This window comes from Balaenoptera ricei, chromosome 19 (assembly GCF_028023285.1).
Source record: "Balaenoptera ricei isolate mBalRic1 chromosome 19, mBalRic1.hap2, whole genome shotgun sequence".
Classification (NCBI taxonomy): Eukaryota; Metazoa; Chordata; class Mammalia; order Artiodactyla; family Balaenopteridae; genus Balaenoptera; species Balaenoptera ricei.
Genome location: NC_082657.1, coordinates 9300513 through 9371525, shown reverse-complemented (window position 1 = coordinate 9371525; position 71013 = coordinate 9300513). Strand labels below are relative to the sequence as shown.

Here is a 71013-nt window from a genome sequence, read left to right as displayed (position 1 = left end):
ACTCAAGCTGCAATCAGTGCAAATCGAAACAAGAGAGCATTGTTCACCTGATGAGCAAACCTTCTTACACATTGTACATACTCCCTCCTGGCAACCATATTAGGGAAAGCCAGCTTCATAGAGCGTATTTGTTTAAACTGATGCCAACTTTCTGGAGTTTTTATCGATATTTGGTGATTACAACTAATTTTCACAGAACACCAGTGAACCTCTGTTACTTTAACAAAATAATCAGTTTGGTGGTGCTACTTGAGTGGTGGCATGCTACATACTTTAAAAAATTTACTTTTTTATATTTCCTCACATTAAAAAATACAACACCACAGACATTTAAAAGCATGCAAACAGAGACATGATTCAATCCAAACATTAGCCAGTGTGATTGGATGAACTCATTCCTCCACAGATAATGCAGTGACTTTTTCTACCCATTGTGCTTAGAGATTTGTACTTTTTGCGACAGAATGAGTGACTGAGATCAGAGAGCTGTGCTGGTCTGTGCTAACACCACCTGGTACGTCCAGGCCTGTAAAAGTGGCCCCGGAAGTCCTGGGTCTACACAGCGCATCTGTCCTTCTCAGTTAAGCATCAGGTGGGACTGTCACAGGTCCTTTGGGTCCTGGCTCTTGTCGAGCCCTGATGGCCATGGAACAGCAAGAGGATGCATGGTAGGTCTCAGCATGACGGCATGGTCCTGGGATCATCTTAGTGTCCGGTGTAAGATTTGGCGTTTCTCCTGTGACTTCTGCAATTTTGATGAGGAAAGGAAGGACTTATTAGATAGACTTAGTGGGTCCACTATGAGACCACGTTTCCTGTGACTTCACTTTCAAGCTTCTGGCTCCATTTAATTGAAGTGTATCCTGGGTTTGCAAAGCGAGCTATAGAACAATTATTATCATATGAGAAGATAGGGAAATTTCTGGGGGAAAAAATGTACTGAGTAGGGATTACCACATAATCTCAAAAAATGTATGTAACACATAAAAATGTAAACATGTATATTTTAATTCATTTAGAAATATAGTGTGTGCTTTTAGCCACTGAAAAGGAAATGAAAAAAAAGAAAGATGAACCGCAAACTGGGAATAATATTAACAGCACGTATAACACACATGGGCTAATTTCTTTAATTTACCAAAAGCTGATTCAGAATAATAATATGAAAAAGACAACCTGGCAGAAAAGTATACAAAGGCCAGGACAGGCAGTTTGGAGAAAAGAAATCAAGATGACTCTTAAGTGTGTGAAAAGAACAACGCTCGACCCCATTCCTATTTTAAGAATTAAAATCAAAAGCAATGAATTATAGTTTTTCACCAATCAGAAATTTGAAAATTGGATAACAACCCACTGATGGTGAGGTTGTGGAGAAATGGGCAATCTCCTCCACTGTTTGTAGGGAGGTGAATTTGTCCAATCTGGAAATGATCTCAATGCCTGTGGTTTCAGGACTGGTTAAATCAATTATCAGCCATTCTTATGTGCCGAGGCAAAAGGATTTCTGAGCTATCTTATTAATTTAAGGAAACATTCAGAAGAATGCATATTAAGATCATTTTTGTTTAAACACAAAAGATTTGTATGTAAATGCTGGTTTATGAATAATTTATTTTTCTGACAGTAACAAGTAAATAAAGAGTAATAAGAAAGCTGTCCTTTTGGGGAGAGAGCCTAGGGGAGGAGTAGCAATAAGGTGAGTCTCACTTTTCATATTTTGTCTTTTAAGTACTCTGAATATTCCAACAATGAACAATTCATTCATTCATTCATTCAAAATAACCAGAGGGGGACTTCCCTGGTGGCGCAGTGGATAAGAATCCATCTGCCAATACAGGGGACACGAGTTCGATCCCTGGTCCGGGAAGATCCCACATGCCACAGAGCAACTAAGCCCGTGCGCCACAACTACTGAGCCTGCGTGCCACAACTACTGAAGCCCACACACTTAGAGCCCGTGCTCCGCAACAAGGGAAGCCGCTGCAATGAGAAGCCCACGCACCGCAACGAAGAGTAGCCCCCGCTTGCCACAGGCAGCAACCAAGACCCAACGCTGCCAAAAATAAAACAAACAAGAAAACAAAATAACCAGAGATAGTACAACCACTCTGGGGAACTATTTGGAAGCTTCTTAAGGTTAGCCATACCCTTGCCACATGACTCAGGCAATCTACTCCTAAGTATTTTTGCCCAAGAGAAATGAAAACCTATATCTACCAAAAACGTGTACATGAACATTCACAGCAGCATCTTGCTGATTATAGCCCAAATCTGGAAACAACCCAAATGTCATACCAATTTTAGTTATCCATGAGTTGATGGACATTTGGGCTGTCTCCACTGTTTGGCTGTTGTGAATAATGCTGCTGTGAACATTCACGTAACAAATTTTGGGGTGGCCATATGTTTTCTTTTCTCTTGGGTTACCTAGGAAGTGGTTCATCCACTCAATGGAATATTACTCAATAACAAAAAGGAATGAAATACTGATACCCACAACAATATGGACAAATTTCAAGGGTTTTTAAAAAAAAAATTGAAGTATAGTTGATTTACAATGTTTCAGCTGTACAGCAAAGTGATTCAGTTATACATATATATATATAATTTTTTTTCAGATTCTTTTCCATTACAGGTTATTAAAAGCTAGTTCCCTGTGCTGTACAGTAGGTCCTTGTTTATCTATCAAAGGTTTTATTTTAAGGGGAAGAACCCAGATACAAAATAAATACACATACTAGTCTTAGTTCAGGCTGCTTGAACAGAGCGCCATAGACCGGAGACTTATAAACAACAGAAGTTTATTTCTCACAGTTCTGCAGGCTGGAAATTCGAGATCAGGATGCCAGCATGGTTCTGGGGAGGGCCTCCTTCCAGGTTGCAGATGGCAGACTTCTCTTTGAATCCTGACATGGCTAGGGATCTCTCTGGGGTCTCTTTTATAACGGCACTAATCCCATTCAGGAGGGCTCCACCCTCATGATCTAATCACCCCCAAGGCCCCCCACCTCCTAACACATCACCTCAAGGATTGGGATTTCAGCATATGAATTTTAGGGGGACACAAACATTCAATCCGTAGCATTACTGTATGAGTCCATTTATAAGAAGTTTTAGAACAGGAAAAACTAATCTGTGGTGGAAAAAAATCAGAACCGTGCTTGCTTCAGTTGGGGGAAGGTCTTTGTGAGGGGGTTTGGTAGAATGTTCCGTGCCCGGGGTGGTGGTTGTACAGGTACACGTGTCTGTCCAAACTCACCGAATTATACACTTAGAATGTGTGCATTTCACTGTGCGTAAATGACACCTCAATAAAAACAGTTTTTAAAAAGTAGAGGGGGTAGGGCTTCCCTGGTGGCGCAGTGGTTAAGAATCCGCCTGCCAGTGCAGGGGACACGGGTTCAAGCCCTGGTCTGGGAAGATCCCACATGCCGTGGAGCAATTAAGCCCGTGAGCCACAACTACTGAAGCCCGCGCGCCTACAGCCCGAGCTCCACAACAAGAGAAGCCACCGCAGTGAGAAGACCGTGCACCGCAACGAAGAGTAGCCCCCGCTCACCGCAACTAGAGAAAGCCCGCGTGCAGCAACAAAGACCCAACGCAGCCAAAAACAAATAATAAATAAATTAAATAAATAAATTTATTTTTAAAAAAAAGTAAAGAGGGGACTTCCCTGATGGTCCAGTGGGTAAGACTACACACTCCCAGTGGAGGAGGCCTGGGTTCGAGCCCTGGTTGGGGAACTAGATCCTGCATGCCACAACTAAAAGATTCCGCATGCTGCAAGGAAGATCCTGCATGCCGCAACTAAGACCTGGCGCAGCCAAAATATAAATAAATAAATAAATATTTAAAAATAAAGAATAAAAAGTAAAGGGGGTGATTTTATTTTCATCCTTATAGTTCTGTGCACTGAATGATTAACAGCCAAAACCGTAACTATGTTGTACACTAAAAGCCACATCACCGTGACGGGGCTGGTTTAACGCATTTTGTGTGTGGTTATAAATCTTGTGGTAAGCCAGCTCCAGCTCACTTTGTGAGCCTGTTTACGCTACCCATCGACGCGATGTGGATGAAGACTGTTATAGCCCAGCATGGGTCTCTGTTTGAAATTCAGGTCTGACACGTCCGTTCTCATAAAACTATGCATGTGAGTCCCATCTCAAGTGTGCGGAAGTCACATTCAGTTCAAGGTCAGGGGGCTCAGACAGAGGGGTGGAGGCTGCTTGGTCCAGTGTGAGGATGCAACAAATCTCCACCCCGGAGGAGAAGCTGTTGGAATGGATTTTCCTGTTGGATCCTGTGACCTTGACATTTCTGAGGGGAAAGTGCTCAGTTATTAAAGGATGTTAATGATTCAAATGAACCAAATTCCCCATACTTGACTTACAAGCATTTGGTTTAACCGAACCACGTCCTGACATTATAAAGGCAAACTATTTAAAATCTGCTACCCTCTGAGAATGGCCAGAACACTCAGGAAAATGAAAATTAACGTGGGCGAGCGAGTCCTAGTAGACAGTGAAATGGATTATGAAGCTGAGATATCACTTAGTTTGTTTATGCTGAAGAAATAGACCAACCACTATATTCAATATCTTGTAATAAACTATAATGGAAAAGAATCAAAAAAAAAAAGAAAACGTGTGTGTGTGTGTATATATATTTATCTGAATCACTTTGCTGTATACCTGAAACTCACACAATATTTTAAATCAACACACTTTAATTTAAAAAAAAGAAAAGAAATAAACCAACAAAACAGTGAGACAATAATGAGTACAGAAATAGAAATTCATACATCTGAGAAGTTAGACTCTGACTATGGTGCTATTTATTTTAAGTTAGCAGGGGAGAAAGGGGATTTTCTAGGCATAGCTAGTGCTTAGAAAACTGGGCAGCCACTTGGAAAAAAAGACTAAAGTTGGGTTCTCTGCTTCCTTCTGCCAAAATACCTTCCAGAAGGATCACAGATGTACATGTAAAAAAGAAATCAACAAATATTTAAATAAAAACAGGAGTAACTTTACTTACCATTTTGGAAGCAGGAGGCATTTCCAAGAAGGACTCAAAGCCCAGAGGTCATGAGGAAAAGATGAAAGCAACCTGATTATATTAAACACTTAAATCCTTAGAAAAAAAATCCACAAAGTCAAAAGACAGCAAACTGGAGAACACATTTACTGTAAGCATGATGGACTCAAGATGAATTTTCTCAGTTTACAAAGAGCTTGTACATATCAAAGAAAAGACAAACATAGAACAATCTGGCAAGGATCTCAATAGGAAATTCACAGAAAAAAATAATAAACAAAAGCCGGGCTTCCCTGGTGGCGCAGTGGTTGGGAATCTGCCTGCTAATGCAGGGAACACGGGTTCGAGCCCTGGTCTGGGAAGATCCCACATGCCGTGGAGCAACTAGGCCCGTGAGCCACAACTACTGAGCCTGCGCGTCTGGAGCCTGTGCTCCGCAACAAGAGAGGCCGCGATAGTGAGAAGCCCGTGCACCGCGATGAAGAGTGGCCCGCAACTAGAGAAAGCCCTAGCACAGAAACGAAGACCCAACATAGCAATCAATCAATCAATCAATCAATAAATCTTAAAAAAAAAAAAAAGCCAACAAAGGGTTTACTTTCCTACCAAGTGTTTATGTAACATAACACAATGTGCCAAGCACTCATAAGCATTTTCCTAATATCTACTTATTTAAGACAAAAAAAAAAAAAAATGGGGAGGGCAGTGCTATTATGGTCCTCCCCATTTTTATAGATGAGGAAACTCATCACCCAAAGAGGTCAATAACCAGTCCAAGGTCACTCTGCTGGCAAATGGTAGAGCCCAGATTTGGATCCTGGGGTTCCAAGACAGGCTCTTAACCAGGATGCCACACTGCTTCCCCCACCTCTCTCATGAATGATTAAAATAAGTGCAAAGCCAAACAGCCATGTGATCTCATCATTCACATATCAACGTAACAATAATGCAAAAGTTTAGGGATGCCCAGGCTGGCGAGGGCTCGGGGAAGCAGGCACCTGGCTATTTTTTTTTTTTTTTGATATATTCAAAGTGCTGAAAGGGAAAACCCTGCAACTTAGGTTATTCTACCCAGGTGTTCTTAATAGGCATGAACATTTGTACTTCCTTCTGAGGGCGATGTGGTTCTAGCCATCAAGATTTAAAATATACTCATCAAACTGTGCTGAGGTATGCCAGGGATGCTGGTTATAGCATTTTTGTAAAAGGGAGGAGGAAACTGGAAACAATATAGTTAAATGATTTATGCGACACCATAGAAAGGACCACTGTGCAGTTGTCAGAATGAAATGGATCTCTGAGTGCTGATTGCCAGGCCATATTTTTAAAACCTTTTATTGAAAAGTACATGTGTCCTAAGTGTTCAGCTGGATGCGTTTTCACAAATGGAACACACCTGTGCAACCAGCCCCCAGAAAACGCCTAAGGCTCCCCCCACCAAAGTCTATTGAGAGCCCTGCCCATCCTCCACCCTTCCCCCACCCCCCAACCTCACTCGCAGAGGTAAGTTCTGTCCAAGCCACACTTTTCAGTGAACAAACGGTGCTGCAAAAAAGATGCATTATGATCCCTTTTGTTGAATATTTTAAGAAGGAATAATACCGCATTGATATTGTTAATACACGCATACAGATATATTTGTTTCAGGAAGGAACAGGTATTTTTTTAATAGTGATTGCCCTTAGAGTGAGGGACGGGGTAGAGGGCAGGTGGAAGGGGTGCAAGGTGGGGACCTTCAGGGTTTATTTTGGTTTCCTGTGCTTTGTCAATTTCTAACCATACAATCATATTGAGTGTCTTTTTTTTTTCTTTCTTTCTTTTTTGGCCGCTCCGTGGCGTGCGGGATCTTAGTTCCCTGACCAGGGATCAAACCTGTGCCCCCTGCAGTGGAAACGCAGGAGTCTTTAACCACTGGATCACCAGGGAAGTCCCGTATTAGGTGTTTTTTTTCAGTACTCAATATTCAGCCATAAAATGGCATGAAGTGCTGATACGTGCTACATGTGGCTGAACCTCGAAAACATTAAGTTGAGTGAAAGAAGCCAGGCACAAAAGGCCACATATTGTATGATTCTCTATATATGAAATGTCCAGAATTGGGAAATCTGTAGAGACAGAAAGTGGATTAGTGGTTGTCAGGGGCTGGGGGAGGGCGAATGTGGTTCGACTGCTTAATGAGTACAGGTTTCTTTTTGGGGTGATGAAAAGGTCTTGGGTCTAGATAGAGGTGGTGGTTCCACTACATTGTGATCTAGTAAATGCCATTGAATTGTGCACTTTAAAATGGCTAATTTTATGTCATGTGAATTTCAATGCAATGTTTTTAAGTAGTAAAAAAAATCTGGCATCTGGATCATGGACCTTTTTTGAGGGGGGTACGGTAGAGGTTCTTCTTTATACTTTACCTTGAATTAAAAAAGCCACATGGACTTCCTGGTGGCGCAGTGGTTAAGAATCCGCCTGTCAATGCAGGGGACACGGGTTCAATCCCTGGTTCGGGAAGATCCCACATGCCGCGGAGCAACTAAGCCCGTGCGCCACAACTACTGAAGCCTGCGCACCTGGAGCCCATGCTTCACAGCAAGAGAAGCCACCGCAATGAGAAGCCCGCGCACCGCAACAAAGAGTAGCCCCCACTCGCCACAACTAGAGGAAGCCCACGCGCAGCAACAAAGATCAACGCAGCCAAAAATAAATTAATTTAAAAACAAAAAAAAGCCACAAAGCCAAACGCCCGTGTTACCTCTGGCTGCTGGGGAAAGTAGCTCTGCTGCAGATCTCGGAAGAAAGCTTTTGCTGTCCTCTTTAGATGTGTATTTGAGTTTTTTTAATCAACATGTTTTTGGTTGGAAAGTTCTTAGCTTTCCAAGGGTCAGTTTTTAAAATTCCAGCCTGGGCTCTTACATTCTTGCAAAACTGGAAAAGCAAGAGGGCTTGCAGAGAGTACAAGTCTGGTCATGCTCAAGTAAAGCAAAGCCGTGGGGCCCCCGCCTCAGTGGGAACGTTCTGGAACAAGCGTGAATATGTAGCTAATGTCAACGATTACAGCCCACTTTCATGCTCCAGGCGTGTTCTGGGTGTTTCCCCTATGACTTTCACACTTCGATAAGAAATGCGAGCATTTACAGAATGTTCAAGGGCAAAACGCTGAAGTGAAAACTCTCTCCCACTGCTTTTCCGTGATCCTGTACGCACTTAACTGAAGCCTTTCCTATGAGGGCAGGCTGAGCTGTTTTTAAAGCTGTCAACATGTAGGAACAGGGAAGGAAACATCCGAAATAATCAGAAAACAGAGAGATAGGTCAGTCACGCAAGGGGATTGGCTCGGATAAACATGAAACTGTATGATGAGCCTGCAGTAATTAAAACAGTCCCGTACAGACCGAAGAAAGGGAGAAGCAGAGCAACCTAAATCTACGAGGAGTGTTTACAAATATAGGTGGGGTTTCAAATCGGCACGGGAAAGGTGAATTATGTAAAAAGTGGTCTTGGGACAACAAGCTAACTGTTTGGGGAAAAACAGCCCACTCCTTACATCAAAATTAATTCCAGATGGATCCAAATGTATAAAATGAAACTGTAAGAGTGGCAGAGGGAAAGATGGGTGGATCGTTGATCATCTTGGAGGGGAGGAAGCTTGTCTCTTTTTTATTTTTTTATTTTTAATTCTTTTAAATTGAAGTATAGTTGATTTACAAAGTTGTGTTAATTTCTGCTGTACAGCAAAGTGATTGAGTTTTATATATATATGTATACACATATATATATAAATATATACATTCTTTTTTAAATATTCTTTTCCATTATGGATAATCATAGGATACTGAATATAGTTCTCTGTGCTATACAGTAGGACCTTGTTGTTTATCCATTCCATGTATAACAGTTTGCATCTGCTAACCCCAAACTCCCACTCCATCCCTCCCCCAGCCCCCTCCCCCTTGGCAACCACAAATCTATTCTCTAGGTCCCTGATTTTGTTTCTGTTTCATAGATAGGCTCCTTTGTGTCATATTTTAGATTCCACATATAAGTGATATCATATGGTATTCGTCTTTCTCTTTCTGACTTACTTCATTTAGTATGCTAATCTCTAGTTGCATCCATGTTGCTGCAAATGGCATTATTTTGTTCTCTTTTATGCCTGAGTAGTATTTCATTATGTATATGTACCACATCTTTATCCATTCATCTGTCAATGGACACGTAGGTTGTTTCCATGTCTTGGCTATTGTGAATAGTGCTGCTATGAACATAGGGGTGCATGTATCTTTTTGAATTATAGTTCTGTCTGGATATATACCCAGGAGTGGGATCGCTGGATCATATGGTAATTCTATTTTTAGTTTTCTGAGGAACCTCCATTCTGTTCGCCATAGTGGCTTCACCAGTTTACATTCCCACCAACCGTGTAGGAGGGTTCCCTTTTCTCCACATCCTCTGGAGGGGAGGAAGCTTTTCAAAGCTGAGTGGACTCGCAGAGTTCAAAGATCTTAACGCAAATGTAGGCACAGCCGGGACCCAGCGAGGGATCCCAGTCTCATGTAACCATCAAAGAAAACCGGCTTCTTAGCCGCTGTGATTAACAGAAAAGTTAAAATTTTTATACAAGAAAAAAATAACAAAGTCAAAAGGTAGTGACAAACTGGGGAAAAATAGAGGTTTCGTGCCTCCCTTTACGAAAAACTCACGTAAATGATCAAGAGAAAGAGGAACAGCTGAGAAAAATGGGCAAGAGACACAGATTGGAAGTTTACCGAAAAACAAGCGTCCATAGCTAGTAAACACATAAAAAGATGCTCAGCGTCACACTTAATTAAAGAAAAGCAGAGCAGGGCTTCCCTGGTGGCGCAGTGGTTGAGAATCTGCCTGCCAATGCAGGGGACACGGGTTCGACCCCTGGTCTGGGAAGATCCCACATGCCGCGGAGCAACTAGGCCTGTGAGCCACAACTAGAGAAAGCCCTCGCACAGAAACGAAGACCCAACACAGCCAAAAATAAAATAAATAAATAAATATATTAAAAATACTTATAAAAAAAAAAAAAAGCAGAGCAGAAACAGTTACAAGATAAGGCTGGACTTAGAGATCAGGGGAATAGAGCCGAGAGCCTAGAAAACAACCAGGAGATACCATTGTCCACGTATGTGATTGGCAAAAGTTCTAAAAGTTGTGTAATAGCCAGTGTTGACCAGGATGTGATGAAACAGTGTCACTCATTATTATTGGGAGTGTGAACTGGTCCAAAGGCCATTTGGCAATAGCTGTCAAATTTTCAAAATGACTTTTGTTTGGGGTCCCAGGGACCCTGCTGCTAGCAGTTTTCTCCCACCACATAGTCTCAAATATATGCCATAGCTCTCAAGGGGAGGGTTTGTAAGAGTGGAAAATGAAAGTGATCCAAGGGTCCATCAGTATGGAACTGATTAAATGAACTGGGGTACAACCCTGGGAGGATGGGACACTTTATAGACATTAAAAAGAAATGCTTAGGACTTCCCTGGCGGCACAGTGGTTAAGAATCCACCTGCCAATGCAGGGGACACGAGTTCGATCCCTGGTCCCAGAAGATCCCACGTGCCATGGAGCAACTAAGCCCGTGAGCCACAACTACTGAGCTTGCACTCTAGAGCCTGCGAGCCACAACTACTGAGCCCACGTGCCACAACTACTGAAGCCCGCGCCCAGAGCCTGTGCTCTGCAACAAGAGAAGCCACCACAATGAGAAGCCCGCGCACCGCAACGAAGAGTAGCCCCCGCTCAGTGCAACTGGAGAAAGCCACCAAGACCCAGTGCAGCCATAAATAAATAAATAAAATTAATTAAAAAATATATTTTCCAAGTTGTTCTATAATACATCAGTGATAGACATCTAAGCATTTCTTTTTTTTTTCATTTATTTATTTTTGGCTGCATTGGGTCTTTGTTGCCACGCGCCGGCTTTCTCTAGTTGAGGCGAGCGGGGGCTACTCTTCCTTGTGGGGTGCAGGCTTCTCATTGCAGTGGCTTCTCTTGTTGCGGAGCATGGACTCTAGGCACGCGGGCTCAGTAGTTGTGGCTCACAGACTCTAGAGCACAGGCTCAGTAGTTGTGTAGCTCGGGCTTAGTTGCTCCATGGCATGTGGGATCTTCCTGGACCAGGGCTCAAACCCGTGTCCCCTGCATTGGCAGGCGGATTCTTAACCACTGCGCCACGAGGGAAGTTCCGGTAAATATTTTTAAAATACCAAGGTGCAGTAGGGCACATGGGATCACCTTGGTATAAATGAAAAATGTTATGTGGTTACAAATGGTAGTATATGCATCAATTCTTTTTTTTTTTTCCCCCCCCGGAAGGAAAAACAACAAACTTTGAAAACGGATTCTTCTGAGGTAGGGAAATGAGTGGAAGGTGGGTGGGTGTGGGTGTGGGAGGGATTTACTGCCATCCTTGTCTGTAACTCTCACGTTTGAAAGCACATTATCTTTTAGAATGCCAACATGGCGAGATAGTAAGACGTTTTTCATTTTCTCTGTATCTCTTTGCATTAAAAAATGACACTGTACTTTAAAAAAAAAATGAAATTACCCGCACACCACATTCACAGATATTGCTAAGTTAACCAGATTTTTCTGCTCTTCTTGGCAGCGTTTCATGTCGTTTCTGTACAAATATGTACTTCTTATAAAGTATCTTTGTCTTGGAAGGTGTATCCCTTTGGACGCTGGTTAGTTTTAAACATTTTTGGTCTGGGCAGGTCCGTGCCTGAAAAACTCCACCATTTCTGCAAAGCACATGCCTTGTCACACTCAACGTAATGACAAGTAAACCTTGGGCACTGCTGTCATGGAGAAAGTTCCAATCCCTGAGTAATAGTTCTATAAAAGCCAGTGAATGTGTAACAACTGAGGCGTGATCACGTGCTGTGGGGGACACGGGTTGGGTGCCTCCCCGTGACTTTGACATTCAGGCTGAGAAGTGCCAACAGCTGAGATTCTTATTAACTGAACTCTAAAATGAAAATTCCCCCGCTACCTCTTTGTCCACCTCCTGGAAATTGACATATGCTTGCAGGATAAGCTGCTGAAAAATTGTTACCATATGAGAATAATGGGGAAACTTTGAAGGTAGGGGCAAGAGTAAGCCCTATCAGACAGCAAAATGTGTCCTAACCGCTTGGTGCCCCCAGGTACGAGATTTTTGGTTTTGATGAAGGCAGTGCTGCTATTCAGCAGGCAAGGTGAGGACCAAGCAGCCAAACATTTCTTTGGAGAGTGAGGGGATAAAAGCTGGATTTCTATGTTCCTTTCACTGAAATCCAGATGGGTCCGAAAGTCGAATGCAAACCATGAAGCCATCAAGCACTCCAAAAAAAAACTGGGGAATTAATATATGCACTTAGAAGTGGGAGAAATATTTTTCTAAGTGGAAAAACAGAACTCAGGAGCTATGAGGAGCAAACTTGATACATTTGAATTTTAAAGCTTCTATAGGATCAAAGAATTGTAAAGTCTAAGAAACTGACAAACTGAATGCCTATATTTGAAATCATTCCATTGATGTGTTCTTTTTTTTTTCTCCATTTCCAAAACCTTTTAATTGATGTATTTTTTTTTTTTTTTTTAACATTTTAATGGTTGTTAAGTGAGCTGTTCTCAACTTTCTTTTCAGCAATGTCCCAGCTCTGGTAACAGTTCTTAAACAGCTGTCAGTTCTAATCTTGGTTACACAAATCCAAAAGGATTCAAACTGGTGCAATGAGGAAGTTGTGGGTTTTTAAAAAAAATTTTTGATCAAATTGTGAAATTCTTGTCATTTCTAATCTTGGTTACGCAGGTCCAGAAGGATTCAAAGTGGTGCAGTGGGGGAATTTTTTTTTTTTTTAATATCTGAATGGAATTGTGAAACTCTTGTCATTTCTTACCACAAATGAGAAAGTCACAAGGGAAATACCCTGAATTTGCCAGCATGAAGCCATCTAGAATAGCAAACCCTTGTGTGCAAACTTGTTACACAGTCATTTGTTATAAAGCTGTTATGTCACAAGGCTGAATAAATCCTTAGCAGATGCTCTTGTCATTTTTTGGAGCCTGAGGAATGTGAGAGGTGGCAACTGCTGGCTTAAACAATCTCACTGGCGAGGACGTGCCAGGGCCGGACTATTCAGATACGGCTATAAGTGTTTTATTCAGTGACAGATTTACAAGAGCAATCAGAGCTGCAGAAAAAGGAAGGGGAAAAAAAAAGAAAGAAAGAAAAAAGAATCACTGTGGTTGCTGCCAATAATGTGGTCTTGGCTTCCAACAGATTTTATTTTTAGGTTGTGGTGGCTTGGTTTTTATTTAATAAGGACCCATATAAAGAAGAAAACAAGAAGTGACCCATTAACCTACTGCCAAAATAGCCCCTGTGGACATTTAAAAAGAAGGTATGCACAGTGTTAGACACTGAGGCAGTGCAGGATTGAAAATAGAAAGCACCATCCCGTCCCACTTCTCCTCTGCCTCCCCTAAAGCCAATGGCCATAACACGTTCACATTTTTCCTTCTAAAAGAGAAAAAATGTTTATGTATATACTGGCACACATCTCTCTATGTGTGTGCGTATGCATGTATTTGTGTGTGTATATGTGTCTGTGTCTATATGTCCTGTGTACGTGTGTGTAAATGTATGTGTATGTATGTGTATATAGACGCATACGTATTTATGTGTATTTATATCATTTATATCTGTATACATGGTTGGATATGTACACATGTATATGTGTGCATGTGTGTGTATAAATGTATGCATATATGTTGGTGTGTAGGTATGTATGTGTTTTTGTATATGTGTCTGTGATAACAGCAGAAGTAGTCGCTTATATATCACACAGGATCTATTTTTTATTAATTAATTAATTAATTAATTTTAAATTTTTTAAATTTTTGGCTGCATTGGGTCTTCGTTGCTGCACGCGGGCCTTTCTCTAGTTGCAGCGAGTGGGGGCTACTCTTCGTTGTGGTTCGTAGGCTTATTGCTGTGACTTCTCTTGTTGCAGAGCATGGGCTTTAGGTGCATGGGCTTCAGTAGCTGTGGCACACGGGCTCAGTAGTTGTGGCTCGCGGGCTCTAGAGCGCAGGCTCAGTAGTTGTGGCACACGGGCTTAGTTGCTCCGCAGCATGTGGGATCTTCCCGGACCAGGGCTCGAACCCGTGTCTCCTGCATTGGCAGGCGGATTCTTAAACCGCTGCGCCACCAGGGAAGCCCCACGCAGGATCTATTAAGATCTATTAAGAAATATCATCAGTTCTACTTTTTACCCTGGATTGGTCTCCATCTCCTCCCACCTCCCTGCCTGCTCCCATGATTGCCAGATAAACCCAATGAAATTTAGATTTCAGATAAACGATTTTGTTTGGTATAAGTATGTCCCAAATATTGTATGGGACGTGCTTATAACTAAAATAATATTCATTGTTTATCTGAAATTAAAATTTCACTGGGCAACCTACCTTTTAATTTATTATATCCAGCAACCTCTAGCCCCTCTATAGAAGATTCCCCACATGCGGCCAGAGGGTTCCTGTTAGCCCCTAAGTCAGATCATGTCCCTCTCTGCTCAGAACCCTGGCTCCTATATCCCTCAGAATCAAAGCCCAAGATCTCATCATGGCCCTACTAACTTTACCTTCTACTTACTTCTTTGCCTTCATCTCCCTCCACTCTCTCCCTTGTTTACTCTGCTCCAGCTGAGAGACAGGCTGGGGCCTGGGACCCTTTTGCTGCAGTGCTGCCATCCTTGCACCTGGACACACCTCTCCTCCAGCAACAGAATACAAAGAAACTGTATGGGACTAAAGGTAACTGCCTGCATGTGCACTTGGGGCAAATTCTGGACAAAAGATACAAAGAGACCAAAAAACTTAACTGCCACTTTTGAAGACCCTGGAGCAAAAGGCGGGGGGAGGTCAGGAGCAAAAAAACACGGTGCTGCGCTCGCCTCCTGCACACAACACCACCTAAGGGGTGGGCAAACCACCTAAGCCACCGCTCCAGCCGGACCCCTGGACACACCCCTACCCTCACCTCATATAAGGAACAAGCTCGCCCCCCAACGCCCCGGCCCCAGGGAGCGAGCCAGCAAGGGAACCTGTTGTTTGTTCTCGCTCCCCCCTGCTGCCGCAGGGGCCCCAATAAAGCCTTGCCTGAATTTCTTGTCTGGCCTCTGATCAATTTCTATTGATTAAGGAGGCCAAGAACCCTGGTCGGTAACACAGCTACCCTGCTATTCCTTGATCACAATACGCATAGTCCTGCCTCAGGGCCTTTGCACTGGCTGTTCCGTCTGCCTGAACTGCTGTTGCTCCAGATAGTTCCATGACTTACTCTCTCATTTCCTTTAAGTCTTTGTTCAAATGGCATCTTTTCAATGACACACGCTCTGACCACTCTATCAAAAAGTGCCTCCCTCCTCCCCACCTCTCCTATCTTTAGAACTTATCACTTCCTCACTTACTGTTTTATTTATTTATTTGTTTGTTTATTTATTTATTTATCTATTATTTGTCTCCTCCTACTAGAATATAAGCTCCATGAGGGCAGGAATTTTTTTTTCTTTCTTTCTTTTTGGCTGCGTTGGGTCTTAGTTGCTGTGTGTGGGCTTTCTCTAGTTGCGGCGAGCGGGGGCTACTCTTCTTTGCGGTGCGTGGGCTTCTCATTGCAGTGGCTTCTCTTGTTGCGGAGCACAGGCTCTAGGCGCGCGGGCTCAGTAGTTGTGGCTCACAGGCTCTAGAGCACAGGCTCAGTAGTTGTGGCACATGGGCTTAGTTGCTCTGCGTCACGTGGGATCTTCCTGGACCAGGGCTCAAACCCATGTTCCCTGCATTGGCAGGCGGATTCTTAACCACTGCGCCACCAGGGAAGTCACTCTTTTTTGTTTGTTTGTTTGTTTGTTTTTGTTTACTGCAGTATCCTAAGCACCTAGAACAGTGCCTGGCATGAAGTTCAATAAATATTTTGAGGGTGTGTGTGTGTAATTAATAAATGGAGCCAAGACTACTTGGGTTCAGATTCAAGTTCTCTGCTTACTAGCTGTGTGACCATTGCCAGTTTTTCTTAATCTCTCTGAGCTTCAGTATCCTCTGCTGTAAACTGGGGATAATAGCATGACCCTCATAGAGTTGTTGTGGAGACTAAATGAATTAACGCAGGTCAAGTAGCTTGTGTGTAGTAAGCATTATATAATTTTTAATTATTATAATCAGTAGTAGTATTGGGAATGCCAACAGTGTTATTAATCGGGCATCATTCAGTTGCAAATAATAGAACCACAGTTCGAATTGGCTTACATAAAATAAAATTTTCTTAAAAAGGGATTTTATTGGCTAACGTAATTCAGCGATGGTTTGGCTTCAGGCATGGCTGAATCCAGTTGTACTGAGTAATGTCCTCAGAGAATCGCTCTCCCTCTGTCTCTAGACTTTTTTGTGTGTTAGCTCTATTCACAGGCAGGCTTCTAGCAACTCTGGGCTCCTGTCCTCCCAGATTCATCCAGTGTAAAGAGGAAAGAGAGCTCCCTCCACCCCCAGTCATTCTAGGAAAAGTCCCAGGTTGAGCTGTGCTTGACTGTGAGTGGGTCGTGTGCTGACCCTGGGACCAGAGATAGAGTTCGTGCCATGGGAATCACATGGAGGAGATGGAGAGAGGCATGATTTCCTGAGGAACATGAAGGTAGTGTTTCTAGAAGAAGGGATGCTAGCTAGACCAACACCACATTTCACCACATCATCATTATTATTATATTTATTATCTGTAATTGTGTTTTGTGTTACTATTTCAGGATTGTGCAGCACAACACAGACTGCTAGTAGTTCCACAAAACTGTTTCCTTCTTTTCTTTTTAAGATTTTTAAAAATATTTATTTTATTTATTATCATTTAATTTTGGCTGCATTGGGTTTTTGTTGCTGCACGTGGGCTTTCTCTAGTTGTGGCGAGCGGGGGCTACTCTTTGTTAGGGTGCGCGGGCTTCTCATTGTGGTGGCTTCACTTGTTGTGGAGCACGGGCTCTAGGTGTGTGGGCTTCAGTAGTTGTGGCACGCGGGCTCAGTAGTTGTGGTGCATGGGCTTAGTTGCTCCGCGGCATGGGATCTTCCCGGACCAGGGCTCGAACCCGTGTCCCCTGCATTGGCAGGCAGATTCTTAACCACTGCACCACCAGGGAAGCCCCTGTTTCCTTCTTTTGCTGTGCACACCTCTGTAAGACACTTCCCAGCCTCCTTTGACCACGTGACTGAGTTCTAAGCAACGGGACCTGAGTGGAAGGGAATTTAAACCTCCTGCCCATGATTCTCTCTACTCGTTCCTTGTTGAAGCCAACTGGAACAGAGAAGACTCACGGAACCACCTCAGAAGCCAAAAGTTGAACATGGAGGAGCTATAAGGTGGAAGGAACTCGGGTTCCTGGATCACACCTTGAGGAAAAGCATCTGCAATCAAGAACAACCATGACTTTACATGAGCAAGAATAAACTCCTATCATTGTTTGAGCCATTAGACATTTTTGGGAGGTGTGTTTGTTACAGCAGCTAATGTTACCCTGACTAAGACAACAGGAGAAATGAAATTTATAGTTTCCCCAGGTGAAGTCTAGTTGATAGAGAGATACGTATTCCTTTCCCAGCTCTGGACCTAGTAGTCAAAGGCAGGTTCTGGTGTAAAATTCATGGAGTGTCTTTCCAGGGAGGACTGATAGCAACCATCTTCCCTATGTATTGATCACATCAACTTAAGAGGCTGTATTTATTAGGCTATTTTACTTTTAAGCTACAGAAGCTCAGGCTTCTGTTTTAAAAAAGCTGAATTGGCTCTTGGAAATACAGTGTGGGCAGAGCAGAGTGGGTTGTATTGTTTGTTTGTTTGTTTGGACACCTTTACAACAATTGGGAATATAAATGGCTGTCTCTCTGAGTCTGCCTTCTCTGCATGTCTCTGCCTGTTGGCTTTATCTTTTGAATCTGAGACCACCTTTTTTTTTCAGGAGAAGCTCCTGACACATTCTAAGCTCACATTCCCCAAATTCTCATTTTTTCCAAAGAAGAACTGAGGCTGTCTCTGGTCTTAAGGTCTGAAAGCCCACCTGTCCCCTCCTGCAATCCTGTCCTGGCATCTCCAACAACTGTCTGTGTAATGCTGACTATCACCTCATGGCTCTCTGGGCCCAGTTTCTCTTCTGTAAGTCAGTCAGTAAAGAATGTGTTTGACTGAAAGTAATAGAAAACGATGATATAAAAAATATGTACTTATTTTTCTCACATAAAAAGTCCGGAAGAATGTGGTTTGGTATTGGTTCAATGGTATTGAAGGTATTGGTTCAATGACATCTGATGTCCCAGGTTCTTTGTCTCTCTGCCTCACCATCCTTAGAGTGTTGACTTTCATGTTTGTGCCTGTTGCTTCATGACCACAGGATGGCTGCTATAACTCTGACCATCACATCCACAATCAAGGTAGGAATAAGGGGAAAGCCCTTTCTGACCCTTATTATCAGGGACACAAAGGTTTACCAGAAGCCTCCTAGCTGACTTCTGCTTTCATCTCCTTGGCCATGATGGTGTCACATGACTGTGAGTAGTAGTCAAGGATGCTGGGAAAATGAGTCCCTGGCTTTCAGCCTTGAAAACAGTGGTGGGTAGTGAAGAAGGGGGCTGGGAATGATCTTTGGGTTACCATAGGAACCACTGGAGTTCAGTGTCATGAATGTGATGAATAAGGAAGAGTCTGAGACAAGGAGGAAACAGAAGTTCTTATGGGGGGTGAGGATGATTCCTTTCCATGGGGGGTGTAATTTACAGCTGAGGGACAATCCATGGTCAGTTGTGACTCTGGAATCTTCTGTGACAAGGGAGAAGTAACAGAAACAACAATAATAATACAACAGTAATAATTAGCAACTAATATATGGGCCAGGCACCTGCTGTACAGACACAGACTCATTTATTGCTCCAACAAACCCTATGATTACTCCTATGATTATTTCCTCACTGGGCTCACAGCTTCACTCTTATTCCCCACGGTGTGTTCCCCACTCAGCAACCAGAGGGAACCTTTAAAACTGAAGTCAGATTATGTCTCTCCTTAGCTCAGAGCCCTCCCACGGCTCCTCCCTCACTCGCAGTAAAAGCCAGAGTCCTTGCTGTGGCCCCAAAAGCCTCAGACAATCTGCCCTCCCTCCACCTGTCATCTCTCTGACCTCATTTCCCCCTACTTCTCACCCTGCCAGCCACACTAGCCTCCTTGTTTTTTTCTTGCAAGCTCTAGGCATGCTTCTGCCCCAGGACCTTTGCACTTGCTAAATCCTTCTGCTAAAGTTCTTTCCCGATTTCCACAGGACTTGCTCCCTCGCCTCCTTCAGGTCTCTACTGAGATGTCCCTTTCTCCCCAAGGTCTCTCTGACCCAGTCCCCAAGCTCTGTCAGTTCCTCATTCTTTTTTTTTTTTTTTTAATTATTTATTTATTTATTTTGGGCTGCGTTGGGTCTTCGTTTCTGTGCGAGGGCTTTCTCTAGTTGCGGCAAGTGGGGGCCACTCTTCATCGCGGTGCGTGGGCCGCTCACTATCACGGCCTCTCTTGTTGCAGAGCACAGGCTCCAGACGCGCAGGCTCAGTAATTGTGGCTCACGGGCCTAGTTGCTCCGCGGCATGTGGGATCCCCCCAGACCAGGCCTCGAACCCGTGTCCCCTGCATTGACAGGCAGATTCTCAACCACTGCGCCACCAGGGAAGCCCCAGTTCCTCATTCTTGATTTGTTTGCTACCTAGCACTTACCACTATCTGACTGCCCATAGAGTTTATTCATTTCTTTTGTTTTTCTCCTTCTGTAGAGTGGAAGCTCCCCAAGGGCTGGGGGGGTTTGCCTGTCTCATTCATGCTGCACCTCCAGCACTTAGAACAGTGCCTGAAACGTAGAAGATGCTCAATAAATATTAGTTGGATAAAGGAATGGTTGATCTCCATTTTGAAGATAAAGAGAACTACTGTTGATTGTGCACTTACTGTGTGCCAGCGACCACCCTAAGGGCCTCCAATGTAACCATGCACCAAGCCTTCATTACAATGCTGTGAGGATTCAGTTATCCCCAATTTACAGATTGAGAAATTGAGGCCCAGGGAGATGAAGAAAGCTGCTCTACCAAGTTTCTGCTACAGTAATAAATTACCACAAACTCAGTGGCTTAAAACAATACACATTTATTGTCTTAAATTATGGAGATTAGAAATCTAAACAGGTCAGCAGGGCTGTGTTCCTTCCAGAGGCTCCAGGGACGAATCCCTTTCCCTGCCTTTTCCATTGTATAGAGGCTGCCTGCATTCCCTGGCTCACGGCCCTTCCGTGCCTCTCTCGGAACTCTGCTTCCCTCCTCCTCTGACTCTGACCCTCCTGCTTCCCTCTTTCCTGTATAAGGATCTTTTTGATTCCGTTGGGCCCCCCTGGATGATCTAGGTTACCGTCCCCATCTCAAGGTCCTTAACTTGATCACATCTGTGAAGTCCCTTTTGCCCCAGGAGGCAACACGTTCCCAGGGTCAGCACAGCAACTGTCCTTGGGGGACATTATTCAGCCCATCACAGTTCCTATAGTTACGTTCAGAAAATAATCCACAGCTCTGATGTTCAAACTCGCATCTGGCTGACCGCAGAGCCCCCGGTCTATCCTACTCGCCATGACTGCGGGAGGAGACCCATCACAGCCCCCACCTTTCTCTGGGGTGCAAAGAGAAGCTTCCCGTGCCGCCTCGGAGGCCCTCCAAACTCTGGGCGCCGCGTTCCCTCCGTCCCCCCAGCTCCCCACCCCCTGCCACTGGGCTCCTGCTCCTGGAATGCAACTTGTTTCCTTTGGACTTTGGCCTGTGAACAACCTTCCAGGCCCTTCCCTCCCCCTCAGCCTGGGGATGTGCTCAGGCGGGTTGGAAGGACCGAGGGGCCAGCCGGCGCCAGATTCTGGGCCCGGAGCACAGGGAGGACTTGCAGATGGGCTGGGGAAGGGGCCCACTTTTCGTGCAAAAACCATGCCCTGCCATGATGCAGGGAAGACTCAAACATCCAGCCTCCCGGACTTCACAGAAAACCCAGAACCACAAACCTCAAATGCATAACCCTCCTGTTTTTCTAGTAAGTTTTCCTCACCAAGCCTGTGGCTGGCGATTCTCCTCTCTCCCCAAACCTCCAAGTGCCCCCACCCAGCCTGAATCCCCAACTGCTGATCGCGCATCTTCCTTTATTAAGAACAGAGATGAGACAGGCAGAGGTATTATGGGATAGAATTTGAGTCTGGATTCTGCAGCCCAACTGCCCAACTTCAGAAAGACTTGCCTCTTACCAGCTGTGTGACCTTGGGGAAGGCCCTTCCCCTCTGTGGGCCTCAGTGTTCTCATCTGTAAGATGGGGATGAAATCGTAACAGTACCTACCTCTGAGGATTTTTATGCAAATCCAACGAGTTATATCTGCAAAGTGCTCAGAACAGGGTCTGGTAGGTAAGCACTATATAAGTTTTTGTTAAAAAATAAAATAAAATTAAAATTTGCTTCTTTAGCTTCCCACGGTGAAATTCACCTTTGCCAACATACACCTGCTTTTCTCTTCCGTCCTTGGAGGAAACGGCCATGCTCCCACCAAAAGCCAGTCCCTTCTCTGCACTGGGGTCCCACCTTCCTTACTGGGGGGAGGTTCCATCTCTCTCTAACCTGTTTCACTGTCTCTCTTGCATCATTTCTTGGTTTTTAGAAGCCCTCTTTGACCCCATGTCCAGCTACCACCCCATTCCCCCCTTTCCTCTTTATAGCAAAACACCTTGAAAGAACTGCTACCCTTGGGTTTCGACAGACACACCTTCCACTCAACTCTTCCAACCCCCTGTGCTTTGATTTCTGTTCCCATCTCTCAAAAAGTACAGGGGCCTCCGTTTTGTAAAGCCAACAAAACAGCCGCTTCTCTGCCCTCATCGGACCTCTACCCCTTCCCTGAAGCCCTCTCCTCTCTGTGCTGTTAAATTCTTATTCTGAAATAATTTCAAACTTAACAGCTGAGTTGCAAACTAGGACCAAGAACTCCTGCGTCCCTGTAACATTCTGGCAGGTATGTGTCATTATTCCATCTCTCTCTCTGTTCCTCCCCAGCCCTCCCCCTTTCTCCCTCTGTTATGAGCTGTGTCCCTCCCCCCAAAATGATATGTTGAAGTCTTAACCCCCAGTAGCTCAGAATGTGACCTTATTTGGAAAGAGGGTGGTTGAAGACGTAATCAGTAAAGATGAGGTCCTACTAGAGTAGAATGGGCTCCGAATCCCATGTGACTGGTGTCCAGTAAGAAGACAGCCACGTGAATGAAGACAGAGGCACAGAGACGTGACACGTGACAGAGGCAGAAATGGGAGTTGTGCAGCTGTAAGCCAAGGAAAGCCAAGGCTTGTCAGCAAACCACCGGAAGCTAGGAAGAGGCAAGGAGACAAGGATGGATCCCCCTAGACATTGCAGAGGAAGCAGGACCCTGTTGGTTTCAGACCTCCGGCCTCAGAACAGTGAGTGAATAAATTTCTGTTGTTTGAAGCCACCGTGATTGTGGCATTTTGATATGGCAGCCCTAGGAAACTGATACACACCATCCTCCACTCTTTCTCTCTATATGCATATTTTTTTTTCTGAACCTTTTGAGAGTAAGTTGCATACATCATGCTTCTTTACTTCTAAATATGTCAGTGTTCACTTCCTAAAAATAAGAAGGACCTTCTCTCACAGAACCACGGTAGTTACCAAAATTAGGAAATTCAACACTAACACCACACATTTATTCACCCCAAAGTCCATATTCAATTTCATCAATCATCCCAATCATGTCCTTTCCAGCAACTGTATTTTTCAGCCCGGAATTTAATGTGAGATCAGAAGTTGCATTCAGTTTTCTCTTTCTCATCTCCTTCACTCTGGAGCCGTTTCCCATTCTTCCTTGACTTTTGTGACCCTGACACTTTGAAGAGTACAGGCCAGTTATTTTGTGGAATGACCCTTGATGTGGGCTTGTCTGGTGTCTCCTGGAGGTTGGATTCAGGGATGCACTTTTGGCGGGAATTCCCCAGAAGGGTTGCTGTGTCCTCCTCGGTATATTATAGCGGGGGCTCCTGATTTCAGTATGTCCCACCACGGGGGATGTTTGCTTTGATCACTTGATTAAAGTGGCGTCTGCCAGGCTGCTCTGGCATGAATCACTACTTTTCCCTTTGTAACTCCTCTCTTTGCTTTAAACACACACACACACACACACACACACACACACCTCCCTTCGTTTTGTAAGCAATACCTCTTGAGGATTTCAGTTTCCTAGAAAGGGAATCTTTTGATACTTACACAGAGAGAACTCCCTCCTGCTTTTCTTTTACATGTGCATTATATGGATGCACCATGATTTGCTAAACAGCCCTCTATAAACGGATACTTGGGCCAATTCCAATATTTTGCTATTCTTCTTTGCTCTTCAAGCACACATTCTTGGGGTTCTTCTGCCCCCTCCCCTCCTGCGCAATCCCTTTTCTTTTCTTTCTTTTTTTAAAATTATTTATTTATTTATTTTTGGCTGTGTTGGGTCTTCGTTGCTGTGCTAGGGCTTTCTCTAGTTGCGGCGAGCGGGGGCCACTCTTCATCGCGGTGCGCGGGCCTCTCACTGTCGCGGCCTCTCCCGTTGCGGAGCACAGGCTCCAGACGCGCAGGCTCAGTAGTTGTGGCTCACGGGCTTAGTTGCTCCGCGGCATGTAGGATCTTCCCAGACCAGGGCTCGAACCCGTGTTCCCTGCATTGGCAGGCAGATTCTCAACCACTGCGCCACCAGGGAAGCCCCGCAATCCCTTATCTTGATTCCTCCTCTTCTGCCTGACATTGATCCACCCCAGGGCCATTTTCTCTCCTTTCTCCACACCCTCTCTCTAGATGATCTCATCCTGCCCCTCAGCTTAAAATACCTCCATGTGCCAATGACTTCTATATTTATATCTCCACCCCGTCTCTCCCCTGAACTCCAGGCTCGTATGTGTAACTCTGTTTTGATGTCTGATAGGCGTATCACATTTAAGACCTCCCCAAAAGGAATTCCTGATCTCCCAGCTCATTTCTCCCTAAAGTTTCCCCATCATGGTGAATAGACCCACCATCACTCTAAACATCTGAGCCAAAAATAGAGTCACTAAAATTTTTTCATTGAGGTGCAATTCATGTAATATAAAATTAACCATTTTAAAGTGTACACAAGTGGCATTTAGTACCTTCACAATGTTGTGCGACCATCACCTCTATCTAGTCCAAGAATTTTCATCACCCCCAAAGGAAATCCAATACTCATTAAGCAGTCACTCCCCATTCCCCCCTCCCTCAATACCTGGCAACCACGAATCAATTTTATATCCCTACGGCTTTACCTATTTGGGAGATTTTATATAAGTGAAGTCATACAGTATGTGGTGTTTTGTGTCTGACTTCTTTGACTTAACATAATGTTCTCAAGGCTCATCGATGTTGTAGCACGTATCAGAATTTCATTCCTTTCTGTGGCTGAATATATTCCATTGTATGGCTATACCACACTTCGTTTATCCATTCATCCATCCATCAGTGGATGGATCCAGGACTGTATGAAGGTACATGGATCAAGGTAGGAGGCTACAACATATTTTATTTAACAGCTTATCAATTTGATTTATAACATTTAAATAGTTAACTATATACAACTTAACAGCAAAAACAACACAAAGCAATTCAAAACGGGGAAAGGACTTGAATAGACGTTTCTCCAAAGAAGATATACAAATGGCAACAAGCATATAAAAAGATGCTGAACATCATTAGTCATTAGGGAAATGCAAATCAAAACCACAATGAAATACCACTTAATATCCACGAGGATGGTTATTATTTAAAAAAGAAAAACAACATGACACTGTTGGCAAGGATGTGGAGAAACTGGAACCCTTGTGCACTGCTGGTGGGAATGTAAAATGGTGCAGCAGCTGTGGAAAACAATATGGTGGTTTCTCAGAAAAATTAAATGCAGAATTGCCATATGATCCAACAATTCCACTCTTAGGTATATACCCAAGATAACTGAAAGCAGAGACTCAAAGAGTCAATGTACACCAATGTTCATACCAACATTATTAACAGTAGTCAAAACGTTAGAACAACCCAAGTGTCCATCAACAGATGAATGGACAAACAAAATGTGGTATATCCATACCTGGAATATTACTCAGTCATAAAAAGGAATACAGCACTGACACATGCTACAACATGGATGAACCTTGAAAACATTATCCTAAACGAAAAAAGCCAGACACAAAAGCCAGACAAATACCGTGTGACTCCCCTTATATGAGGAGACAAATGCATAGAATCAGAAAGTAGAATAAAGGTTACCAGGAGCTAGGGGAGGGAGAGAATGGGGAGTTTTTGTTCAACAGGTATAGTTTGTTTGGGATGATGAGAAAGTTCTGGAAATAGTTGTGATGGGTACATAACGTTGTGAATGTAGTTAATGTCGCTGAATTGTATCTTTTTAAATGGTTAAAGTAGTAAATGTTGTGTTATGTATATTTTACCACAAATTTTTTAAAAGCCAAAAAAGAGGGAACTGTAAAAATATACATTTATCTATTTAGTAAATGGGCCAACATGTGTACTCATGGCCCAGCCCCACAAATGCTCAAGACACACCATTTCCTCTATTCCCCTTCCCTAGCTGCCAGCCAGAGAAAAAGTCCCAAGTCCCCATCCTCAAAGTCCTGCCATCACCTCCCCTCTCCTGCCACCTGCTTTTTTCTCCAATTTTCTCCTTAACTCTCCCTTGTTCCCTCTGCCCAAGTCACACTGGTGTCTTTGCTATTTCGCAAACACACCAGGCAGGCTCCAGCCTCAGGGCCTTTGCACTGGCTGCTCTTTCTGCTTGGAACACTATTCTCTCAAATATTCACATGGTCACTCCTTCATCTCCTTCAGGTCTTGGCTCAAACGTCACCTCAGCACACTGTAAAAATTACAACCCCCCCATACATGTGTGTTACACTCGCACACACTTTTTCTCTTTATCCCTCTTTCCTGCTTTATTTTTTCCCAAAACCACTCATTATCACCCTGTAACGTATTCTATATCTTTCTTATTTATTTTGTCTCTGCTCTATCTGCCCAACAGAGTACCAGCTCTCAAAGGGCAGGGAATTTTGTCTGTCTTATTCACTGCTCTATCCCCACTGCCTAGAATCCAACTCATACCTGGTGCAGATGATATACTAATTTCCTTTATTTGTAAAGCTTTCCTACTCCTCAGCAAAAAAAAAAAAAAAAAAAAAAAAAAAAAAAAAAAAAACCTCAAATTTTTTAAAAAAGAGTAAAGATATGAACAGAAAATTTAGAGAAAAAATTAACTAGCTGTGTGGCCCTAGGTAAGTGATTTACCCTCTCTGATCTTTCCCCTGACTGTAAAATACAGGAGCTGCTCAATAAATACTTGTTGAATAAATGAGCAACTAAATCAGTAAAACAATATATAACTCATAAACTGTGGTAAAAATTAAATGACTTACTGAAAAAGAATATATATATATAGAAAAAGAATACATATGTGTATATATATATATGTATATGTATATAATCGAATTGCTTTGCTGTACACCTAACACAACATTGTAAATCAACTATACTTCAATTTTTAAAAAAATGGTTTAAAAAAGTTAAATGACTTAGTACAGATGCAGGGCTTAGAATGTTGTCTGGCACACAGCATGCCCTATGTAAGTGATAGTGATGACTCCTTTTAAAAATAGTATTATTGTTGTGGTTATTATATGCATCCTTCAAGATCCCGTCCAGTGTCACCTCCTCCAGGAAGCCCTCCCGGATAAGACCAGACAGGATCAGTTGCTCAGGGTCCCCAAAGCACTTTATGTAGTTTTCTCTTTAAACTTCAGCAAGACATGTCCCAATTAGTATACTCTGTATTCTATGCCCCGCACCAAGGATAAGAACACATTTTCGTGATAATTATAGGGCTTTTCTCCCTGGCTGTAAACAGGCTGGCCTGGCCTGTCATAACCACTGGACTCTAAGCTCCTAAAAGTAGAGCTTATTTCATTCACTCAAGTATGCCTAACATGTCACGCAGAGCCTGGAACAAGGAAACTTCTCAAGCAATCTTGGTGGATCCAATAAATGCACCATTCTGTCGCCTGCCTCTCAATATGGAATGTGCATAAACCCAGGGATATGCAATGGTGGCCCGAGGATTCATAAATCCATGGCAATTTTTTTTTTGCAAGAAGCGGGTTAGAAACATCTCTATTACAAGTCTTCTTTCCCTAGTTTTATTGGAAAATAATTGACATACATCACTGTATAAGTTTAAGGCATATGGCATCATGGTTTGATTTACCTATATTGTGAAATGATTACCACAGTAAGTTCAGCCAATATCCACCTTCTCACAGAGATACAATAAAAAGAAAAGAAAGAAGGAAAGGAAAAATTTTTTCTCCTTGTGTTGAGAACCCTTAGTACTCTTTTTTTTTCTTTTTTACACTCTCATATTTATTTATCAGGTGAACAATACGTTTAAAAATCATCATTGCCAAGAACTCTTGGTATTCTTTTTTTTTTTAATTTATTTATTTATTTAGGCTGCGTTGGGTTTTTATTGCTGGGTGTGGGCTTTCTCTAGTTGAGGTGAGCGGGGGCTACTCTTTGCTGTGGTGCACGGGCTTCTCATTGCGGTGGCTTCTTTTGTTGCGGAGCACAGGCTCTAGGCGCGCGGGCTTCAGTAGTTGTGGCACGCAGGGGCTTAGTTGCTCTGCAGCATGTGGGATCTTCCCGGACCAGGGCTCAAACCCGTGTCCCCTGCATTGGCAGGCAGATTCTTAACCACTGCGCCACCAGGGAAGCCCCTCTTGGTATTCTTTTAACAACTTTCCCATATCTTGTGCAGCAGTGTTAGCTAAATTCCTCATGTTGTACATTACATCCCTATTATTTATTTTATTACTCAAAGTTTGTACCTTTTGACCACCTTCACCCATTTTTTTCCACGCTTGACCCCCTGTCTCTGGCCACCACCAATCTGTTTGCTGTATATATGAGTTTGGGTTTCTGGGTTTTTTTTAAAGATTCCACATATATTTGAGATGATACGGTATTTGTCTTTCTGTATCTGACTTATTTCACTTAGCATTATATCCTCAAGGTCCATCCATGTTGTCATAAATAGCAGGGTTTCCTTCTTTTTAGTGGCTGAACAGTATTCCTGTGTGTGTGTGTGTGACATTTTCTTTATCCATTCATTCATTGATGGGCACTTAGGTTGTTTCCATACCTTGGCTATTATATATAGTGCTTCTGTGAACATGGGTGTGCAGATATCTTTTAGTGTTTTCCTTTCCTTCGTATAAATACCCAGAAGTGGAAATGTTGGATCATACGGTTGATCTGTTTTTCATTTTCTGAGGAACCTCCACACTGTTTTTCATAGCAGCTGCACCAAGTTACATTCCCCATGGCAAATATTTATGATGGCCAATTTCACTTCAACTTTTGAAGGAAAAACTCACCTTTGTATTAAAATGGATAACACTATGTTATGGAGTGGGATATGAATTTTTAATGCCAAAATAAGACTTCAAAGAAGTCTGTATCAAAGAGGTGGTTCCTAAAACCCCTAGATGAGAAGGGACAATTTTCTTCTCTCTGCTGGTAAACTTGAAAAGTAATGTGTTAGTCCTGTCGTTTTATAAAGGAAGAGTCCTGGTTGGTTATGACCAGTTAGTACTCAATAAAGAAGCAGGTCCACAGGACTTCCTTGGTAGTCCAGCAGATACGACTCCACGCTTTCACTGCTGAGGGCCCGGGTTTGATCTCTGGTCAGGGAACTAAGATCCCACAAGCCATGCGACCAAAAAAAAAAAAGAGAGAGAGAGAGAGAGAAGCAGGTCCACTATGAGGACACGGGGTAAGGAACTTATTATGGGATAGAATCTTAAGCAATTGTAGACAAAGCTGGGGGAGGTGAAGACCAAGGAAGGGGTGGTGGGAACATTGAAAAATGTTAATAACTAGGGAGCCAGAGGGTTGCTGGAGGAAAAGTATATGTAAGGTCGGTGCCTCTGTAACTAGTATTGGGTTTTAAGTCCCTGTAGGTCAGTTGGCTGCGTGGTTGGGAAACTAGAACCTGGAACCCATGAGAATAAACTGGAAGCCTCAAGCGTCTCTTACCAACTTCAACTCCATGTGTGACCTGCTGGAGAAGCTGGTGCCTTTCCCCTGCTGAGTTGCTCAGGCTCCTGGCCCCAAATTCACAGAAGCTGGAAAAGGAAAGCTGGTGGGAGCAGGTGGAGCTGAGGTCCGATGCTGCCCCAAGCCCACGAGGTGAGCCAGCAGATCAGTGACAAGAGGCGTGAGCCCCATTGTGGCCCCTGGGTCCTGTGCAGACCTTCCCACCATAATAGCTATTGCGTCACTTCTGTTATCTAAATCTCATGCAAATTTCCTTTTAGACAACGTTAACCCAGAGCCACCAGGGGAAAGGTGTTCTAGGATACATAGACCCAACTTAGCTCAGTTAGACAGAACTAAATTGCCACACAGCCCAGAGGGGGAGAGCAGCCTACCCAAGGTCACACAGCAACTGTATGATGGAACAGGAACCAAGCCAGGTGACACAATAGAGCACTTTCTTCTCAGGGAACAGCATAGTGTTATATGAGGTTAAATGTTTAGGCCCAGGCATCAGGGTGCCCGAGGAAGGAAGTCTAGCTTTGTCATTCATTAGCTATGTGGCCTTAGGTAACTGAATTAACCTCTCTGATCCCCAGTTTTCTTGCCTATAAAATTGGGGACATTAGTAATACCCCTTCATAGGGTGGTTGTAAAATGAAATGCGTGTGTAGAGTTTAGCATGGTGCCGGGCACATTATGAGAGCTTGTGGCAGGCATGACTGTGTACACTGTTATTTCCAATTCCCCTGCACTTCTAGGTGCATGGGTGACTGTACTTCCCCACCTCCCGGAAGTTAGGTGTGGTCATGTGACTTGCTTTGGCCAATGAAATATGAGCAAAAGTCACATGTAGCTTCCTGGCGGAAGTATTCAAACGCTGGTGCATGAGTCGCTCTGCTCTCTATTCCCTTGCTGTGGTAGTCACGGGAGCACACGATGACTTGGAAATAAAAAAGCAGCCTGCATCACTGAACCACAGCATGAAGGGGGTTGCCCTGAGAGGTCTCTGTGATTCTCTCAGCTCTGCCTTCCTCTGGATGTAGAATTCATCCTCAAGATGCCTTCTCTTGTGGCTTCCAGATGGCTTCCTGCAGCTCCCATATTTATTCTTTCCCATCTAGGGGGAAAGAGAGGGTATTCTTCCTCACAACTAGTCACAAAACTCCTGAGCGTCTTTCTAATTGGACTGAGTCCATGTATCCAGCCCTTAACCAATCTCCATGACCAGGGAGATAGAATGCACTGATTGGCTTAGGCCTGGGTTACCTGGGTGACCACTTCTGAACCAATCACTGTGGCAAGGGGGTGGGATTATGCTGATTAGTTCAAACCCTTCAGTGCCCATCCCTGGAGCTGGGAGTTTGGAGGGTGTCAGTCTGATTCAAACTTATGGCTTTTATTACTGGGGTGGTAAGAGGAGAAATGGCCATTGTGAAGGTGAACACGTGTGCAGGACATTTCTTTTTCCTTTTAAAAAATGTATTTGAAACAGTCACAAACTTATAGGAAAGTTGCATGTATGGTATAAAGAACTTCCCCCCCACCAACGGTTTTGAGAGTAAATTGCAAATCTGGTTCCCCATCATCCCTGAATATTGTAGTGGGTGTGTCCTACAAACAAGGACATTCCACAGTAAAGATACTTTTGTTCCCTTTGATTCATACATTTTATATGAGACAACATAATAGCCCACATTCCTCCACCAAATTTTCCATTTGTCTGTTTACTTATATCCTCATAGATTCATGGATTCTTGTTTTATTTAAGGGGTTATGATCTGTTGCGCTCATTTTTAATGTTGATGCTCGAAATGTCCCAGATTTGGCCAGTGGGAGCCCTTCAAGCTGGCTCTATGCCCTTCCACCTGTTCTCATCATTCTTTGAGCATTTCCTTACTTTCTGACCCCAAAAATGTTCCAGGCTCATCTTGTACCTTCCCTGTCCCCCCACCCCTAGAATCAGCCATTTTCTCAAGGGAGAAGTGAGGGTACTTCTGAAGGCGGGTGGCTGACCCCTCACCCCTGAATGACTCCCCTCAGACTCTGATTTAAATGAGGCCGGGCCGGGCCAATGGCACAGGCAATGCTCTAGCGGTTGCCATGGAGACCGCTGAGCTGCAAAGCAGAAGGAGGCGGTGATGTCATTGTGGGAGCAAGTGCAGCGGCCACATCCTTGTCTTAGCCAGGCCACAGGGCAGTGAGGGTAGCCTCTGGGCCAGCGGCAAGGAACGAGCCACCCTGCCTGCCGGGCACCCTCGCAGGACACCCCGGTGGCAGCAGCCCCAGGGCGATCAGCCGTCCAAGATCTGCTGAGACTGACAGGGCCTGTGAGACCTTTGAGGACCACCGCCAGAAAGAGGGACCAGCATCTTCATACTCTCTCTGGTGCGGCCTTGCCTAGGACTCAGGATCCACCAGCTAGCCGTCAGACACCCACCCCTGCTTCACACTCTGTAAGTCCCTAGGAATTCCCAAGAGCCCCCTGGGAGGAAGGTTACAGAAGGCTGGACACTGTGCAGCCCTGTGGGCAGGGCCTGGGGCATCTTTGGCTGAGGTGGACAAACTAGGCCCCGTGAGGCGTCTCTCTTTGCCTTGGGAAGGGGTCGTGACATCCTGGATAACTTTTTGGATTCCCGAGGCAGCTCAGGTGTGCACCGTCGGGCATACTGCGGCCTCAGAGAGCTGGGCAAGATGCTTTTCGGCGTCAAGGACATTGCATTGTTGGAGCATGGGTGCAAAGGCTCTTGAGGTGGACAGTTACAAGTCTCTGATGATCCTGGGTATCCCGGAAAACTGCAACCATGAGGAATTTGAAGAGATCATACAGGCCTCCCTAAAACCTCTGGGTAAGTTCGAAGTGGCTGGGAAGGCCTTTGTGGAAGAAGAGAGATCCAAGGCCGCCATCATTAGGCTGGCAGAGGACATCAATTATGCCGTGATCCCCAGGGAGATCAAGGGCAAGGGCGGCATGTGGAGAGTGGTCTACATGCCCCAGAAGCAGGATATTGAATTCCTGACCAAGCTGAACCTCTTCCTGCAGAGCCAGGGCAGGACGGCGGAAGATGTGGCCCAGGTCCTAAGGCAGGAACTGTGCCCGACAGTGACGGGCCCCAGAGAGCTTCCTGCCAGAAACTGCTATGAGCCCGTGCCAGGGGAGAAACAGGGGCCTGGGGCCACTGCTGCGGTGGACGGGGTGCCACCTCTGGATTCCACGAAGGAGAGCAAGGAGGGAGATGGCAAGAAAGGCAAGCGGAAGCACAAGAAAAACCGTCGACGACACCATGCATCTGACAAGAAGCTGTGAGGTGACTTGGGGTGGGCCTGGGCGCGGCTGAATGAGGGTGGGCGTCAGCTGAGTGGGTGTGGGTGGCGACTTGGAAAGGTGGGTGCCCTCTGAGTAAGTTCGGGGGATGAGAGTGAATGTGAATAATGCGAGTGAGGATGAGTTACCCAGTCAAGGGAGTGGGTAACTTTTCAGTGAGAATGGGTAACATCTGACTAGTGTGAGCGAAGGTGGGTATTTTTATCTGAGTTAACTTGCGGGTGACATCTGAGTGGGTGTGGTTAAGACTTAGTTGAGTGTGAGTCACTCATCCATTCACTCATTCATTCTACAGATGTGCATTGCACACCTACTATGTCCCAGGCACTGTTCTAGGAGCTGGGGATACAGAACGGAGCAAATCCGACGCAACTTTCTGCCTTCACGGCACTCACAGTGAGTGGGTAGCTTTTGAGTTACTTGGGTACATCTGAGTGCGAGTAGGTACCATTTGAGCAGAGTGGATAATATGTGGTTGAGTATGGATCATTCATTCATTCAACAAATATTTCCTGGGCACCTGCAGTGTACCAGACACTATTCCAGGCACTGGGAATACAGCAGAGAACAAAACGGACCCAAACCTTGCCCTCGCGGCACTCATATTAAATATTTGAGTAGGTGCGGGTAACATCTCAGTTATTTTTTGAATACTTCAATACATATGAGTGAGCGTGGGTACCATCTGATATGTGGGTAGCATCACACCACTTGAGTATATAAGCTCAAGTGGGTAATATTTGAGTAGCTGTGCGCAACACTTAAGAGTGTGGGAGTGACACCTGAGTATGCTTGTGGGTATTATTTGAGTGGGTGAGGGTAACTTCTGAATGAGGAAGCGTTTCAAAGATCCGCATACAAAGTCTAACAACCCGGAAACGCCGCGGGACCAGCTGCGCAGTCGCAGTCGGAGCCGAGCAGCGAGTCAGATTGTTGCCATGGAGACCGCGGGCCGCTTGCGGCGACTGCGTAAACACGTGTTTGCGGGAAGTGGAAGAGGAGAAATAGGGTTCGGAATTTCAAAGTTTTGCAGAAGGTCTCTTACCAGAGTTGAGGAACAGCCACGCAGGAAGAACATGTCAGGGAGATCTGTTCTGTGCTCGGGAGAAAGGCCACTATCCCCTTCGCCATGCCCGGCGGCCTGATGTTGGGGACAAACCCTCTTGCTGTGTGTGTATTGCGGGGATGAGGCCCAGACCCCTCCAGCCTTGGGCTCTGCTGGAAATCCTGTCATCGCAAAGTTTAGACCTGTTTTTGTCTTTTATAAGGATGTACCTCGAATGTGCCTCTGGCATAAACTTGTCCGGCGTGGGCTACTCTTTTGCACGAGGCAAGCAGAAACCATGACTGAGAAAGTGAGCTGTCTCCTCGCCACGTCTGAGGACCTCACTGCTCTGTGTGTGACTCTGAAAAAAGCTGTCACTGTTCTCTACATGCTGGGTCTCCCTTACAGGAGTGGTCAGACATGGGACATTTCTGCTCTGATTGGTGCCTGGGGTGAGGGTATGAGTCTTCCCAAATTAAATCCCAGAAGCTCTAACTTGTGCTCAACTCTCTAAAGAACAAAAGGCAAGACTTCCAGGGAATGGTCAAAAGGAGGTAATAATTAAGAGGTCACCTTCAACAATGATCAATTTACAACACTTAACATATAGCCCCCAAATCTATAAGCTGAGTCCCCCAGAATGGTGAGGAAAAACCACAACAAAAAAACAATCAAGTAAAATCCAAGTGTCTGTGGGTAGACAGAACACCTGCTCAGGATGTCTGACCAGTGAGTTTGCAAACTTCCATTAGTTCAGGGATTTGCAAAGATTTGAGCTGAACTTCTTTCTTATTTATTTATTTTTAAAAATTATTTATTTATTTATGGCTGCATTGGGTCTTTGTTGCTGTGCATGGGCTTTGTCTAGTTGCGACGAGCGGAGGTTTCTCTTTGTTGCGGTGCGCGGGCTTCTCATTTCAGTGGCTTCTCGTTGCGGAGCCTGGGCTCCAGGTGCACGGGCCTCAGATTCGTGGCTCGCAGGCTCAGTAGTTGTGGCGCACGGGCTTAGTTGCTCCACGGCACGTGGGATCTTCCGGACCAAGGCTTGAAGCCGTGTCCCCTGCATTGGCAGGCAGATTCTTAACCACTGTGCCACCAGGGAAGCCCTGAGCTTCTTTTTAAAAATGCAATTTACACACAGAGAGACAGGCTCAAGATTCTTACCTACCAAACTGTAGTGGTGGAGACTCCCCAGTGTATTACGATGGTGGGCATCAGTCATGTTTGTGAATTCCAGCATCCAAACCCCTTTCTTATTTCTGCAAGGCTGCCCCATTTTGCCCCGCTCGCAGAGCCAAAAGGTGGAAGTTCTTTCCCTGCACCCGACCTTGGCAGCCAGGATGCAGGCAGGCCCCCCACCCTCAGGCAGTTAGAGACTCCCGTTAGGTCCTTGCATTCGCAGCAGGTGTCAAGACAGAGGAATTTTTAGAGTTTACTTGCTTTGACATGACCTAAGACCTTGAAGACTCTGATTTCTGTCCATTCCCCAAGCTGGCTTTCTACCATCAGCCTTGACAGCATTTGTCTTGTGCAATGGTAGGGATAAAGCTTTTCCTGCCATCCCCACACATGTATGTGAACTTCTTGCAAATGCACCCATGGTCTAGAAGTTTGTAGCTCTCTACTGATCTTTGTATTCCTTGCAAATTTCCAACCTGGGCATACTCACTGACAGAATATTGTACTATTTTGTTTCTGTTTCCTGAGAGTCTGAGCTTAAATAAAGGCTACACAAAACCTCAGGCACATTCACTTATGGCATATGCTTTTCTCCCATCAAGGCACAATCATTGTATAGCAACAAAGGACATTGTGACATTTCTTATCATCGTATTGCAGTATTGAGATGGCATTTATGCTTCTTGTGGGTTTGGGGTGTTTCCCATACAACATTCACGTTTGTATACACAACGTGAGTGGTTGTTCAAGGCTGCCCATAAAACCCAAATCTCCTACCACTTCTCTTTCCAGTTTTTCTGGACCAGTTGAAGAGTTTCCTGAGATTGTAATGCAAACTTGCATAAAGTGGTTACCATTTGAAGCTACTTATCTGTGTGGGTCAAGACATGGCTGACACACAGAAAACTCCAAGTAGATTGGATGTGCTGGCTGAGGGAAGGCTGCAGGTGGCCTTGGTAAATCCCCATTTTCAAACGTAGGTTCAATTAAAACTCTTCATTGTTCTTTGTGGTTGGTGCTATATCATACAAATATGAACTTATAAAATAAATAGATGCTAATGCCATCATTGCATGCTCTTTGATATGTTGGGGGATCCGTGGTAGATTTAATTTGGAAAAACAATCTGGTTGCTAAAAAAAATGTTCTGAAAATCACTTCCATGGGTTGCCTGAAGTTTTCCAGGGCTGCATTGTTTTCAAAAGGGGTGTTATCAGATCTCATGGCCAAGAGAACACAAAACGCACAGCTTTCTTCTATCTCACGGGCTTCCAGTGGCTGATGGGAAAAGTGAAACGATTTATCTGGAATAAAAACAATAACAGCTATCCTGTGTTCCAGGCACTGTGAAGAGTCCTTCATATTCATTAATTCATTGTATCTTCCCATCCCTTGAGGTATGGGACTATAGGTCCGCAACCCCGATTCAAAACCCTCGGGCCAGATGTGGTTCAGAATTCAGAGTGTTGGGTTTTAGAAAAGTGATACAGAGACTATAGCTTATATTGTGTAATTCACCCCCAGGGGGATTTGGGCAGCTCCCATGATCATATCCATTAGTATTCTAATAGTAGAGAAATATTGACATTAAGTGAAATAAATTAAAACTGTAAATAGCCTCATGTCAGTCTAGATTTTGCTTCCAATTATTTTCATTTTTTGGATAAAGTTTTTGGTGCAAAGCTTTCAGAGCTTTTTGGATTTCAGAAGAGGAGCTAAGTGATTATGAACTACACTTTTATCATGATCGTCTTCTCATTCTATGGCTGAAGAAAGCGATGCTCAAAAAGGTTAAGTGACTTGCCTAAGGCCACACAGGAAAGCTCAAAAGAAATTGAAGCCCAGGTCTTTCTGACTACAGTCTGTGCCCTAACACAGATCCCAAGAAAAGGGGACATGTCACACCATGGGGGGGGCCACACGAGGAAGCTCCAGGATTGGTCAGGAGGCAGAGGGAGAGGGAGAGGGGGAACTGTGGACAAGAATTTTATTGTGGTTTCTTCAGGGAAGGAATGGGTGAGGCAGGGAAGGCAGGCTCAGGATTGGCTAGTCTGAATAATTTCAGCAGGCTCTGGGGTAAAGGGGCTGTCCCTAGGTGTCTGGGACCTGGCCCTGGAGTGAATAGGGCAGTTAGATGGTGGCCCAGAGTGTGAGGGCTTAATAAAGAAGGTAGTTGGCGGCAGGGGCTCTGGATTGGTTGGTTGGTTTGCATTTGAAGAACACGTTCAAGGACAAGCATTGTTCCCTTTCTCTAGGAATTGCCTAACCCTGGGAAGGGCAGTCCCTCAAGGGTCAGCAAGCCCCCAGATGTCAAAGCATCAGAGTACAGAAAATAAAAGACATGGTTAATACAGTGATAAACATACAACATGGATAACTATCTCTGTAAGTTCATAGTGGAACTAAATTCCTCTAATCAGCTTGCTCACAAGGCAACCTGCCAGTTAAGGCAGCAGAAGCGTCTGTCTGATCTATGGAGGTTGGAGGTGAGGAGTAGTGCTGGACGGATGGCCTGGGTACGAGTCCGGGCTCCTCCACTTCCCAGAGCGTGAGCCTGGGCAAGCGTCTTAAACCCCTGTGCCTTGGGTTGCTTATCTGTAAAATGGGCTAGTAGTAACCTATTTCACCAGGTTTGGGGGAGGAGTAAATCTGTTCAGACATATAAAGGACTTAGCACAGTGGCTGAGAGGGGGAAGCTGTTAAGTGTTGGCCACTGAGATCCTGGATCCAGTGACAGTTGCGTTTTGCGTTGACAAAGAACATATCAGTCTGGTTTTAGAGCTCAGATTCCTGAACTTGATAAGTGTACCCAGCTCCCACAGCAGACTGTGTGTTCTCTGTGTGCTGACGAAAGGCTGCTTCAGAATGGGATGCCGAAGGGCAGACTGGTGAATCCACCAAGGTCATGACCTTTGGAAGACAGTACCCACTGTTCCCTGGCATCAACAGGGCACACGATGGAAGGAGTGTCAAAGGATTTGGAGCTACACAGGCCTGGGTTCAATTCTTGACTCTGCTACCTGTTTAGCCGTGTGTCTTCAGGGAGCCGACTTCACCTCTCTGGGCCTTAGTTTCTTTATCTGTAAAGTGGGGCTATTGCTACCCATGCTGCAGATTCTTTGCAACAGAGAGAGTATACAGCTTGCAGTGAAAAACATAGGCTCTGAAATATTCATAGGAGCTTTAGTCATAAAGCTGCTAGAACCCAGATTTCCACTGAGAAGCGAATGGATAAATTGTGGAGTATTCACTCAATAAATGATTACATAGCAACTAAAAGGAATGAACTACAGATACAGCAACACAGATGAATCCCCAAATCATGATGTTGAGTGAAAGAAGCCAAACAAAAAGGACACATCGTATGATTCTTTTGATATAAAACTCTAAAAAAAGCAACACTTATAGGACAGAAATCAGATCAGTGGTTGGGGGTAGGCAGAGGTGACTGCCATAAAGGGTACAAGGGGAGTTTTGGGGCTGATGGAAGGGTTCTATATCTTTTTTTTTTTTTTTTTTAAAGGTGTAGGCTTATTTATTTATTTATTTTTGGTTGTGTTGGGTCTTCGTTTCTGTGCTAGGGCTTTCTCTAGTTGTGGCAAGTGGGGGCCACTCTTCATCGCGGTGCGCGGGCTTCTCACTATCGTGGCCTCTCCTGTTGCGGAGCACAGGCTCCAGATGCACAGGCTCAGTAGTTGTGGCTCACGGGCCTAGTTGCTCCGCAGCATGTGGGATCTTCCCAAACCAGGGCTTGAACCCGCGTCCCCTGCATTGGCAGGCAGACTCTCAACCATTGCGCCACCAGGGAAGCCCAGGGTTCTATATCTTGATGGTGGTGATGATGACTCTAAAACTTACCACAATGGACATTTTAAAAGGGTACGTTGTATAAGATATAAATATGTATACTTTCAATAAAACTGACTTAATGAAATAAAGAGTGGGACGGTCTGGAGGTGGGCTGCCTGGGTAAAGTCCTTCATTTTCGTGCCTCAATTTCCTCATCTGTGAAATGGGTTGATAGTAATCGTACCTATTGCTGAGGGTGATCATGAAGACTCAAAAAGATGCTGTCTGAAGATCAAGTGCTCGGTAAGGGGGAGGCGATTTTACAGGAAAGTTCAGTGTGAGATATGTGAATGCCAAAAGTTTCATAGACTCCTGAGAGAAGAGAGGTCTAACCATTGGATCGCCCTGGTGTGAGGCTGGCGACGAGGGGCAGGCAGCAGACAGAAACTCTGCAGGCTGGGGCAGGGGGCATTTTAAAACATTTCCAAGGATCCCATCACCCAAAACTGACTCCTGGAGATCAGGACACTGCACAAGAATTCTTTCACTTCAGGAATAATTATTCTTGAGAGACAAGGTCAAGGAATAAAACTTGAATGCTTTAATTTGGAGTTTTCTTCAGTCCTGCCAAAGAGAAGTCCAACATCAAGGTGTTGGCAAGGCTGAGCTCCCTCCAGAGGCTCTAGGGAAGAAGACTTCCTTGTCTCTTCCAGCTTCCGATGACTCCAGGTGTTCCTGGGCTTGTGGCCCCATCACTCCAGTCTCTGTCGCCATCTTCACATGGCCTCCTCCGATTCTGTACCTCTTTTCTGTGTCTCTGTCATCTGCTTCCTCTGCTTCTCTCTTATAAGGACATTCCTGATGGCAGTTTTTGGGTCCACCCAGATAATCCATGGCAATCTCATCTCAAATCTTTACTTACATCTGCAAAGACCCTTTTTCCAAATAAAGCACCATTTTCCAATTCCAGGGATGAGGACCTGAAATCTTTGGGTAGATATTATTCAAACTGAGAGCCCACCACGCCCTTTAAAGGGCTCCACTATGTTGCTAAAATTGGACAAACCGTAATTTCCGATCTGGCTCTTCGCTGGTATTGTGGTACTTCCAGTTGGTCAGGTTCCTCTGGGGACATTCAGTTCCTCACCTACTTCTGTCCAACCTTACCAGCCATCACCTCTGTCAGAGTCATTCGGGAAGATTTTTAAATGCAGTACCCCACCCCCACCCTAAGACATTCTGATCCAGTAGGTTGGACTCAGGAAACTGGGATTTCTAAAACTCTTCCCAGTGATTCTAATGTGCAACCAGATTTGAGATTCACTACTTTAGAGAAATGTGCCACATGAAGAAATGAATGAATGAATGATTCTTTAAATATATGGCTGCTCTAACTGCCAGCTTTGCTTCCGTACTCACCAAAAGCCTTCAGATTTGGGATTGGGGAGGGTGGGAGGGGAGGGCGACGCAATTATGTGGTCGGAGTGTGGGCCACAAGGCTGCTTCTTGCTGTATGTGTTGAAGACCTACTATGTGCTGTCACTTAACCCAGTGATATCTGGTTCAAAAGTGTGGATAATTTATATCCTGTTCATTCTAGATAGGGATCTGATTTCGGGACATTTAGGACAAATCTGGTGACTGTGCCAGAGTTACAAATGTCACCTGGGAGACAAGTCTTCGGGGATTGCCTGCCAACCTTGTTCCCTGCCCCCAACCACCACAGGCAACAGGGCAAATAAAGGAGGCTTAAGAGTATGGGGGCTGGAGGGACTTCGCTGGCCGTCCAGTGGTTAAGATTCTGCACTTCCACTGCAGGGGGCATAGGTTCGACCCCTGGTCGGGGAACTAAGATCCCACATTATTTAAAAAGAGTATGGGGTGGGACTTCCTTGGTGGTCCAGTGGTTAAGCTTTCCCCTTCCAATGCAGGGGGTGTGGATTCGATCTTGGTGGGGGAGCTGAGATCCCACATGCTTGCAACCAAGGAACCAAAACATAAAACAGAAGCAATATTGTAACAATTTCAATAAAGACTTTAAAAAAAAAAAAGAAGTAGGAGGCTGGAATCTAAGAATCCTGAGTGATTCAAAGTTCTGCCACTTCTTAGCTGTGTGGCTGCCTTTGGCCTCAGTTTTTCTCATCTGAAAAATGGGAATAATACTTGTTTAGGAGGGGTTGTGGGATTAAAAGCGAAAATGCACAGGGTTGGGGGTAAAATAGGTGCTCAAGAAAAATGAATTATTATCAGTATTATTACATTCCAGGCTTGAGGGCTTACGCAAAGATGGAAGCTGTTGAGAAAAAAGAAAACTGACATTGATCTGCTTGTACTGATATAGAAAGACTTCAAGACATGCTATTAAGTGAAAAAAGCAAGTTTTATAGCACTAGATCTAGCCCAATCCCCTCATTCACTCATTCAACAAATATTTTGAGCTCCAATCAGCACTGTTCTAGATTCTGCAAATTCAGCAGCGAACAAACCAGACAAATATCCCTGCTCTCCTGGGGCTAGTATTCTAATAGGGTGAGACAATAAATAAATAAGAAAATACGAGGAAGTGGTAAATGATGTAATGAAAATAATTCAGGATGATGTTTAAAATCCTCATGGGTTAAATTCTAAAATTACCCATGCAAGCATTTTTTTTTAGAAAAAAAAGTGCAGAGGCATTTAACTGTGGTTACTTTGAGGGGAGAGGCTGGAGGCTTGGGACTGGGGGAGGGAGACTTGTTTTTCATTTTAACCTTTCTGTAACTTCAGCATTTTCTTAAGTGTGTGTGTCACTTTTATTAATTTTTTTTTAAAGTGGCAACCAAGTGTAGCTGGGTAGAGAGAGTTGAGCCATGTTTTGTTTTCTTCCTCCATTCTTTTTGGATTTTTCATTTCTTTTAAACAAGTATAGAAGTGGGAACTATAATTATCGTTTTCTTCTGGGGCGGCTGGAGAATCTCGCCTGCCAGAGAGCTGGGTAATCTAAATCACCCACAGCGGAACTGCTCAGGGGTTGGCAACTTTTGTAACAATGTTGAACACTTGAGGGTTTTATTTCTAGGATAACCCTCCCCCCCACCCAGCCGCAAACACAATTTTTACCAGTTACAAAACCCAATGCCTCATCTGCGAGGCCATTCCCACGTGGAAGCCTTGACTTCTCAGAGTTGGATTCTTAAGCCAACATTCCTCAACCAGAGGTGTCGTAGAAATTTTTAGCTTCGGACCTCTACAAAGCAGCTTCTCAGGGAAGCTGATTTGTGGGATCAGGCCGAGGGAAGTTATAAGAGGCTGAGAGGAGGGGCTGCCCTGCTCCACCCTCCGCCTCCGCCCACCCTCTCAGAGCGGACCCTCGGGAAAGAGTGCATCTCCTCGTTGCCATGGAGAACGCTGGGAGGCGGGGAGAGAAATTGTGCAGAAGGGAGGGGCGCAGTGGCGGGAGGCCCGGTGAAGGGCTGACCCCGGCGGCTGGGATAGAGCTTGTGAGAAGGAGGAGGAGAAAATCCAGCGAAGCCTAACGACCCGGCTCTGCAAAAGCAAAAACAACCCGAATGAGCCAATAACTGTGAAAAGGTCTCAGCGAGACCTTAACCGTCCCCCGCCCCTCAAGCATCTTTCTTCCTTCCTTCTTTCCCTCTCTCCCTTCCCTTCGTTTTTTCTCCCTTCCTTCTTTCCCTAAACATCTGCCTGGTTCCTTCAAGAGTGAAATAAAATCACACGTGGTGAGTTAAAATTACACGTGTTCATTTTTATACTTTATATTAAAGTCATTAGTTCACAGGTTTTGTTGTTGCGATTTTTCTTTTAACAGTTCTATTTCGTTATAATTGGTCTCCTTTGTAATCCCATGGACGCAATTCTATGCATTGAAAAACTATCCTGAAAAGGGTCTATGGCACAGAAAGGGTTAAGGATTCCTGGACTGGAGCGCCCAGAAGAGGGTAGAGGCCAACCAGTAGTTTAGGGGTGGCGGGCAGTATGACCTTTCTAAAATGATGACCTTTGAGCTGTAGGAGATTGCCAAGAGGAGGTGGGAGCAGAACATTTTGGGTGTTGGGAACAGCAAGTGCAAAGGCCCTGAGGTGGCAGTAAGCCTGTGTGTTGGATGAAAAGTAAGGAGGCAGGTGTGGCTGGAGTGGAGTGAGGAGGAGAGGAAGAGAGAGGGAAGTGGGGAGATTTAATAGGGCTTCGTGGGCCTCAGAGTTACCTGGGAAGCTTTGCAAATCCTGGTCAACACGTCCCAGGGATCCTGACCCACTAAGTCTGTGGCCAGGTCTGAGGACCTTCGATTTAATTTTACTTACTTTAATGAACATTTCTTTTCTTTTTTGGCCCCGCCGCAGGGTTTGTGGGATCTTAATTCCCCAACCAGGGATTGAACCCGCGCCCTTGGCAGTGAAAGAGTGGAGTCTCAACCACTGGACCTCCAAGGAATTCCCTTAATAAACATTTTCGATTGCTAAAAATCTAAGGAATCCCAAAGGATATAGAGTGAAAAGTACATGTCTCTGCCATCTCTGGGGGTCCCTAGTCCCCCTCCCCAGACACAGCCATTTGGGGCGGTACTTATATATGTGATGAGTAAACATACGCACCTAGACCCTTTGGCCTTCGCATGCGCACACGCTCACACACACGTCAGACTGTTTCAGATTCAAATCCAGGTTCCAATACTTTCTGGCCATGTGACCTTGAGCAAGTGATTTTATTTCCTCAGCTATAAAATGGGAGTGATCATCATATTACCTGTCTCATAATGTTTTGGTGAGTTAATTTCATGAGTTAATTCGTAGAGAGCACTTAGAATGATGCCTAGTACATAGGAAGTGCTCCATAAAAGGTGACTATTCTCAGTCACTTCTTTTTTTTCATAGCTGCCTAGTACATCACTATAAGAACAGAGCTGTGCAGTTTAGTCAATTCCTACTGATGAACAATTAGGTTCATGTGAGACAGGCTGGGGCCTGGGACCCTTTGCTGCAGTGCTGCCATCCTTGCACCTGGACACACATCTCCTCCAGCAACAGAATACAAGGAAACTGTATGGGACTAAAAGTAACTGCACGCATGCGCAGTTAGGGCAAATGCTGGGCAAAAGATACCAAAAAGTCCAACTGCCACTTTGGAAGAGCCCAGAACAAAAGCAAGGGGGTCGGGAACAAAAGCAGGGGGTCGGGAGCAAAAGCAGGGTACTGCGCATGCCCCCTGCACACAACATCACCTAAGGGGTGGGCAAACCATCTAAGCCACCGCTCCAGCCGGACCCCTGGACACACCCTTACCCTCACCCCATATAAGGAACAAGCTCGCCCCCCAACCCCCCGGCCCCAGGGAGCGAGCCAGCAAGGGAACCTGTTGTGTGTTCTCGCTCCCCCCCCACCCCGCGCCCCGCTGCCGCAGGGGCCCCAGTAAAGCCTTGCCTGAATTTCTTGTCTGGCCTCTGATCAATTTCTATTGATTAAGGGGTCAAGAACCCTGGTCGGTAACACATTCATTCACTCAAAAATATTTCTTGGGCACCTACTGTGTGCCAAGCCCCACACTGCGGTTGGTGCAGAAAGACCCTGGTACCAAGTTCTCCACCCACACATCTCGGTATATAGGTAGGAACTGCTGGTACCAAAAGTCACGCGATTTTAAAACGGTAATATACAGTGCCAATGGCTTTCAAAGGGACTGTCCCATTAGCACGCCCACCTTCAGGGCTTGGCTGGAACCCGCACGTTTAGGATGGCAACTGTTTAGTTTGGGAACTGCTGCCTTTCTTGGGGAAAGGTGCTGACGTGGGCTTGGGCTTCGGCGCGGGCGTTCAGCTTGGAAGATAGGGCCCCTGAGAGGCCCGGGGCGCGGCCACACCCCTGTGGGGGAGGGGAGCGAGGGTGTCCCGAAGGGAGTGGACAGCCCCCTTGTCAGTCTTCTCGAGTCCCGGAGTGTAAGATGAGAAGGGGGAAGGTGGGCCTCATCCTGGGGGAAGGCGAGGAGGAGCTTCGTGCGCGCGCGCGCTCCTCGGCACTGAGCGCTCGGGCTGGGAGGCGCGAGGTTCGTCAAGGTCAGCCTGGACCGGGGTGGCAGCCTGCCTAGGGGCGGGAGACCCTCCTGGGGAGCTGGGCTGCGGCCTCCAAGCGCCTCGACCATATTGAATAGCCACGGCTGAGCCGTCTTTGTCTGCGAAGTTCTCTCCCAAGTTCCAGGCACGTCCCTGGAACAGGAAGAGCCACCGGGCAGCCCCTGTATCGCAGCTGCAGGCGGGACACCAGTTTGCAGCTTGCTGTGGGCTTGGAGCCTCAGGACTGACCTCATCCCGGCTCACGTAAGCATCCTGGAAATTGATTCCCACCAGTCCTTGAGGGGAGCGGGACTTGATCAAGACCAGACTCGTTGCAGGCAGAGAAATTGGGAGGTGAGACTCTCCCGGAGGCGCTGCCGAGACCCTACCCTCACCCCCAAGACTCGGGGCTACGAGTAGTTTGGGCTCATTGCCCCCACCCCAGATTTCACCCTGGAGATTTTAAAGACCCTCGAGAAAAGCCATGTGGGGGGCTGGTTCCCCTGGGGCTTCCTCCCATCCCCCGACTGCCTGATCCTCTGGAGTGTCCCCGACGTCTGCAAAGATGTGGATTTGGACGTCCTCGTGGAAGCCTTGAAGCCCGTGGGGACCTTTAAGAAGATCGGCAAGGTGTTTCGCCGGGAGGAGGACTCCACAGTGGGAATGCTGCAGATCGGGGAGGACGTGGACTATTTGCTCATCCCCCGCGAAGTCCGGCTGGCGGGAGGCGTCTGGAGGGTCATCTCCAAGCCGGCCACCAAGGAGGCGGAATTTCGGGAGCGGCTGATCCAGTTTCTGGAGGAAGAAGGCCGCACCCTGGAGGATGTGGCCCGCATCATTGAGAAGAGCACCCCGCATCCACCCCAACCCCCCAAAAAACCCAAGGGGCCCCGGATGAGGAGAGTCCAGCAGATGGTGACCCCACCTCCCCGGCTGGTCGTGGGCACTTATGACAGCAGCAACGCCAGTGACAGCGAGTTCAGCGACTTCGAGACCTCCAGAGACAAGGGTGACAAGGACCACAAAGGCATGGGGCGTGGCAGGAAGGTGCGCAAAATGCCTGTCAGTTACCTGGGCAGCAAATTCCTTGGGAGCGACCTGGAGAGCGAGGATGATGAGGAACTGGTGGAGGCCTTCCTCCGGCGAGGGGAGAAGAAGCCCAGCGTGCCGCCAGCCCGCCGCCGGGTGAACCTGCCAGTGCCCATGTTTGAGGACAACCCGGTGCCCCAGCTGTCCAAAGCGGACAGGTGGCGGGAGTATGTCAGCCAGGTGTCCTGGGGGAAGCTGAAGCGGAGGGTGAAGGGCTGGGCACCGAGGTCCAGCCCAGGGGTGGGCGAAGCCTGGCAGGCCTCTACCAGGTTGGAGAGGGATGGCGCATCAGTGTCACGCAGCGCCAGCCTGGGGGATAATGTGGGAAATGCAGGAGATGGGCAGGTGCCTGAGAGCCCCCCAAGACGGTGGAGGCCTAAGATCAACTGGGCCTCATTCCGGCGTCGCAGGAGAGAGGAAGCAGCAGCCAGAGCTCAGGGGGCAGAGGCTATAGATGAGCAGAGAGTGGAGGCTGTAGATAATCAGAGGGTGGAGGCTGTAGATAATCAAAGAGCAGGGGCCATAGCTGTCCAGGGGGCAGAGGCTCTGGACAATCAGAGGGCAGAGGCCATAGCTGTCCAGGGGGTAGAGGCTCTGGACAATCAGAGGGCAGAGGCCCCAGCTGTCCAGAGGGTAGAGGATGCAGATAATCAGAGGGCAGAGGCACCAGATGTCCAGGGAGCAGAGGCTGTATCTGATGGGGCAGAGGCCATATCTGACCAGAGGGCAGAAGCTGCAAATAATCAGAGAGCAGAGACCCCAGCTGTCCAGGGAGTTGAATCCTCAGCTGCTGGGAGGGTCCCAGGGGTCACCCCAGGATCTAGGACCCGGAAACAGGTCAAGACAGTGAGGTTCCAGACCCCTGGACGCTTTTCATGGTTTCGAAAGCGCCGGAGAGCCTTCTGGCACACTCCCCGGTTGCCCACCCTGCCCAAGAGAGTCCCCAGGGCAGGCGGGGCTAGGAGCCTCAGGGTCCTGAGGGCTGAGGCCAGAGCAGAGGCAGAGCACGGAGAGCAGGAAGACCAGCTGTGAGGTGAGGGCAGGGGGGCCACGGAGGACCTCGCCACCTGCCACAGTATGGGCCACTCAGGGTGCGTCCCTAACTCCGACACTTGGACAGAGATGCTATCTTCACACTTGAAAATGGAGGTACAGCAAGGGCCTGGCAGTGCGCCGCACATCTCCATCTAACACCCCTCTTTCTTTTCTTTTTAAAATTGTATCTCTCATGCATTGATTTAATTTTTTTTCACGTGGCTTGTGGGATCTTAATTCCCGGACCAGGGATTGAACCTGGGCCCGGCAGTGAAAGTGCCAAATCCTAACTACTGGACCGCCAGGGAATTCCCCATGCATTGATTTTTAAAATATAGACTCTTTATAGTAACCCAAGGAATGTAAATAAAGAAACCCATACAACGGGTTCGCATCACCCATGATTTTAACTTCTTCATATGCAATTCTAGATGCTCAGCTTGAAAAAGGGAGAGAGGTGAGGGAGAAATTCCTTCCTCTTCTCCTTTTTCTTCGCCCTTTCGCCTGCACACTTAAACTCACTGCCTCCTGGAACTTAAAAAGAGGGCGCAGGTCAACATGCAAATAAAAGTGTTTACAAACTTATTTCTCGGCTGTGGACTCGGCAACTGAAGAATGCTCCAGAGTGATTTTGTCATACCCTTGTGTCCCCTCCCCTCCCCTCCCGCCCTCCGTGATGGCAACTTGTGTTTAAGTCACTTTGCTTGCCATCCCCACACTCCTGGGTTCTGCAGGCTTGGTGGGTCCAGGGCCTGCAGTTTACATGGCTTCGTCACATCTTGGCTACCAAATACAGAATAATCATCTGGGAAACGTGGCCAAAACGCGGGTTCTGGAGCCCTTCGTGCCAGAGCTGTGAATTGCTGGTGCGGGCTGTGCGGCCCAGGAATCTGTTTTGATCAAGCCCCACAAACATCTCCTGGGGCAGCTTGGCTCCTGGACACATTGAAAAAAATTAATTGCGATAGGAACAGGGCAAAAGGTGGGTTGCGGTGTGGTAGTGAGCAGTATACTGTGACTGGCCCTTATAATCGGGAGACGTCGGGTTGCTACATGCCATGGGAGCTGGGGGACATTTCTCTGTGTTGTTTTGTGTCCCCTCACCCAACCTCACTGGGGGAAAAACACAGCAAGTGACCATGCCCCAACCTCGATACAGGCAGGAGAAAAGGGAATTCTTGGAGGAAGGTCTGAAGGCCACCTGGGTCCTCCTGAGGCTGCAGTCCTGGCCTGAGCTTCTTAGACCTGACTCAGTAGGGCTGTAGGGCTGGTGGGGGCGGGGGGACGAGAATACGCATTCCTAAGAAGTCCCCAGGAGACATGGATGCAGCTGGTTTCAGGACCTTATTTTGAGAACTGCTGGCTTACAGGAAAGTCAACTTTCGGCAGCCTGGCGTTCAAAAAACAGGCGGAGCTTTGAAGTTTCAAGGCAGTGGACCAGTGCCCCACGCACCTTTAGTGCTCAAGAAGGGCCATCGTCCCCTTGATTTTAACCATCGGTCCCAGAGCGCCTCCTGGTTGGGACAGTGGGCGCACCCTGAGAGCCACCACGACGCGATTTTAACCATCGGTCTTGGAGCGCCACCTGGTGGATAAATGGGCCACGGCAACTCGCCTGAGTTGACGCTACCTCCTCAGGCCTAGTTGTAGCGGGGCGGAGCGTCCTTTCCTGGGGCGGGACCTGCAATAAGGAAGGCGGGGCCTCGTGGGCCCCGAAGGCTTTGAGGAACCGAATAGAGGGAAAGGCTTCTCGTTTTCTGTTCCTGGAGCCCTGGCTTCTCCCTCCAGGCCGTTCTAGGACCAGGGCACATCCCCGGGAGTCTCAGGGGACCCCTGTCTCCGTTTGAGCAGACCGAGGGGTGGGACAGCTTCCTCCTAGAGGTCCCAGGAAGGGGAGGGGGGCACGCTCCCGGCCTGTCTGCTCGCCCCGACCCCAGGGACCTCTGCACGCTCACAATCTAAACTCCAGTCACGTGGAATCCAAATAGACAGCCACCCCCGTGAAGGCAGGTGGCCTGTTTTGGAGACACGGTCTCCCCTACGCTTAGCAGGGAATCCTGGCACCTGAGCAGTCAAGGGTTATACACGAATAAACCCCAATCACCACAGCCCTGGCTTGGGGCTTTTGCACGGGCTGTTCCTGCCTCCTGAGAGCGCTTCCCTCGGGTATCTGCCGGCTGTACCCCTCCCCTCCAGCGCTGAGGGGAGTCAGCCCACGGGAGGTGGGGTGGGGGACAGCTGGTGGGACGTCCAGTGGGAGCCACAGGCCCGTGGAAGGAGAACTGCCTGGTACTGCAGAGAAAATCCAACATTCTGTATATGAATTGTCCCAAACTGAAAATGCTGCAAATAATTCCCACTTCTTGAAAACACCGTGCAGGCTGAGTGACAGATTCAGTTTCTGGGCACCAGCAGGTGGCTTTGGCCTTGAGGAGCTGGTGTATTTCTACCAGCTACACTTCAGATGGGCAGGGCAGGTGTGGGTCTCTCTCTCTCTTCCTTCCCCTCCTCCCTTGGTCCTGGTCACCAGAGCCCCGCCCCTCCCTTTCCCTCCCCCACCTCTTTTTCCCTCCCCCAGGAGCAACCCCTCTGCCTCTCAGGCTTCTCTTCCTGGAATCATCTCCTCCCCCTGCAGGGAGGTTCAGCCTTCCTGACTGAAGGCTCAGCTACATCCTGACACCCCCTGCGCAGCTGGGTGGCCGAGCCTCCATCACAGAGTCCGGCCCCCATCAGACTGGGGCGGAGGACAGGGGCACAGAGACGCTGGCCAGAAGCATGAGTCTGGAAGGGATCGGGGCTCTACGAACAGCCAGAAAGAACTCACTGGCACTGCTGGCCTCCCTCGGTGCCCAGTGTCCACGGACACGCTCACCCCTGTGCTAACGCGGGAGACCCAAAGACAATCCCGCTGGGGTGTCCCTGAGACCCCGTCCCATCACCTAGGGCTGCTGCCTCCGCGGGCGCCCGTTACACTCTTCCTTCTTCCATTGGGCTCGCTCGCGCCACCTGCAAAGGAGGGATTGAAAGGACAGGGGAACGAGCGGCGGGCGGGCGCGCACTTTAGAGCTCAGAGCGCACGGTTCAGCGGCTGCCGCGGCGGGGAGGGCCGAGGGGCGGAACTGGGGCCCCACCGGCAGCCGGAGCCTCGCCGTGGCCTTAGCGGCATTTGGGCAGCAGCCTCTTGCCCCGACCAGCCTTCTTCCCACGAGCCGACTTGGAGCCGGCGGGCGGCCGAGCCCTGGGCTGGCCGCCCTTGGCCTGCGCCCCAGCGCCCGCGCGCCCCTTCCTGCTCTTGCTTCCTGCCGCCTCGTCCTGGGCTTCCGTCTCGGGAGGGATGCCCAGCCCGCCGGGGCCGCCGCCACCCCCTCGGGTTTTGCGGGTCCCGCGGGTCCCCGACGGGGCAGGAGCCGCTGCCCAGCCCGCCCAACCCAGAGCCCTAAAGGCCGTGCGGGCCCGCTTGGCCCGGGGCTTCCTGGACGCGCGGTCCTCGGGCTCCGACTCCTCGCTCTCCACGTCCTCCGACGTCTCCTCCGACTCCCTGTTCCTGCGGGCCGCCAGCAGCGCCAAGACCTCCCCCAGGTTGCCTTTAGCGCATCTGAACCTCCCGCTCTGCCAGGCCTTTTCCTTTTCTTCCTCCGTCACCTCAGCCACGTCCTGGACCGCCAGGAGCGCCACTAGATCCAGGAGGCCGCACTCATCTTCCTCGTCCTCGCCCCAGCCCGCCAGCAGGCCACCGGGAGCCTTCTTCCCTTTGGAGGGGGTCTGAGGCTCAGCCACGGTGGAGATGCATCCCAGCAGGTGACCGCCGTCTTTGGCCTTCCTCAGGACCACGGCGTCCACCTGGCGGCCTGCCTCCTCCACCTTCACTCGGGTTCCGGAAGTGTCCTTGGCCATGACGGACAAGACCTCGGGCAGGGCAGCTTCCTTGTCGCTCCAGCCCAACAACTCGATCACAGAAGCGATTTCCAAACATCTCGTCGCGGGCGGAGTGGTCCGCGGGGTCCGTACAAGCCACAATGGCCACAAACTCGGGAATGTCCACCTCCTCTCTTTCTTGATCCCCGTTTTCCTGAGACTCGCTTTGGGAGGCGTCGCTGCCCATGGTCTCCTCGTCCGACGCGTCTCTCACTGCGAGTAGGGCCACTAAGTCTGGAATTTTGCTCCGGTCTTCTTTGATGTTCAGGCTGATCGACTCAGCCCCAGGGAAATCTTTCTCCATCTCCCTCTTCTTGGCTTTGTCCGTCACCGTTGTCAGGGCCAAGAACTCGCTGGGACCGTTCCATCATCTCTTTCCCTCTGGAGGGACCACTTCCTAAAGAGCTCCTTCGCGGCGGCCTGGAGGGTGGTGTACAGCGCGCTCTGTTCGCCATCCCCTCTCAAGTCTTCCTTGTCCATCTCCTCGATCACGATACCCAGGCTCTAGTCGGAAGAGTCTTGGGACTCCCGCTCCCCGACGTGGATGGCCGCTCTCCACGCCCCACTTCTTGCTCTTCTGGTCAACCTGCTGCCTCTGGTTCTGTTTCTGCGACCCCGACGGCCCCTCCTAGCATCTTTGGCTGCACCAAGAGGGGGCCAGCCTCCCTTACCCCCGGCCCCGACCCCAGAGCCAGGGTCTCCGAAGCGGGAGGGGTGGGCGTGTCCCCGGGGGCCCTGGCCACTGCGGCCTGTGGGGGCCTTTTATCCAGCAGCAAGCGTTTCATCTGCCTCAGGACTCTCGTGCCCTCCGCGCTGTCCTTGCACAGAACCCTCCAGACGCCGTCCTTGCCCGGGATCTCCTTGGGGACGGCACCGTGATTAATGCCCTTCACAAACTCCATCAGGGCGGCCTTGACCTTCTCTTCCCTCAGGGCCCTCGTGTTCCGCAGCCTGAACTTGCCCAGGGGCAGCAAGGCCGGCTTCAGGACGGCTTCGATGGCTGTCTGCTCCAGGTCCTCCGGGATGCCGGTGACCAGCAGGGCCCTGTGCACGTCCACGGCCAGCCCCCTGCACCAGTCCCCCAAAAGGCTCATGGCCACGGTGCCGCCGCTGGCGCTGATCGCGGAGCAGGAGGGAGCCCGAGGCGGACGTGGGCTGCGGTCCCCTGTGCAAATGCCACTCTGGAACAGCGCCACAGGGCATGGAGTTCAAGTTCAGGTGAATGTGGCAAGGCTCGGGCTCCAGCTGCCCCTGGGCGGCTGACGCAGCGTCCTTTCCCGAGGCCCCTCCCCACAGGGATCCTAGCATCCGCAGGAAGCTTACGAGTCAAACCCAGGGGTGCCACCGGCCCGGCCCCTCCGCCCTTTGTTCCTGACAGAGGCTAAGTGACACCGCGGCGCCCGGGACAGGTGCTGGGGAGGGCGGCGCCGTGGGCACCCGGAGCGGCGCGGGGAGGGACGACACGCTTGCCTGCCTGTGGCCGGGTCTGGCCTTGCACCCTCTGCTCAATCTCAGCAGTTCCGGGCGACGGGGCTGCTCCGCCCTGCGCCTGCGCACACGGGCTAGCCCCGCCTCCCAGCTTCACCCCATCTCCATGGCAACACTGCGGGCTGGAGCCGGGGTCGGAGTTGCTGGGGTCTGAGGAGCCGGCTCTGGACGAGCCTGAGGAATGGAAGACTCAGGGGGTGGGACCACCATCAGTGATGAGCCCCAAAAGACCATATTCACAGGGGGTGAGACAGCAGTCAGGGGGACCCGAGCTCCTTCAGGGGATAGAGACCTCCTTTCGGTAGAGGACCGGCTTCCTGCAGGGTTGTAATTCCCCTCCACAGTGTAGGTGGAGTTCAGGATACAGAGACGTAAATCAAGGGCTATGGGGGGGAAAAAGCGGTGGGGGGGGGGGGGGACTTCCCTGGCGGTCCAGTGGTTAGGACTTCGCGCTTCCACAGCAGGGGGCACGGGTTCGATCCCTGGTCTGGGAACTAAGATCCCGCAAGCGGCGTGGCGCGGGCAAAAAAAAAAAAAAAAAAAAAAAAAGCCTATGGCCTCCCACGGTGGAACCAGGACTCACTCAGAGTTTTCGAGCCTCACTCAGTGGGGACGGGCTTCAATAAGGGTACACAGGCCTCAGCTGTGAGGTGCGGGCATCATTTGGGGTCCACAGCCCTCACTGATGGGGTACGGGCCTCGTTCAATGAGGCCTCGCTCTGGCAGATGTTTCTGTAGCCATAACGATGCACGTACAATTCACCGTGTGTTTTTGTACACAGTTTCTGTACATGTATGATCCTCAGTGAGATCAGACGTGAATTCCGCAAGAAGGCATTTCCGCTGACTGGGTCCACAGGCTGGGACAGGTGAATATCATAGCTACTCTAAATACACATCTGCATCACCATCCTTTATAAACCTCCCCCACCCGCAACTCTATGTAAATCAGGCGCTGTGGCCCAGCTATTGAGTTCCTACTGCTGCTCGCTGCCCACGCAGTGACTCTGGGAAGGTCCCTGGGCTTCTCTACGCCTCGGTTTGCTCCTCTGTGAAATGGCGATAACCATTAACCCTACCTCATCGGATCCTAAAGGAGATTAGAGGTGATGATCCATGAAAGCCCTTGGAACAGAGGTTGGCTCAGAGTTAGTGCTCCTTGAAAGATGGCTCCAGGAAGGAAGGGACTTCCTTTCTTGAGAACTTATCATGATATAATCATTTAACATAAATATATAAATTAATTTAATTGTTAAATAAATAAGTATATAAATAAAGAAGGAACCCAAACACTTCCTTTTTTTTTTTTTAACGTAGGAAGAGTTTAATTGCAAAGTTACCATGGCAACTGGGCCTAGGGCAAACCAAATCGCTTATTCACTCTCCTACCCACGCCCCTGCAGCTCTTATTTTCCCTGCTTTCCTCTTTTCCTTTCGCCCCCCTGGTCCCAAATGGATGTTATCCTTCTCTCTAGAGCAGCGTTGTCCGACAGAAATATAATGCGGGCCCCCAAGGCAAGCCACATGCAAAATGTTAAGTTTGCTAACGTACACCTTCAATAAATAGAAAACAGGTGAAATGAATTTTAAGAATAGATTTCCTTTTTAATATAAATTTGTTTCTTTATTTTTGGCTGTGTTGGGTCTTCGTTGCTGTGTGTGGGCTTTCTCTAGTTGCAGCGCCACAGGCTTAGTTGCTCTGCGGTATGTGGGATCTTCTCAGACCAAGGTTCGAACCTGTGTCTACTGCATTGGCAGGCAGATTCTTAACCACTGCGCCACCAGGGAAGTCCTGGCTACAAATTCTTTGACTGCCATCTGGAAGCGGCGTCCACATACCCTTTTCTTGAATCTGAAGCTGGACAAGCTGTGACTGCCTCAACAAGTATGGCAGAAGTGATGCTATGTGTCTCCCAAGGCCAGTTATAAAAGCCTTTTGCCCACTTCTCTTGGAATATTTGCTCTCGAGACCTCCCTCCCAGGACATTCCTGCTTGAAACTTAACCTCCATGCTGTTAGGAAGCCCAACTCACACGGAAAGACCAATGGAGATGCTCAAGTCAACATCTCCAGCTAAGCCCAGTTTTCAAGTCATCCCAGACCAGGCACCAGACATGACTGATGAAGCTTCCAAATGATTCCAGACCTTAGCCATTGGAGTCACCCCAGCTAAGGCACCAGACGTTGTGGAACTGAAAAAAAGCCATTCCCCATTACTCCCTTTCATTATGCTGACCTACAGACTCCATGAACATAATAAAACATTTTTGTTTTATGCCAGTGAGTTTAGGCTGGTTTGTTATGCAGCAAAAATAACCAGCACACACCCATCCCATCCTTACTGCTTTGGACAGGTAACTAACCTCTCCGTGCCTCCATTTACGTCCCTGAAAATGGGGATCACCTTCTTTTAGCATCGTCAGGAAGATAGGAGAGGTTGTGGTGTGCTCGCGCCCAGCGAACCCCTGCAGCACTCAGCAAGTCCTATTGAGGTTATGAATCAGCGGCCGGTCACTTCCAGATCACCCACAGCTGACCATGACCGCAATGGCGGCAGCTTGCGTAGAGACCACTGCGAGCCCCAAGACCGTGTACCGTCCCCATCCCGGTGCCTCGGGTCCCTAATGAGCTGCCCCAGCTCACCCTGGCCTCTCCCCATCCCTCGCTCCTCCACACCCAGTTTTCCCCTCCCTTCCCCTCCCCCCAGAGTTTGCGGAGACAGCAAGGAAGGGGTCCGCTCACAGACTCTGGAGTCGCACGGACGTGACTTGAGTCAAGCCAGATCGCCTGGGTTCAGATTCCAGCTCTGTGTGACTCTGACAAGTCATCTGCCTTCTCTGAATCTGTAAAAATGTGCACAGTAAGAGCACCTAAACTTGCGTTTAAATCATCAGAGCGCATGTTATTAAGAGATATATAAATAATAGCTATTGTTGTTCTTGCTGTTAGTGTTGAACCCCAGCACCCCACTTCAGAGCTGAATCAACTTAAGCAAATTATTTCGCCCGCGCACTTGAGCGCTGGGGAAGCGCCTTCGCAGGTGCGTCTTTAAGTAGCGGCCCTGGAGCGCCGCCTGGTGGTCAATGCGTGCGCCGCAGAACTTCATCTACTGCGCGCAGAGCCCCCCACTATCCCCTCCCCGCGGTTCTGGGACCTGGTACATCCCTGAGAGCGGGGGAGAGTGTTGAGGGAGGGGGTCCCAGGTCCGGGCATCAGATCTATCTCCCCGCCCCGCCCCCCCCCCAAACTGAAGGGGCTGGTGTTGGAGGTTTGCTAGATTCAAGGTGTGGCATCAGGCTCGTGTCAGTCCGTACCACAATCACACTAACATACACAAAACACACACTGGCTCACACACACTCACTTGCATTCACACAAAGTGACATTGACACACACTTGGACTGAGCTACTCTATTCCCTCCTACAAACATACACACACACACACACACACACACACACAATTTGCACACACCCAGAGACATACACAGAAACCCATTCATTGACACCCCGAGCCTCGCCCCACCTACATCCACAGAGAGACACACACAGCCCTAACAAATGAAACACACAGATACACTACATATGCCTCAGCCCGAAACAGAAACGCCCACATCCTCATCTATAACACGTGAACAAAACCACCAACTCCACAAGGAGACCCCCAGAGAGCATGCAGGGACCAAGCGACGCCTCACCCCTCGCCCACTCTCGCCCCGCTATTGGAGCCGGGAAGGTTGCTTCTGCCCATGAAGGGACAGACCCCGCCCGGAGGGACCCACCAGATTCTCCTTCAGGCTCACCAAGGCCAAGCGAACCTGCCCTGGGGCGCAGGGAGCTTGGACCTGCGGGCTGACGGGGCGCCACCGCCACCCAGAGCTCTGTGTGTGGACACTGGCCTGGAGACTTGGGCCAGGTCCGTGGGTGCGTGTCGGGGAGCTGCCATCAGACTGCCAGACTGGGGGAGACTCCGAGGGAGGGCGAGAGTCTGATCCAGCCCCACTCCCGCGCTTCCCATTCATCCTCCACGTGACATCACAAACTTGACCCTGTCTCTCCTCTCCTCTAAACCTCTCTATGGCTCCCCAGTGCCCTCGGGAGAAAGCACAGGCTCCTTGCCTCGGCCTATGAGGCCCTGCATACTGCGGTCCCGCCCTCCTCCCAGGTCTTTTTCCAGCCTGAAGTATCCGGCTTCCGTGTTAAGCTCTACTCAGGAGTGTCCTATGACCGGCACCCCTCCGCCCACACACACACTAGGCTGTGAATCCCGGGAGGGCAGGGCCTGGGCTGTCGCAGTCACCGCTGGGTCTCCAGATAGGCGGAAGCAGGTCCTGGGGGATGTGTGTGGAAGGAAGGAAAGACGACAGGGAGAACGGAACGGAGGGAGAGAGGGAAGAAAGATCTTTAAAATTTAAACCTTTGGTCCATCTTTCTTCTCTGAGCCACGTCTCCCTGTGCCCACCAGAGGACGCTCTGACCCAGCAAATCCCTAAAGCAGCGACTCAGCCCGCTCTTCGTACAAAAAGGAATTACGATATTGCGGAGGATTAATACCAATAACCGCTACTGAAAGCCCTACTGCACCCCAGGACGTGTGCTAAACCCTCCACGTGCCTAAGCCAGCACAGCAACTCAAAGTATCTTGCAAAGGAGGAAAGTGAGGCTCAGAGATGTTGTTTAACTCTCCCAGCGTCACACAGCGCCTAAACTGCAGAGAAGCTTCCCGCTCTGGCCTTGGAGACCCAATCGCCCTTTGCTCCTTGGCCACATCCCTGGTGTAACCAACTCACAATTCCCCGTGGACCTGGCCTTGCCTCTTCCCCCACTCGGCCACACCTCATTCCCCTCAGCTCTTCAGGTCTCCCGTCCTCCATCCAGCCACTGGGGTCTTCATACACCAACCCCCTCGAAAACACTTCTTCCCTTTCCCTACTTCACAGAGGGTCACCTCCTCCCTTCAGACTCAGCTCAGTGTCACCTGTTTCGGGAAGCTGGCCCCAATCCAGAATCAGCTCCAGCTCTTCCGACCCACCTCCCCTGAGAATGCAGGCGTTTCCCTCCTAGCACTCGCTTCCGCTTCCGTATGTGACCACCAAGGCTCTGAGCTCCAGGAGGCAGAGCCTGCCTCAGTCATCACTGCTCCCAGCGACCTGCTCAGGTGGGTCCCAGAACAGCCACTAGAGAAACATGGAATGAATGAGTGAATGAAGTCTCTGGGCTGGAATGACTTCAGTGAGCACCTGAAAGGCTGAATGCTCTTCCCCAACCAGTGTTCCAGAGATTCGACAACAGATACCCCCAGCCAAGGAGAGGGCCCCATACTCCCTTTCAGGCCCTCCCCTATCCAGGTACAGTGAGTCTCACTACTGCCCTTCATCCCCTGGGGACAGAATCTCCTGCTTTCCAGCCCAGTATCCACCCCCCACCTCCCACCCCCGTCTCCTAAGTGATTTGCCTCCATTTCTCCGTGTGGCATCCCCTCCCTCACCTGGAGGGAGCCAGGTGGTTCCTGTGGGAATCACTAACCCTCCCCCACCACTCCCCAAAGCCTGGCCAATCAAAGCACTCACTCCCTCTCCAGTCACTGTGATTGGTGCAGGACCAGGCACATGACCCAGCTGATCCAATGGGAGCTGGTCCAGAGTCTTTGGCTGAATAAATGAATGAAAGGGCCCTGGAACCAGCCATGCCTGAAGCTAATATAACCTGGACTTTATAGTAACATGAGCCAATGAATTCCCTTTTCTGCTTAATCCAGGACAACTTCGGTTTCTGCACTTGGAACTCAAAGTGTCCTGTGTAATTTGCCCCCCCTAAAGCATTCTCCAAGCCCCCAAGAAGAAGGGGTACAGGGGCCTCTCAGTACCCTGCCAGACATTACCTCTGGCTCGAAGTGCTGGAGCAGGACTTGAGGGGACAAGGAAAAGGTCTTCCTGACTTCTCAGACCTGGCACCGTCACCTGCTATAGGTTCCTGAGGCTTTTTGCCTCATTCCTGGGGCCCCAGGTCTCATGCCAACAGGGAACCAGTAAAGGCGGTCTTGCTGCCCTGGGAGAAGACCCAATGGCAGGAAAGTTCTCAGTCAGTGTTTGCTGGATGGGCCCACGCTTGCGCAGACTGGCAGCTCAGCCATCAGATGGGCTGAGGAGAAAGGAATCTCTCATTTTATCTCTAATTGTTTGCCCAGATGGAAGGAGGGAATGAACGAATGTCATTACCTGGGGCTCATCCTGCAGCCTGGGGCCTGGGTCACCACCACAGTGTGTTCAGGTCCCAAGTTGGGGGCAGGGGGAGGGGGGAGGGGAAGGAGAGGGGAGGGGAGGGGGAGGGGAAGGAGAGGGGAGGGACAGGCCCTAGGGCTTGAAGGGGCAGTTCTGGAGGTGTCATGGGCTGCAGCCCTGGATCACAATGGGGCAGCGCTTGGGGTGTTAATGGGGCAGTTATTGAGAGATCATTCAAGTGGCCCCCTGGGGGTCACTATGATATGATGATTTGCAGTGGCCGCAGGCCCATCCCACGAGCAGGCCTTGCCCTCTGAGCACCCCACCTGCTCTGATCTACAGAGAAGGTCCCACCGCGGTCCTGGTAGCTGTGGCTGCCCAGACAGCAGTCAGGCCCCTGAACCAGGCCTGGCCCACTGCTCGGGCCCGGCTCAGCCTCCATCTCACCCAGCCACCTCGGGGCCCTTAGCCCCACCGGGACACAGACCTGCCACTTGCACGCCCATCCCCAGCCTCAGCTTCAGTCCAGACCCCGCCTCCTGGCCCTAGCCATCAAACTCACCCCCGACCCGGAGTAACCCCGAGTGAGGCCTGGTCACCCCCCATTAAGGCCTGGTCCTCCTGAGACTTGATCCGCGAGTGAGTGGGACTGAGTTCTCTGTGTGAGGCCTGCCCAGTGAAACCACAAGGCGAATATTCTCATTTTCATTGGGTTCTTCAAAACAAATGCTCAGACCCTGGCAACAGCCTAAAAGCGGTTGTCATGGAACCAGCAGTAGCCAGTGGGGGAAGGAGAGGTGCCAGGGCCCCGGAGCCAAAGCCTCCTGCCCACTCTGATGTAGATGCGAAAAAACTGGCAGGACGAAGGGGGAGGGGCGCTGTGTCACACTTGGGTGGAGTGGGAGGGAGAGTAGTGATCTGTCACCCAGGAGGCCCATACTCGTGCAGGGGGCTGGCTGAGGACGTGCACAGGGCCCTGCTGGTCACCGGCATCCCAGAAGATCTGGGACAGGCAGCCATCGAAGCCGTCCTGCAGCCAGCCTTCCTGCCCCAGGGCACGTTCAGGCTGAGGAACACGAGGGACGTGAGGGAGGAGAAGGCCAAAGCCGCCTTCATGGAGTTTGTGGCGGACATTAATCATGGTGCCATCCCCAGGGAGATCCCGGGCAAGGACGGCGTCTGGAGGGTTCTGTGCAAGGACACGAGAGTCCTGAGGCAGATGAAACTGTCCTGAGGCAACTTGCTGCTGGATGAAAGGCTCCCACAGGCCGCAGTGGCCAGGGCCCCCAGGGACTCATCTGCCAATTCAGAGACCCAGGTCCCCTTCCTGGTGCAGCCATCAAGGCTAGCAAGGGCGGGGGGGTGGACACAAAAATAGAGCCAGAGACAAAAAGAGGGGCCGAGGAGGACCGCCATTTACCTCTGCAAAAAAGGAGCTGAAGGATTCTTCCATCAGAGCCTGGGCATCGAGATCGCGGAGGTGGAAGAGGAGGACTTGGGCAGGGATAAATGACAATGCCAGTGCGCTCTACGCAACACTGCAAACGGCTGCAAGGAAGCCCTGCAGAGAGACGTGGATGAGGCAGACAGTCCCCATGGAGTTCTTAGCCCTGGTGACCATTGTGGACAAAGCCAAGAAGAAAGTGACAAAGACAGATGTGATGTCATTACCGATGTGATCAGCTTGAGCATCACAGAAGCCAGGAGCAGAATCCGCAACACGATGGCTCTCATGGTCATGAGGGACATACCTGATGAGATGCTCAAGGGCAGTGATGTTTCAGGAGGTGAGTCTGAGGAATGAGGCAACCAGGTCACCCAGAAGGGCATGGAGAGCCCCGAGTTCTAGACATCATGGCCTACAGGATTTCATCAGACATCAAAACCCGCAGGGAGATGTTGAAAATCACTTCTGTGATCGAGTCGCTGCGCTGGAGCGAAAAGAAAGACAAGAAAGCTGCCTTTCCCGAGATCTTGTCCGTCATGGCCAAGGACACTTCCGGAACCCGCGTGAAGGTGGAGGAGGCAGGCCGCCAGGTGGACGCCGCGGTCCTGAGGAAGGCCAAAGACGGCGGTCACCTGCTGGGATGCATCTCCACCGTGGCTAAGCCTCAGACCCCCTCCAAGGGTAAGAAGGCTCCCGATGGCCCGCTGGCGGGCTGGGGCGAGGACGAGGAAGATGAGGGTGGCCTCCTGGAGCTAGCGGTGCTCCTGGATGCCCAGGACGTGGCTGAGCGGCTCGCGGCAGCAAAGGTTTGTTTCTCAGGCGTGTTGTTACACATCAGTGCAGTGGGCTGTGGATATTCCCCATTCTAGAAGCCTAAGGGGCAGCCCTCATTTGGGCATCTTCTTCTGAGGCTGACAGGTCGATGGCCAAACCTGCAGCGTCTGTCACAGCTTCTGCTGGCATCGGGCACTCAGCCCATCCCCTCACAACCGGACCAAGGCAAATCACAAGCCGCCTTGATTCTTTGGAGTCGGGGCGCATAATTTCCCCACACGAGGCACCACCAGCTACTTGGCGACAATCAGGAATGCGTACCCTCCTTAGAGGATCAGTGAACGAATGGAACGGTAGAATAATCTAACCCTCCACCGTCACACAACAAAGGCAAAACCTCTTTCCGTGGGGCTTTTGAGCTCTTGTCTCCCGCACTAGGCTGTGCACTCGTCAAGTTTGGGGATCAGACTGTCCTCAACTGAGCCCCTCGCTGCCCTGAGCCTCAACGTCCTCATCTGTAAAATTCAGCCTCGGCTGTTCTTGTGAGGTTGGGCTGTGATCGTTCATGAAAAGCATTTAGTACAGCCCGGGGCACGAGATAAACCTAAGCCTTGGCTCTGAGGGTGTCGGGAGCCGGAGGCTGGGATGATGACCGGGTTTGGAGCGCCTTCTGCTGGAAGAAGACGTAACAGCAGGGCTGCCCAGGCCGGGGACCACTCTGCATCTCAGAACCTCATCTGTAACCATGACCTAACGATGATGCCAACATCATGAGATTGCTTGAGGAATGATGGTGTTAATGCGTGTAAAATTACTAGAGTAATGTGATGAATTAAAGGTAAGTGCAAATTCTTTATCCTTCTCCCCATCTGGAGGTGGAGCTTATTAGAATAAAGCGGTAGTCACATTGAGGCTGCCAGCTTCTGCTTACTGACTTTTGGAACACTCGCTCTCGGGAAACTCTGTCGGAAGACCCAGCTGTCAAGTTTGGGGAAGGCCGAGCCACACGGAGAGGCTGTGGGTAGACGCTGCAGTTGAGAATTCCAGCTGAGGCACTAAGAGTTTGTTCCCTAAACTACACTAAACCATTTGATGGAAGGTAAAGAACCCCACCCAAAACAGATCCTTTGTAGCAGAAGATTTAGATCTAATGGCTGAGGGAATCAAACACTACATATTTCCTATTTGGGCTTACTATGCCCCCAGGAAAGTGAGCAAATCCAGAAGTCTTTTGGGACTGGATTCGTAGAACAGTTTCCTGTTTTCCAACAGGAAACTTGGGTATATATGCATGGTGATGAATCACTCATCTTCTGGTGGATTTTTTTTAATTTTTTTTTTTTTTTTCTGGCTGCACGCAGCATGTGGGATCTCAGTTCCCTGACCAGGAATCAAACCCGTGCCCCCTGCAGTGGAAGCACAGAATCCTAACCACTGGACCGCCAGGGAATTCTTGGAAATTTTAAAAAATAATTCTTAAGGACTTACATTCTGCATTGATTAGGACTATGGTTGAAGCTGTTGGCTGCAAGTTCCAAAGGTGCTGATGGGTGTATGTATTTGCTTGAGCTACCATAACAAAGCACGACAGCCTGGTGGCTTAAACAACAGAAATTAATTTTCTCACAATTCTGAAGGCCAGGAGTCTGAGATCAAGGTGTCAGCAGGGTTGGTTTCTTCTGAGGCCTCTCTCCTTGCCTTACAGGTGGCTGTCTTCTCCCTGTGTCCTCACAAGATCTGCCCTGTGTGTGTGTCTGTGTCCTAATTTCCTCTTCTTATATCACCAGTCCTATTGGATTAGCACCTTTTAATCCAATTTAAGCTAATTTAACTTAATTGCCTCTCTAAGCATCTTATCTCCAAATAAAGTCACATTCGGAGATGCTGGGGGTTAGGACTTCAACATATGAATTTGGAGAATGACACAATTCAGCCCATAACAATAGGAAACTCTGGCCTGGAGAGACTGTTGACACAAGTATCTTCCAGGCAGATGGGGGAAGGTTCTGGTTAAGTTTCAAGAATGTAAGATCCTTACAAACAGGGACCAGTGCCTGATTGTTCACTGCTGAATCCCCAATGCCCTGCACTGTGTGTGGCACAGAGGAGAAAATAAACGTCCGATGAATGAATGAATGAATGTATGAATGAATGAGAAGCTTGCCTATAAGAGGCCATTTTAACCCCACTGGTTTTGTGTTGATACCTTCTGGAATGTAACTCTTCACCCTGAGGCCATAGTTCCTACAAAGCGTGTTTCAAATGGTTGTGGTGAGAGGGGCTTCCCTGGTGGCACAGTGGTTAAGAATCCGCTTGCCAATGCAAGGGACATGGGTTCAAGCCCTGGTCCGGGAAGATCCCACATGCCGCAGAGCAACTAAGTCCATGCGCCACAACTACTCAGCCTGTGCTCTAGAGCCTGCGAGACAAACTACTGAGCCCACATGCCACAACTATTGAAGCCTGCACTCCTAGAGCCCATGATCCACAACAAGAGAAGCCACTGCAACAAGAAGCCCGTGCACTACCACGAAGAGTAGCCTCCACTTGCACACAGCAACAAAGACCCAAAGCAGCCAAAAATTAATTAATTAATTTTAAAAAATATTTGTGGTGAGAAACTTTATTCATTGCACATTTAAAAAATAGGAAATAGGGCTTCCCTGGTGGTGCAGTGGTTAAGAGTCCGCCTGCCAATGCAGGGGACACGGATTCAAGCCCTGGTCCGGGAAGTTCCCACATGCCGCAGAGCAACTAAGCCTGTGCGCCACAACTACTGAGCCTGCACTCTAGAGCCCTCAAGCCACAACTACTGAGCCCGCGTGCCTAGAGCCCGTGCTCCACAACAAGAGAAGCCACTGCAATGAGAAGCCCACGCACCACAAACAAGAGTAGCCCCTGCTCACCGCAACTAAAGAAAGCCTGCGTACAGCAACGAAGACCCAACGCAGCCAAAAATAAATAAATAAATAAATAAATGTTAAAAATAAAAAATAAAAAAAAAAGGAAATAATGGGCTTCCCTGGTGGCACAGTGGTTAAGAATCCGCCTGCCAATGCAGGAGACACGGGTTCGAACCCTGGTCTGGGAAGATCCGACATGCCGCAGAGCAACTAAGCCCATGCGCCACAACTACTGAGCCTGTGCTCTAGAGCCCGTGAGCCACAACTACTGAAGCCCGTGTGCCTAGAGCCCGTGCTCTGCAACAAGAGAAGCCACTGCAATGAGAAGCCCGCGCACCGCAACCAAGAGTAGCCCCCACTCACCACAACTAGAGAAGAGCCCGTGCGCAGCAACGAAGACCCAACGCAGCCAAAAATAAATAAATAAATAAAAGAGCCATACCTTAAAAAAAAAAAAATAGGAAATAGAATGCATCACTCCAGCTGGAAATATTTAACTCCCTGACTAAAGCATCACTAATCCTGTTGTAATTAACTCACCTTGTCCAGAAAGTGGGAAGGGTCTCCTGGAGTTAAGAAACAGATCAGTGTGCTTTTTCTCCTTTTATAAGTTTATGTAAGTAAAAGGAAAATAAAGTTATAGCAGCTTCATTTTCACATCAGCTACCCGGTCTCTGGATATCTGAGTTTGGGAGCGCTGCTCTAGTGCAATCTGGAAAGGACCATGGATCAGCAAGGGGTGTTTTGGCTACAAGTTACAGATAACCAAACTGACAGCAGACATAAGCAAAAAGGATATTTCTTAGCTTTTTAACTAAAATTTTGGAGGAAGGAGGCTTCTGGATTTAATCAGTCAAGTATGTTATCAAGAACCTAGAATCTTTCTATTCCTCCACTTATTAGCTTTTGCCTTCCAGCTTGTTGCCTTATGGTTACAAAATGGCTGCCAACCTCCAGGCATCACCTTTTCACACAACAAGCAAAAAGCAGGGAGGTGGGGGTGATGAGAGTCCTTTCCTCTCATGCCCCTCCTCTTTTATCCAGCAGCAAAAATATTTCCCCAAAGCCCTCAGCACACTCATTGGCCAGAACTGGCTCACTGCATACCAGTAGCTGCAAGGGAGTCTGGGAAAGAAGGGAGCTGGCTTTTTTAGCTTTTATAGTATCATAGTAGTATGTGGGAAAGGGGTTGGAAGTGATTGTTAGATCAGCCAATCAACATTATTAACGACTGAGGTGAACTCATGCCCACCGAAAAATTAATTTTTATAAGTTTTTTAAAATAAACTTATTTATTTTATTTATTTATTTTTGGCTGTATTGGGTCTTCATGGCTGCACACGGGCTTTCTCTAGTTGCAGCTAGTGGGGGCTACTCTTCATTGCGGGGTGCGGGCTTCTCATTGCAGTGGCTTCTCTTGTTGCAGAGCACAGGCTCTAGGCATGCAGGGTTCAGTAGTCGTGGCTCACAGGCTCAGTAGTTATGGCTCACGGGCTCTAGAGTGCAGGCTCAGTAGTTGTGGTGCATGGGCTTAGTTGCTCCATGGCATGTGAGATCTTCCTGGACCAGGCTCAAACCTGTGTCCCCTGCACTGGCAGGCAGATTCTTAACCACTGCGCCACCAGGGAAGCCCACAAAAATAACTGTTAAACATTAAAACAAAGAGAGAGATGAAGCTGTCCCTTCTCTCCTGCAGCTTCCATGGGAGGGATACTACCTCGTATCATAAATCCTTCTGAAGAATCAGCTTCGAGGGGACTCCCTGGCCGTCCAGTGGTTAGGATTCTGCGCTTTCACTGCCCAGGACGTTGGTCGGGGAACCAAGATCCCCGTAAGCTGCACGGTGTGGCCAAAAGACAAAAATTAAAATTAAAATTAAAAAATAAAAATCAGCTTCCATAAAGTGGCAGATTGAGAATAATCCCCAAACATCCATCTCGTTTTCCTGTACAGCCAGGAGGCTTGAGTGAATTTTCCTGTTACCAGCCTCTTCCGTTCTCTGTTCAATTTAATCCTGTCCTTGGAAAGAGAATTTGAACAAGAGTCTGGGAGATTCTCTTAGAAACTGTTGCAATTTCCAAAGAAAAAAATAACCTCCCAAAGAAGCCTACTTTTCTGATTGGCTGTCTTCCTTGATATTTGTTGCCATGGTGTTAACAAGATTAAATAGTCTATTTTTTAAAGAATAAATAACCATAGGTCTTCTCTATCAAATCAGGAAAAGATTATTTCTATCCTTCCACGAACATTATGAAATAAAGGCCCAAGTCTTTTCTAGACTTGCTTTTTAACAAAGAAATCGAAAGTCTCATCCCAACTAAATTAACAAAAGCGTTTGGCACAGCGTCTACTCTCCTGCTAATGGCAAGTGTTAATATCAAATCCAGCGCGCCATCTGGTGGTCGGTGAGAGAACAGCAGGACTGACCGCAAGTTGGTACCCGGTTTGCGATCTGTACTGTTACGGCAGCCCTAACAAATAATACAACAGGTTTGTTTCTGGTGGTCTTAGACTGATTGGGCCAGAACACCTGACTGCTTTGACCAACAAAATATGACAGAAGTGACATTATGCCAGTCCTGGACCCAGCCTTTAGGGGACAAGCAGCTTCCATTGTGACCTCCTGGAGCCCTGACCTGCCGTGTAAGAATTGCAACTACCCTAAGAGCATTCTGCAGTGAGAAGGCCCAGGAGAATCGAAGCTCCAGGCCTGTGAGTGAAGAAGCCATCTTGAAAATGTATCCTCCAGCCCCAGCTGCCTCGGCTGATGCCACGCAGAGCCGAGATGAACATCCAACCAAAGCCTTTCTGACTTCCTGACCCACAAAAAATTGTGAACTCTAGTTTCTAGGTACTTGATAAATGTCTGTTGGATCGTTCAATGTATAAACACCCTCCTTCTTCTCCACAGCCACTTTCCTTTGGCTTCTAGTATCTCTCACTGTCCTTCTACATCACAGCTACCCCTGGTCCTGATGATTCTCTTTTCTCACTTACTTGAGCTTCCATCCTCCAGAGGCTTTGTGATCTAATCCCAGAAGCGACATATCATCTTTTTTGCCATACTGTATTTGTTAGAAGCCAGTCACTACATCTGACCTACCCCCAAAGGGGTATAAATCTCAGAAGGATGTAAATGCCTGGTGGCGGGATCGTTGGAGACCATCTTAGAGGTTGCCTATCACAAGTACATGAGTTAAGGTGATTACAAATATGACCACGGCTCCATCTGGTGGGAAATGCTGGTAAACAACAGAATATGTGACAAATTGGGGAGTTTTAACAATTCTGACTCCATGAAACACAGAAAACACAGGACACCCAGTTAAACTTAAATCTCAGAAAAACATCAAATACCTTTTTTAGTGTAAGTATGTCCCATGCAACGATCCTTACATACTTATTCTAAAAAATAACTCATTGAACACCAAGGGAGGGGCGTCCACAGAGCCTGTGGCTATCCAGCCCGGAACTCAGAGACAGGGCTGGTGTGGCCGGCAGAATAATGCCCCCCAAAGATGTTCACGTCTGAATCCCCGGAACCCGTGAAAATATTATGCTACATAGCAAAAGGGAATGTTTCGCTGTGATTAAATTAAGACTGTTGAGATCGGGGGATTTCCCTGGCGGTCCAGTGGTTAAGACTTCACACTTCCACTGCAGGGCATGGGATGGGTTCCATCCCTGGTCGGGGAACTGATTCCACATGCCGCACAGAGTGGCCCCCCAAAAAAGAAAAAGGCTGTTGAGATCAGGAGTTACCCTGGATTCCCTGGGTGGGCCCAGTGTAAACACCATGGTCTTGATAAGTGTTAGGAGTTGAATTGTGCTCCCCAAAAAGATATATTGAAGTCCTCTCCCCCAGGACCTCAGAATGTTCCCCCGAAATATATATTGAAGTCCTCTCCCCCAGGACCTCAGAATGTGACCTTATTTGGAAATAGGGTTGTTGCAGATGTAATTAGTTAAATTAAATTGAGGTCTGGGCTTCCCTGGTGGCGCAGTGGTTAAGAATCCACCTGTCAATGCAGGGGACACGGGTTCGAGCCCTGGTCCGGGAAAATCCCACATGCCGCGGAGCAACTAAGCCCGTGCGCCACAACTACTGAGCCTGCGCTCTAGAGCCCGTGCTCCGCAAGAGAAGCCATCGCAATGAGAAGCCTGCGCACCGCAATGAAGAGTAGCTCCCCGCTTGCCGCAACTAGAGAAAGCCCGTGCACAGCAACAAAGCAGCCAAAAATAAATAAATTAAATAAATTTTAAAAAAATGAGGTCAAACTGGCGTAAGGTGGGTTCTTAATCCAATATAACTGGCGTCTTTATAAGAAGACAAGGTGAGGATGCGAGGGAAGGATGCCATGTAAAGATGGAAGCAGACAGTTCAGTGATGCAGCTGCAAGCCAAGGAATGCCCCGGCCACCCCCAGAAGCTGGAAGAGGCAAGGAAGGATTCCCTTACCGGTTTCAGAGGGAGCTTGGTCCTGCCAACACCTTGATTTTCTTTGTTGTTTTTTAAAAAATATATTTATTTATTTATTTGGCTGCATCGGGTCTTAGTCACGGCACATGGGATCTTCGTTGCAGCATGCGGGATCTTTCGTTTCCACGCACGGGCTTCTCTCTAGTTGTGGCGCCGGGGCTCCAGAGCACGTGGGCTCAGTAGTTACATCGCACGGGCTTAGTTGCCCTGAGGCATGTGGGAACTTATTTTCCCGACCAGGGATCGACACTTCGTCCCCTGCATTGGAAGGTGGATTCTTAACCACTGGACCAAAACCATGAGATAATAAATTTCTGTTGTTTCAAGCCACCCAATTTGTGGTACTTTGTTACAGTAGCTCTAGAAAACTAATACAGTAAGGAAAAGAGGGATGCCAGAGAGAGAGAGAGAGAGAGAAGATGTGATGATGGAGGTAGAGGTCAGAGAGGGAGAGAATGGAAGATTCTCTGCTGCTGGCTTTGCAGATGGAGAAGAGACTGTTACTGACCAGGGTTCTTGGCCTCCTTAATCAATAGAAATTGATCAGACACCAGACAAGAAATTCAGGCAAGGCTTTATTGGGGCCCCTGCTGCAGCAGAGGGGAGCGCGTACAAACAACAGGTTCCCTTGCAGGCTTGCTCCTTGGGGCGGGGGAAGGGGGGGCGAGCTTGTTCCTTACATGGGGTGACGGTAGGGGTGTGTCCAGGGGTCGGGCCGGAGGGGCGGCATAGGTGTTTTGCCCGCCCCTTAGGTGGTGGTGTGTGCAGGGGGCATGCGCAGTACCCTGCTTTTGCTCCAGGCTCTTCAAAAGTGGCAGTTGGGTGTTTTGGTCTCTTTGTATCTTTTGTCCAGAATTTGCCCCAAGTGCACATGCACGCAGTTATTTTTAGTCCCATACAGTTTCTTTGTATTCTGTTGCTGGAGGAGAGGTGTGTCCAGGTGCAAGGATGGCAGCACTGCAGCAAAGGGTCCCAGGTCCCAGCCTGTCTCAAGACCACAAGCCAAGGAAGGCAGGTGGCTTCTAGAAGCTGGAAAAAGGTTAGGAAATGCATTCTCTCCAGAGCTTCCAGAAGGGGCACAACCCTGTCGACACCTTATTTTAGTCGTATATAACCCGCGTCAATCACCTCTGCTCCAGAACTGTAAGATAATTCGTACGTGTCATTTTAAGCTACTAAATTTGTGGTGATTTGTTACAGCGGCAACAGGAAACTGATATGGCTGGGCTGAGGACAAAGATGCAGGCAGGCAGGCAGGAAATGTCATTAGAGAGAGGAGCATAGAGACGAATAAGATCAGGGTGAAAGGGTGAAGATGCCGAGAGGGCCTGAGCACGGATCAGCCATGTACCATGCACAGACCAGGGAAGGGGAGGCCGTGAGGGAGGCTGGTAAGAAGCCATCAGAGAGATGATCAGAGTGCAAAGGACAGAAGCCCAGGGCTGACGCCTGTCATTCATGTAGACGGGGGCGGGGGGGAGCTCCCACTTCTCAGGGATGGTCCCCACGTCATCTCTGTGCTGACGTCTTCCCCATACGGCTCTCGCACCCAGCCCTGCCGCCGGAGCACCAGGTCCCATTGTGCCTTGGCTGCAATTACATGGAAACCATGGGTGACGAGTTCCAAAGGTACAAATGGGAACCTTGAATGGAGATACTGGAGACACAGTGTTTTCCGGTGAGTTGTGGTTAATGTACCGGTTCCACTGGAAAAATGTAAAATCCGAAAGAGCAAGAACTTGTCTGTTTTGTCCACCTCTGGATTCCTAGGACCTAGAACAGCAGCTCTTGATGAGGGCCCCCCCAAGAGACATCTGGCAGTGAAACCTTTTTGTCTGTCACAGCTGGAGTCAGAAGTGGAGGTGGGGGCTTCCCTGGTGGTGCAGTGGTTGAGAATCTGCCTGCCAATGCAGGGGTCACGGGTTCGAGCCCTGGTCTGGGAAGATCCCACATGCCGCGGAGCAACTAGGCCCGTGAGCCACAACTACTGAGCCTGCGCGTCCGGAGCCTGTGCTCCGCAACAAGAGAGGCCGCGATAGTGAGAGGCCTGCGCACAGCAATGAAGAGTGGCCCCCACTTGCCGCAACTGGAGAAGGCACTCGCACAGAAACGAAGACCCAACACAGCCATAAATAAATAAATAAATAAAATTAAAAAAAAAAAAGAAGTGGAGGTGGGGCAGGGATTCTAAACGCCCATCAGTGTACAAGAGAGCCGCCTCAACACACACACATACACCCCCCCCCAAGAATGATCCTGCCCATGGCAGACAGAATAATGACCCCCCAAAGCTCTCTTGTGTCCTAATCCCCAGAACCGAGGAACATGTTAGAATACATGGCCAAGAAGAATTAGGGTGGCAGATGAAATTAAGGCCGCTAAATCAACCTAAATTAGGGAGATTGGGAATTCCCTGGCGGTCCAGTAGTTAGGACTCCCAGCTCTCACTGCCAAGGGCCTAGGTTTGAGCCCTGGTCGGGGAACTAAGATCCCCACAAGCCACGCAGTGTGGCCTAAATAAATAAATTCAACTGCATAGGAATTAAAAATAAAACAAAATGGGGAGAGTATCCTGGATTATCTGGGTGGACCCAAGGTAATCATAAGAATCCTTAAAAGTGGAAGAGGAAATAAGAAGAGAGAACCAGAGAGATGGCAGCATGAGAAGGACCTGGCCTGACGTTCCTGGTTTTGAGGGTAGAAGAAGGGGCCACAAGCCAAGGAAAGCACGTGGTTTCTGGAAACTGGAAAAGGCAAGGAAAGAGATAACAGATCCTCTACTAAAGCCCTGCCCCCACAAAAGGAATACAGCCCTGCTGACACCTTGATTTTAGCTCATTAAGACCCATTTTTGATGTCTGACCGTTAGAACTGTCAAAGAATAAATGTGTGTTGTTTCAAGCCGGTAAATTTGCAATCATCTGTCGCAGAAGCCATAGGCAATCAATACAGGCCCCAAATGTCAATAGATTTGGTGTCGAGAGAGTCTAGCCTT

General features: G+C 48.2%; 3 protein-coding genes, 1 long non-coding RNA gene and 1 pseudogene across 4 annotated transcripts in view; 3 read left to right on the top strand and 2 right to left on the bottom strand.

Annotated features, from left to right (window-relative positions):
• LOC132353096 (uncharacterized) overlaps positions 1-8038 on the bottom strand; it is an 8414-nt gene extending 376 nt beyond the window's left edge. Inside the window, exons 1-2 of the long non-coding RNA XR_009498954.1 lie at positions 7781-8038; positions 1-745 (exon numbers count right to left, since the gene is read on the bottom strand). The exon at positions 1-745 is cut by the window's left edge and continues 376 nt beyond it. This is a non-coding gene — a long non-coding RNA (uncharacterized LOC132353096). The remainder of the gene's footprint in view (positions 746-7780) is intronic.
• Positions 8039-31983: 23945 nt separating this feature from the next.
• On the top strand, positions 31984-32596 carry PNMA8C (PNMA family member 8C). Its single transcript, XM_059904196.1, is given in 2 exon segments — positions 31984-32028; positions 32030-32596. Coding segments are annotated over 2 exon segments (612 nt in total).
• An 11963-nt stretch (positions 32597-44559) lies between these two features.
• Positions 44560-47379, top strand: CCDC8 (coiled-coil domain containing 8). The gene has a single exon (XM_059905029.1). The coding sequence runs from the start codon at positions 45334-45336 to the stop codon at positions 46789-46791; it is 1458 nt and encodes a 485-aa protein (XP_059761012.1). The 5' UTR covers positions 44560-45333; the 3' UTR covers positions 46792-47379.
• A 2464-nt stretch (positions 47380-49843) lies between these two features.
• On the bottom strand, positions 49844-55303 carry LOC132353959 (paraneoplastic antigen-like protein 8B). The gene is given in 5 exon segments (XM_059905462.1): positions 49844-50763; positions 50765-51096; positions 51099-51362; positions 51365-51890; positions 55211-55303. Coding segments are annotated over 5 exon segments (2028 nt in total). The 3' UTR covers positions 49844-49950.
• A 4850-nt stretch (positions 55304-60153) lies between these two features.
• On the top strand, positions 60154-61182 carry LOC132353958 (paraneoplastic antigen-like protein 8B; annotated as a pseudogene).
• Positions 61183-71013: the final 9831 nt, after the last annotated feature.

What these genes read in the sequence shown, in the direction of transcription:
- CCDC8 (XM_059905029.1), top strand. Translation starts at nt 45,334, where the DNA reads ATGCTGCAGATCGGGGAGGACGTGGACTATTTGCTCATCCCCCGCGAA.